The following is a 67765-nucleotide window of genomic DNA, read 5'->3' on the forward strand; positions in this document are numbered from 1 at the left end:
ACTAAACATTAGGACTGATCCGTTGACTGTTTCATGAACTGAATTTGATTGAATATGAATTTTAAGCACTTTCAGGATTAATTACTGAACCCAACCAATAATGGCGGTGAAATATTGTTCATCATCGGATTTGGTTTCGGGGAGACATTTTTAGGTGTCTACAATAGTTTTGACGATATGTGGTCTAGACCAATTAGGCCTAATTTGCCTCTTGAGTCTAGAAAATTTTTTCTTAATGCTTTTAACACCAAGTCTCCTACTTTGATGTTTCTTGTCTTGACCTTCTTGTTAAAGTGTCTAGCCATACGAATTTGGTAGCATTGAGTATGATGTAGAGCTTCTAGTCGTTTTTCATCAAGTAGAATTAGCTCCTCATATCTCGCTATAGTCCATTCAACTTTATTGAGTTTACTTTCCAACGCAATGCATAGGGAAGGTATTTATAGCTCTACAGGTTGTACGACATCCATTCCATAGACTAAGGAGAATGGTGTATTTCCTGTTGATGAGCGAATTGATGTGCGATAACCCTAAAGAGCAAAATGGAGTTTGTCAGGCCAATCCTTGTAATTTCTGTCATTTTCTCGATGATGGTCTTTAGATTCTTATTGGTTGCCTCTACTGAACCATTCTCTTGAGGCCTTTATGGGGAAGAATGGTGGTGTTGAATACCATACTTTTGTAGCAATTCTTCACATTCTGCTTGAAAGTGAGTTCCATTGTCTTTTATCATTTCATGTCGGACTTTTTACCGACATATGATGTTTCTTTCGATAAAGAGTGCTACATGTTTTGCAGTGAGTTTTGCGTATGATGGTGCTTCAACCCACTTTGTAAAATAGTCGATTGCTACTAGGATGTATTCGTGACCTCATGTCCCAAGAGGAGTGATCTTTCCAATTATATATAATCCCCATGTTGAGAATGATCATGGTGAAGTGTAGGTGTAAAGGAGTGATGGAGAAGCGTGCTGCAAGTTAGCATATATTTTGCATTTAGGACATCTTTTTACATAGTGATAACAGTCCCTACTCATGATAGTCTAATAATATCCTTCGCGCATTATCTTTTGGACTAGCATTTTGTTGTTTGCATGAGTTTCGCATACTCCTTCGTGGACTATTCTCATTGCTCTTTGGGCTTCCTTTATGCCTATGCACAAAAGAGATCGACCTTTAGGTACCCTTTTGTGTAGTTCATTGTCTATGAGTACATATTGGGAAGCCAAAAGTCTTAAGGCTCGTTTTGCTCTTTTGAGAGTGGAGTGGATATTCTCCTTTGGTAACATAGTTGAGGATGTTTGTATACCAAGGTTCTTCTTCTTCTACTTGGACTACCTCATCGTCTTCTATGGCTTGAATGTAAGCAAGTTTATGCCTCTTTTCTATCGTCAAAGACATTTGCTTAATTTTGTGGGAATTCTAACCATTGAGGCTAGTCTTGCCAAAGCATCAGCGAATTGACATTCTTCTCAGGGTAGATATGTGTATTATACCTTTTCTAACTAATTAGTGAGATTTTCTAGATATGTTTGATATGGGGACAAGCTTTTGCTCCTTACTTTCCACCTTTTGGAAATTTGGTTGATGATTAAAGAAGAATCTTCGAATATTCAAAGTTTCTTTACTCCTAATTCCAAAGCTGTTTCGAGGCTACCACTCATACTTCATATTCCGCAGCATTGTTGGTAACGTTAAAATATAACTTTATGCAGATTGGGACATGTTCCTCTTTAGGTGATACTAATAATACTCTACACCACAACCCTTTGGTTTGATGCTCCATCAAAGTATAACGTCTAAGTATCATCTTCTGTAAGCATTAAGTCTTCATGTGGAAATTATATAGGCGTCAAATCTTCTATTGGGAAATCCACTAAGAAGTCCAAGACCACTGAACCTTTGATAGCCTTTTGGGGCATAAACCTTACATCAAATTGGGCTAAGTTGACTATCCATCATGATATTCGCCCATTAAGTGTATATTTCTCGAAGAGATACTTTAGTGGATCCATCCGATATACCGCATAGACTGTATGAACGAGCATGTAGTGTCTTAACTTGGTTGTGGCCCACACTAATGCGAGGCACAATTTCTCAAGTGGTGTGTAGCATACTTCATACTCGAGCATCTTTTTGCTTAAGTAATAGATGGCGTTTTCTTTTCCTTCTACTTCTGTGCGACTGTGCGAGCATAGCCCCCCTTGTCTATTTGATGACTGTTAAATACAACCTAAGAGGGATTTCCAGGAGCCCAGGTTCTAGTACGGGAGGATTAGCGAGATAGGCTTTGATTTTCTTAAAGGCTTTTTTACACTCATCGTCTCATAATACTGGCACGTTCTTCTTTAGTTTCTTGAATATTGGTTCACAAATCGTGGTTAATTTGGATATGAACCTACTTATGTATTGCAACCGGCCAATGAATCCTCGAATCTGTTTCTCAATCTTGGGCGGCGGCATTGACATGATTTCCTTAATCTTGGTTGGGTCTATCTCTATTCCTCTAGAGATAGTGATATATCCCAAGAGTTTTCCTGAGGTGACTCCAAAGACACACTTAGATGGGTTTAACCTCATGCTGTATTTCCTCAGCCTTTCGAAGAATTTTCTTAAGGCTACTAGATATCCTGGATGTTCTTTTGATTTTACAATCATATCATCCACGTAGACCTCAACTTTTTTGTGCATCATGTCATGTAGTAAAGCAGTCGCTGCTCTTTGGTAAGTGGCACCCGCGTTTTTCAATCTAAATGGCATTGTCGTGTAACAGTAAGTGCCATATGGCGTTATGAATGTAGTCTTTTCCATATCTTCCTCGGCCATGAGAATCTGGTTGTACCCCGCGTATTCATCCATAAATGAGAGAAGCGCATGATTTGTTGTGTTATCTACCAAAATATCGATGTGTGGTAAATGGAAGTCTTCCTTTAGACTTGCCTTATTTAGATCTCTATAGTCAACACACATTCTTACCCTTCCATCTTTATTTGGAATTGGCACCACATTTTCAATCCATTCTAGGTATTTAGATACCCTAATAAATCTGTAGTACGTAATTTGTTTTTGAACTTCTTCTTTAATTTTAAGAGCTACGTCGGGTTTCATTCGACGTAACTTATGTTTTACAGGTTTCATTCCTGGAATTAGTGGTATTGTGTGTTGAGATTTTCCTCTATTTATTCCTGGCATATCTTCATATGACCAAGCAAATACATCGATAAATTCTTTTAGTAGATTAATTAAACCGGTTCTTTCTTCTTTAGTAAGAGTTAGTGTGATTTTAACCTCTCTTTTAACATTTGGATCTTTTGAGATATCCACTGTTTCAGTGTCTTCTATTACTGGTGTTTTATTCTCAAGTGTTTCCATTGATTTAATTATTTCTATGTCACTTCCATTTTTAGTTAAGCAATGCTCGTCATCTTAGGTTAAGGAATGACACGAGGAGTAAGCAAAAGAAGACTTATTATTGAATTCGGAAACCATTACATTAAATAAAGAAATGTTCGTTGGTACTTGACTACTAACTATCCTAGGAGTAGGTGCTAAAGTAGAGGAACTAGGGAGAGGTACTATAGTTAGAGATTTTGAAGACCCTATAGGGGAAGACTCAAATTCAGAATCTGACTTAGATGACTCTTCGAACATAGGTCCTTGTCCTGCTGTTATGGAGATTTTTCGTCCGCTTGTTGTAGTCACTTTCATAGTCTTTCACCATCCCTAGGCTAATCCCTCTCCTGGAGTGATAATCTTTGAGGGGTCAAAGCTCTCACTTTGTAGTGTTGTCTGAATGAGCGTGGAGTTGTCTTTAACATATTTTGACTCATTCTTCTCGTGCCCAAAAAGAAGTCCCATGACATTAAATTCGAAGCACGGAGGTGCTTTCGCCTTATAGATAGGAGTTGAGATGTCATATAAGAAGTGGAAATACAGGAAGATTTCGAACCCAGGTTGTCTTATTCCATCTTTGACAAAGGGCTCGGGAAATTCATAGCATGGATAATCTTCACCCTCTCTTATAAATTGTCCATTTAGAGTGAGGGGGTATTGATCCATTGGGATTGCTTTCTTTTGGGTAGGAGCATTTCTCCGCGCATTAGCCTTTTCCTGGGCTTGCTTATAGTCTTTCGGAGACGATTCAAAACCAAGTCCAAAAGTATCTAATTTAGGAAGGCCATGCGATTTCGTTTGCATTATATTGCTACTCCTTTCTTCTTTCCTAGAGTCATTCCAAGAAAGTGTCTCTGTTTTTGGAGTATACCATTAACTATCATATTTGAATGGAGGTCGTAGCAGAGAGAGGTCCTTTCATCTTCCTTGATTAAGGAGACCTCTTCTGCTTTAAAGCCCTATAGGTCTTCATCATTGTCATCGTGCTCCACATTTATGAGAGGATTATCAATTGCCTTGATTCTTAGTTGGGAGGCATCGATTGTAACAGGAATTCCTCCAACTATAGTCTTCACTTGTTGATAAAGCGATGAAGGGACAACCTTAAGGTCATGAAGCCAAGGGCGTCCGGACAATAGGTTGAAAGAAGCTTTATATCTACCACTTGAAAAGTAGTAGCATGTTCTATAACTCATGCGTAAATTTTGAATAAGTAACCCCATACCGACTAGGTAACCCCTAATAAGTAACTCCGGCAAAAATGCATTAACCGATCGAGTAACCCCAAAATAAGTAAATCTTGATCGACTGAGTAACCACTAAGGGTATGCTATGTTCACCTCATTTTCAGGTTTGACAAGTTTAGATAAGTTTAATTAGGAAAAATAAGTTCATATATCATTTCAGGGGAAATAAGTTCTCATAAGGATTGTTCAAGTTCAAATTACAACTAAAGTAAGTGATGAATAAAAAGTTATACTGCAAGTGCACGGTGTCTGTTGTTAGCATAGACTTAGCAAATACGGGTCGAATCCCACAGGGAGATAGGTTCTATTAGTTTTTGCCCAATTATTATAAACTATTTCGATAAACGAAGAGTGATTTGATGATTAATTAACTAAAGAATGACAATAATGAAAATAAGGTTGTTCATAGATAAATTAAAGTCTAGGGCATACGTTCGGTCCACCATGCTTATACCAAACCAAGAAATGCAAACAATCCATTAATAAACAAACTAGATCGAATAATTAAAGCACTTGTTAATCCTACGGTCAAGAATTAACACTTACGAATTAACATATGTAGTTCGGTCGCTAACATAATCAAATTCGCCAATTGTAATTAAGCCTCTAAAAATATGATCTTTCAATTCTAATTTTTATTAACTAAATAATTAACTCATGATATTGGCCAATTACATGAATCAAAAAATAAAGTACAAATCAATTGGAATCATTCAAACGCTAATTCATAAATTTATAAATAATTAAGCACAAATAATCATGGTATAAACATGGCTTCCATCACTTAACCCTAGAAAACGATTACTCACTCATAATTGAAATGAACAAAACAAAAGAGATAAATAAACTTGAATTCATAATTAATAAAATAAATAAAGAACGAAAGATTGAATGAAAATACCTCAATGATTGAATTAATGGAGAATGAAAAGCTAGGGTTCAACAATGGAGAGAAAGAAAACTAAGAAGCGTTTAATCTAGAAAAATAAAACATAAAGAGAAGAAAATAAAATCCTCTCAAGTATTTATATTTATATTAAAGCCTAATCCTAAGTAAAAATAAAATAGATAAAATAAAATAAGGAAATAAAAAAAACAAAGGTCATCTTGTGGATGCTATTTTCAATTCCCATGCATATAATCCTTAGAGACAACATCCACGAGCATAAATCCCTCGGTCAATGAACTCGGTCCATCTATTTCCATTCAAATATCATTCGAATTATCTCCAAACACTTCGAAAGCGCCCAAATGACTACGAAATCACCTAAAACATTAAGAAATACACAAACAGAGCGTGATAGAACGATATATGATGACTTATGAAAATATGACCCTAAAATCGACCAAAAAGACTAAGAAAAAGGTATAAAAACTAACATAAACATGTTTAAGAACCCTATATAAATGTGATTCATCAAATTCCCCCAAGCAAATCATTGCTTGTCCCTAAGAAACACTTTACTCAAGACTGAGAAACAAGACAAATAAGACTTACAGGGAACCAGAATAAGACCGACTTGACTCTCGAGCAAACTATCAAACCAAAGTTAGCGAAACTGAAATCTGGCTCGGATACATATAGAACCACGTAGCACTCATAGTCCTGCAATTAACTCACCAATCTAGAGGCCACAAACAGTCTCTTTCCAAGCTAGTCTCCGCCGATTTCCTGTAGATATGCTGAAGTCGAGCACGAGAGGTGCCCTAATAGCTTAGGGTTATAATAGACACTCAACCTATACCATGTCGACTCGGAATGCAACCATTACTCTTTAACTTTGACTCAAAACTCAGTTCACTTAATCATAACTTATGCACGAAGATCAAAAGGTCTTTATGAGGGTTGTAATGGGGCTAGGGTGAGAGGTAGGATTAACATTTTGGGAGATGTGAGAGTTGAACTAGCCGGGAGAGTGGTAATAGTAGTTTATAATAACAACACAACCAAATGCATGTCGAAGATAACCTCGTTTAGCATCTAGCCTCTCCATACACCATAAAGACCAAGACAAAAATCACTATACACCAAAGTAATTTGATTTTCTCTTCTTCCCTTTCTTCTTCAACCCTTATTTATTTATTTAATATTTTTTTATAAGCATTTTTTTTCTTTTTCACCCCTTCATTTTCTCTTTTTTTTTTTCTTTTTTTTTTTAAAAAACCTTGAGCTTCCATTCAAAATCTCCTTTATTTCACCACAAAGCAAATATTTAGCCAAATAAAAATCACAAATCACAAGATAGACCACTCCCCCAAGCTAGGCTTGGGAATAGTAACCAATTCAATGAAGGGTAAAGCTCAACATGGGTAACAATTAAGGAGCAAATGTACAAAAATAGCTTCTGGAGGCTTGGAGAAAAAGAAAGACCTTTATCATTTCAATCATGCACTCATCACAACTAAATTACTACGAGTCTCAAGGCAAAATCAAGATCAGAGTTGCACCAGGAACTATCACACATACAAAAATATAGACTGTTATAAACGTGACAGTCAATCAATCAGGTTTCAAAAACTCACATGGCTTCGGGTCTACAAAATCTCAACTAACTAGACTCAAAAAGAGCAAAACATCTTGCCACAAACCCATTAATCGCAAGCTACATTGCTACGCAGTTATCAACGTATAAAGCACACCGACCGAATTTCAAAATCATAACCATAATGAGATGAAGCTCAAGAGAGTCTAATCTAATCCGCACACGGTTCAAAGTCAAGAATGTATTATTCAAAAACACAACTAAACTAAGAAAGCAATACTTTTTTTTCGTTACATGTAAACTCCCATCCCTAATAGACGGTAAAAACCATGCAACACCTACGGAAAGCAATAAAACTACACTATGAAAGCATTAAAAGATAGATATCCCTCCCCCAAGCTAGAATGAAACACAATGTCCTCATTGTGGAAAAATAAAAGACAAGAGAGAGAAAGATAAGAAAGACAAGCTAACTCAGCAGGAACCTCATCGACAGAAGAGGTGTCGACTGTAGTGTCATTAGATGTAGCGGTGGTGCCATAAGCTACTATCTGCTGACGTAGAGAAACAACTCTGAATTCAAGGCCTGAAACCGTTGTTCCAAATTGGCGAAATGATCAATAACCTCCTGAGCAAACATACCAATGTTAGCCATGAACTGCTTGAACAACTCTATAGTGACTGGATCGCTGCTAGACCCCTCGAAATTGGCACTATCACGAAAAGGGTGGGATGGAATAGTCCCATGAGAAGGAGTATGAGAGATCTTTGAATTGTCATCAACCAGAGGCAGAGGGGCCAAAGAAGAACCTTGCTTTGTAGAATGCACGCCTGTTTGGATGATTATTTTGATGTCGGGGGTAGGCGGAAACAAAAGGGTATCGGGAGTTCCCATTCGAGTCGCAAGAGTGGGCAAAACAGCATAAGGAGTCGGGTGTGAGTCCTTCTCCTCTCCCTTAACCTTCCATACAAACAAACAAATCTTTGGTAACAACAACCATCCATATCGTTCCATGCTCACATTATCAAGGAGTGCATATGTGTTCAACTTCTTAAAGTAAGACAAATCGATCCCCAGATGCGTAGCAAGGACGGTTACAAAGCTTCCCATAGTGATAGGCCATTTCGGCTTGTTTCTCTCCATAAGAAATGCAGCAATGAGGAATTTTCTGAAATCCAATTGACCCATCCTATCTTGATCACCATGTAAGAACCACTAAAGCATCTTGAAATCACTTGTAGCAATTTATCCCATCTCTATCTTTGGAAAGAACACTTGTAGAAGAAAGCGATGTAGAATAAGAGGCACAGGGTTCACAATTGAAAAAGACTTAGTAAGACCAATTTTCTAATCATCTCGACCTATGAGTTCTCTCCAAAACATTTTTTTAGTGAAAGTGTAATCCATTCTTGTCACCCCAAAACGAACGAAACTTTGATGGGCCAATAGTTCCATCACAAGGCCACTCGAAAATTTCATTAACCTCCTTTGGTGCCATTGAATGTGCCACTCCATCAAGAGAAAAAGATATGTCACCATTATCAGACATTACTAAAGAAGTAAGAAACTCAATAACCAAATCCGGATAAACATATTCCTTCAAATTAAGAACTTTTGACCAACCACACCTTCGACCTATTTCTTGCAAACAATCGTCAACCCCAAGCTTCCTACCATCGTCTTGTGAATAACGAAGTGTTGGTTTGATTTTTCGGTCTTGAAGTGAAAAACCAAGGCCTTCTTTACTCAAACATGAGGAGGGTGAGAGGTGGAAAGTGGGTTCGTAAGAGAAGTGTTTGGAGGGGATTTATGTGATATTTTGGTAGATTTTTGTGGAGGTTTGGGATGCTTCTTTGAAGGTGAGGCTCTTGCTTTTCGAGGTGGGTTTCTCTTTGTGGGGGTGGATCGTAGTGGTGCAAGTGGAGAAGGGGTGGACTTTGGGTGAGAACTAGTTGTTTTTGTGGTTCTCATGATGTAATGTCACAATCAAAAAGCAATAAGCACAAAATACCCCAACCAACACTAGTAATCACAATTCCAAAACCTAAAGTAGAATCAATTCCAATCAACCACCAACCAAATATCAATGTTCAATCATAATTAATCACCACAAACTCAACAATAATCCAATAATATAAGACAAAGGCAAATTTCCAACTTTTATATGAATGTGAACAATTGAAAAAGAAAAATTTGTATTGAAAATAATACCTTTTTGTGCAATTAAGACTATATTGTTGTTGATTATCTCAAATAAGCATTGATTAAATTGCAAATCCAAATAATTCTCCCAATTGAAAAAGAAAATTAAAAAAAAAGCTCTAACCTTGAAAGAATTAGGGGTTTCTTTTTTTGTTGTTGTTTAATTCGTGGAGGGGGGATGTCTGGGTCGCCGGAGGTACGCTGGTGGGTCGTCGGAGGGTGCAGCGGCAGTGCGCCGGAGGGTGGGCGCTGGTGCGCGGTTATGGGGTGGAGGAGAGAGAAGGGCGCCCTTGGGATGTGTGCAAGACTGTAGCAGTAACGCAGTTTCTGCGTTTTTCTATTTTTTTTGTTTATTGGGATGCGTGTAGGTTGCCTAGGCGCCAGAACCAGCGGGCGCTGGAATTCCAGCAGCCTTGGTAGTATGGTGGGCTGCTTATGGTTGCTCGGCCCAGCGGTTGCTGGCCTGCCACTGGCTGTGCGGGCTGGTGCCTGCTGCTGGCTGCCCCTGCTTTCCCGTTTTTTTAGAATGAAAATACAATAAAAATTATACCTTCACTAAATTTTTTTAAAAAAAACAAATAACGTTAATAGAGTTAGTGAAGTAAAACAAAAAAAGAAACGAAACTAACACTAAAAAAAAAAAGATTAAAACTAGAAGAATAGCATACATAAAACAATAAATAAATAGAAAATAAAAAATAAAAATAAAAGAAGGAAAGTAAAAAAAATTAAAAACAAAAAGGAAGAGAAACTAAAAAGAAAAGGAAAAACAAAACTAAAAAGAACTAAAATAAAAGAAGAATTAGGAAATCGGGTTGTCTCCCGATAAGCGCTCATTTAGAGTCGTGATCTCGACTTCTTACCTAGTATCAAGCATCAATTGGTGTATCGGAGAGATCAATCGTCTCCAATTTGCTGATGAAAGCACCCTTGATATATAGCTTTAAACGTTGTCCATTTACCTTGAATTTCGTGTCGTTTTCGCTAGCAACCTCTATGGCTCCCTATGCTTTGACATCGGTGACTGTGAAAGGCCCGGACCATCTAGACTTAAGCTTTCCAAGAAAGAGTCAAAGTCTTGTGTTATAAAGCAACACCTTGTCACCATTATTGAACTCTTTTTGGATAATCTTATCGTGAAACTTCTTCGTTTGCTCCTTGTAGAGCCTATGATTCTGGTAAGCATCGAGCCGAATCTCATCTAGCTCGTTCAATTGAAGAAGTCTCGCTTCACTGGCCTTCTCTAGATCTAAATTAATCTCCTTGACGGCCCATTGTGAAAGGTATTCCATTTCGACTGGTAAAAATGACAAGCTTTGCCATACACCAACTGATACGGAGTTGTCCCTAACGGAGTCTTGTAAGCCGTTCGCAATGCCCACAGTGTATCATCCAACTTCAATGACCAATCTTTGCGGGATTTGTTGACTACCTTTCAAGGATTCTCTTGATTTGTCGATTAGATACCTCAACTTGGCCGCTCATTTGAGAATTATAGGCCAAGCAAACCTTGTGAGTAACTCCATGTTTCTTAAGAAGAGACTTGAAAGTTCGTTGATGGAAATGAGAACCACCGTCACTAATAACAACTCTTGGGACTCCGAAGCGCAGAAAGATGATATTTTTTAATAGCTTCATAATGACCTTCGAATCATTAGTAGGCAACGCAATAGCATCGACCCACTTGGTGACATAGTCAATGGCAACCAAAATGTACCGATTCCCACAAGAAGAGGGAAACAGTCCCATAAAATCAATGCCCTAGACATCAAAAGGCTCGACCTCAAGAATCCCATTTTGTGGCATCTTTTACCTCATCGATATATTTCCTGTTCTTTGACACTCATCACATGCATTGCAAAAGGCACGAGCATCCTTGAATAATGAGGGCCAATAGAAACCACATTGAAGCATTTGGCAGGCAGTTACAGTAGAACCAAGATGTCCACTAGAAGGTAGGTTATGGAAATGATGAAGGATACCATTAGTATCCCAATCTGCTACACATCTCCGAAACATTCCATCAGCACACTTACGATACAAATGAGGGTCATCCCAAAAGTACCGTTTGGCATCATGGTAGAACTTCTTGCGTTGTTGGTAAGTCAAATCCGGAGGATGTGAACCACCTACACAAAAATTAGCATAGTCAGCATACCATGGAGATACAGAAGAAACAGAGAATAAATGATCATCGGGGAAAGAGTCATTTATAGGGCTATCTGAATTAGACTGAAATCTCAATCGAGAGAGGTGATCTGCAACAACGTTCTCGGCACCCTTTTTATCTCGAATTTCTAAATCGAACTCTTGAAGGAGAAAAATCCATTGAATGAGCCTCGGTTTAGCCTCTTTCTTTGCTAGGAGATACTTCAGAGCCGCATGGTCAGTGTGGATAATTACTTTTGAACCAATGAGGTAAGTTCGAAACTTGTCAAGAGCATACACAATAGCTAGGATCTCTTTCTCAGTGGTGGCATAATTCATATGAGCCTCATCCAAGGTTTTACAAGCATAGTAAATGGCATGCAAAACCTTGTTCTTTCGTTGTCCAAGCACGGCTCCCACGGCATAGTCACTCGCATCACACATGATCTCGAACGACAAATCCCAATCCGAAGGTTATATGATTGGAGCAAATTAATGCCTCCTTAATTAATCTTGTTAAAAGACTCCATACAAGCATCAGTAAACTCAAATATGGCATCCTTAAGCAATAATTGAGTGAGGGGTTTCGCTATTTTCGAAAAATCTTTTATAAATCGGCGATAAAAAACTGCATGACCAAGAAAACTTCTCACTCCTTTGACATTCATGGGAGGGGGAAGTTTCTCAATCACCTCAATTTTTGCTTTGTCAACTTGGATTCCACGATCAGAAATAAGATGACCAAGTACCACTCCTTCATTAACCATGAAGTGGCACTTTTCCCAATTTAAGACCAAATTAACGTCAGTACAATGTTTAAGCACCTTAGAAAGATTATGCAAGAACATATCAAAGTCAGAACCATAAACACTGAAATCATCCATAAATACCTCCATGATGTTCTCAATGAAATCAGAGAAAATGGCCATCATACACCTTTGAAATGTCGCAAGGGCATTACACAACCCAAATGGCATTCTGCGATAAGCAAATGTACCATAGGGGCATGTGAACGTTGTCTTCTCTTGATCTTCCGGATGAATGGGAATCTGAAAGAAACCTAAATATCCATCCACATAACAGAAAAAACTATGTTTTGCTAATCTTTCAAGCATTTAATCTATAAAAGGTAAGGGGAAGTGATCTTTTAAGGTGGTCATATTCAACCTGCGATAATTGATACACATACGCCAACATGTGACAACACGAGTAGGAATTAGTTCATTCTTATAATTTTTAACAACAATTGTCCCCCCTTTCTTAGGAACGACTTGTACCGGGATCACCCACTTAGAATCTGACATGGGGTAGATGATGCCCGCGTCAAGAAGTTTCATTACCTCTTTCTTCACCACCTCTTGCATATTAGGATTCAATCGGTGTTGTGGTTGGATGCAAGAGCGATGATTCTCTTCCAAATTGATTATATGCATAAAAAAATTAGGACTTATCCCTATAAGATCGTCAATGCTATACCCGATTGCCTTTTTATGCAAACGAAGCACAGTCAAAAGCTTAAAAACTTAGTTATCATCGAGTTTAGCACTAACAATTACAGGGCATTCCTCATTATCATCAAGAAATGTATATTTAAGATGAGAAGGTAAAGGTTTTAATTTTACCTTTTTTACTTGTGACTCAAAAGTATAATAAATAGTTTCCATTACCTCAAACCCTTCAGTGTTAGGGGCATCCAAGTCACGAATCAAGGAGTCAATCTCTGCATCTCCTTCTCCTTCAGAGACCTCCAGGGTGAAAACATCTTCTAATGGATCATTAGCTAACTCACGAGGCGTATCATCTCTCACAATCTCATCAAGCACATCAATCCTGCAAAAAGTATTCTCAAGCATAGGCGACTTCATCGCATTGGTTAGATTAAAACTCACTGTATCATCACCAACAGACAAAGTAAGGGACCCAGATTTGACATCAACAACAGCACCTGCATTACACAAGAAAGGTCTACTTAAAATGATCGGGATATTACTATCCTCCTCCATATCCAAAACTACAAAGTCAACAGGAATTAAAAATTTCCCAACCCAAACGGGGACATCCTCCAAAACACCTAAAGGGTATTTTATAGAACGATCCGCCATTTGCAAACTGATCTGTGTGCATTTTAAAGCTCCCATATTCAACCTGTTACAAACAGAAAGAGGCATAACAAACACACTAGTAGCTAAGTCACATAAAGCTTTATCAATGAATAATGCACCTACATGACATGGGATGGAAAAACTACCAAGGTCCTTAAGCTTAGGTGGGGATTTATTTTGCAATATTGCACTACACTCTGCAGTTAGAGCGACTGTTTCTACACCACCAAAGTATTTATTCTTAGTAATCATTTCCTTTAAAAACTTTCTAAGGTGGGCCGCCTTTTCTCTCCATCTACCATAGAAAGCAAGGAAACCTTCATTGTCGCCTTACTTAAGCATCTCGAGTTCACGTAAAGTTGACTTGAACCCTACGTTACTGTCGTATTGGGTGATGAAAGCCGAAACTACATCTTCCCATGTTGCTTTGAATTTTGGATCTAGCCCATAATACCACTCTCTCGCGGTTGGGTCTAGTGATAGAGGGAAAGTCAAAGCATAAAGCTTAGGATCAACTCCCTTTAGTGCCATAGTGCCAGTAAAACACATTAAATGATTTTGTGGATTATTGGTCACCTTAAATATTGGCAAGTTCGTAGCTACGAACTTTTCTGGTAAAGCAAGTCCTGGGGGAGGAGCAAACTTTTCTGCGTCAAAGTACTTGTTCCCCATTGTAGAACGAAGAACTAGCTAATCTAACGACTTTTCTTTGATGGATAATTGCTCAATCTTTTCTTGTAAGGCTAATGCTTCAACTTTTTTCTTTTCAGCATTTTCCATCTTCTTAATTCTCCTCTCCTCGGCCTATTGAGCCTTTTCCTCTCTCGTACAAAGAATCTCTTGTTGAAGTTCTTCGACAGTTGTCATTGTTGTTGGACTAGGATTAGTTGTCGAATGAAAGTGGTTTGAAAGAGGTTGATCTTTGGGTGGTAAACGTAGAATGCGAGTGCCCGGGGGTCCTCTTTCCCAAGCTTGAAAACCGGCCCTAAAGGAGTACGAAATGATAAGTAAATCGATACGCTTGCTTTTGAAGAAGGAAAAAAAAGACGCAAAATATACACAAACGGATAACATCGCCCTTAACAATTCTTCAATGAAGATATTATTCGGACGAGTCAATTTGTTTTTTTATTTGAGAAATCAAAACTAACTCGTCTAGTGGGCGCGCGCAAGTTATTAAGTTGCGCGCGACTGTCGCGCGCAACAAAATAACTTGTGCTGGGAGGGGTCGCGCAACTTTTTGAGTTGCGCTCGCCACCTGCTCGTAGTATTTTTTTTTTTAAATTCGAGCGTTTTTTTTTAATCGATTTTTTTTTTATTTGACCCTTTTTTTTCTTTTTTTTTTTAATGTTATCCTTTGAATATGAAGCTAAATCACGAAGAGACAACTTCGTAATTGGGAACCTAGACCAAACTAAAAAAAAAAAAAAAAAAGAAGAAGACTATCCTAACATGTTGCGCATAGTCACATAAGCATGTTATAAGTCAATATTCACGCAATGCTATTCTAAGGTCAAAAAAAGGCTTGGGTGTCCAAAGGTACCATACCTTAAGAAACGATGCATAAATCAATCGCCCTCCCAACATTTTGTTGGTGATATAGGTGGGATGATTGTTATTGATTTTGGGATAGACACCTAGTGTTGGCGACCCCTAGTCAATGAACCAATCCCCAATGGTTTAAGTGTGCTATGCTTATGCATGATGCAATGTTGCTTGTTTGGGTTTTACTTTTGTGAAAAAGGAAGATATTATGCGTTTAAGTCTCGCTCTCTAACTAGAGATTATCATCCAAGTTAATTCTCGTTACAACCCATAGGCAACCTAGTGTTGGATACCTTGGACCATAACTACAAATTAATCATGTAACCTCTAAGTCCCCAGTGGAGTCGCCACTGTAAGGAAGGTGATCCCATCGTAAGGGGTACTCTCCTTAAATTCCCTTGTCCACTTAAAAGCCTAGGACTTTACACTTGTTAAGGTGTAGTAGGATTTGAATTCCTGACTGTTTGGGGGACCTTGAATTAGAATTGATTCCATCATCACGCTTTTTTATAAGAAACAAGTAGGAGTCGCCAATGAGTTTTAGGAAAAACTCATAAACCTCGTTCATGCCTTTCTTCCATGTGGAGTTCATGGAATAATTAGCACAAATCATAAGTTTACCCATGCCCAAATTGGTCTATAAATCAGAAATGAGTTCGGGAGCGAGGGTACTAAGATAACGTTCCTTTTAGAGGGGAATCGTCATCCTAGCCCTAGTACGGCCTCCACTAGCTCTTCCTTTTTCACAATCTCATCACCAAACAATATATGCAACGCGAAACCTAAAACTATGTTAGTTGATTTTATTTACAAGCATTAATTCACGTAGGAATTACATTGCAAAAGTCGTTATTCTTATTTAATAATATTCGTGAAAGAACAATAAACAAGATTCGCCTTGGCTTAAGTGATCAACAAACAATTATTTAATTCAATTCTAGTCTTTATTTAACGGAAGATACTATGTGGAATTGATTAATTAATTATTTTAAAAGTGATCAAACAACACTAATTAATTAATTAAATTCCTTTTAAACAAGAAAAATAAAGGTGATTTAACTAAGTGCTCGGGATTTTACTACTTGTCTTTGCTAGATCTCCGTTTATAACACTTATGGACACCTTCTTGTTGGGGAACCTCCACCGTAGTAACAAAGTATCGAAAGGGTGAGTGTTTAGGACAAGAGGGCTAGGTTGCACAAGTTCACAAGTTATTTCGCCAAAGTTTTAGGTTAATTTCTTTCTGTTGAAGCCTCGGTTTAAGCTCGTATTTAAAGAGAAGGATTAAGTTTAGGGTTTCGAGCTTTTTTCCGCAGCAGGTGTCGCGCGCAACAGATGAAGTTGCGCGTGGCATCCCAGCGCAAGTTATATAGTTGCGCTGCTATGTGCAGCGCGACTTTTTGTCTTGCGCGCGGCTTTATGGTAAGATTCGATTTTATATTTTTCGTATAATTTCTGAATAATTACAAATCTTCCACAGCGCAACTCTGAAAGTTGCGCTAGGTGTCGCGCGCAACTGAATTAGTTGCGCGCGGCAGCCTAGCGCGGCTTTGTGAGATGCGCACGGCTTTTTCTGCGGCAGCACTATGTTTTAACCTAGGAGCTCCTAAATCCATCATTGTTAGGGTTTTAAGAATAGGCTTAAGCCTAATTATGATCGGGTTTAGTTAATTGGACCTTTGTTTTGGCTTTTCTTTAATTTGGGCTAGTCTTTTGTGTTTTGTGGCTTAACCAGTTATCCATAAGTATTCTTCACTTTGATCCAACACGAAGATGGCTTTATTTATCGTCATTGCACTTCCTGTCAGGAAAGGAGGCCAAAAGTAGATGTCTACAGTTATCCCCCACTTTGATCGAGTCTAGAATAGACGATGATCAAAGTAGTCAAGGAAATAAATCCGAGACTCATTCTGCGAAGTTCTGTAAGGATAGAGAATCTTTTAGTAATGTTTAAGGATGTCGAAACAATCCTTGATTCGCTAAGTGTTTAAAACAAGTAGCTATTAAGGCTAGAAAAAGTCATTCCTAGTCTTAACACGCTAAAGAATCTAGATTGATCCTTTGCAATTGTAGAACGCTCTTACAAGTAAAAGTATTCTGGGTGATGTCAGGTCATGAGAAGAGATCAGTTTTAAAAGAATAAAAGGGGAGGATTTCCTCTCAATCATGTCATCGTTGGTCTAAAGTCCCTTGATATGTCATTGAAACTTTAGCCTGTTTTTAACAACGTAAAAGATAAAAAAGGGGTTTTCGGTATTCGAGCCGAACTGGTCCAGTATTCGAGTCGGGTCCAGTATTCGAGCCGGACGTCCACAAGACAGAAATACATGTCTCAGGACTGGAGGCATATAATCCATATTCAGTGAGAGGGAAGAAAGTCAGCAACTCTCTCATCAGTTTTGTCCATAAGACGAGTACACGTGTCTTAGGATTGGGGGCACGTGAATACATAGGCGCGACATCGTCTTGTCGCTTCTTTATACAGGGGGTGGATTCGACACCCTAACTGTCTGGTAAGTTAGTAAGCGCACTAACTACCGTATTTGTTCCTATTCAAGAAGTGCCTGTTCCTGAAGGTAACGCCTACAGTAATTCTCTACCTATTAGTTTCGAGAGGTAGATATCGCAAAGCTTGAGCTGAGTGAAATTTTACGCAACACCTACGCCGTACAATTTTGCGCCATACGATACGCCATTTGCATTTTTACGCTGCATGAAAACGCCTTCCTTTTTGCTTCGGACGTTAAAAAAGAAGATAACCCAGACATTTGTAACGTTAGTACAGTAAAATGACAAACCTGTCTATGGGTGCTCTTACGTAAAGCACCACTTTGGAACGTCTTAAGGCACTCTTACGAAAAACGTTCAAAACGTATGCTTGGGGAAGGCACAAAGCACGGTGTGCATGCGATATGATGCAAAAAAACTAACAAAAAAGAAAATAAACTACAATATGCAAAGCAATTAAAAAGACTTTGATAATTTGCGCGCCATTACGTCTAATAACGAGCAAAAACCGTTCAAAAAAATGATCAAAAGGATTAAAATCGAAATCGCGGTCTTTTGGTGACCAGTATCCGCGCGCAACTCAGATGGTCAAGCTGGCCAGGCGCGCGCATCTTTCTGAGTTGCGTTGGTATGTCACACGCAACATCTAAAGTTGCGCGCGACATTTATGTCAGTAAAATGAAAATCGCAGACACAATTTTTCATTTCACCATTTTTCTCCTTCTTCAGCCATTTTCGACTCTCTCTCTCTCTAAAAAGCTCGGTTTTTTGCAATTTTTGAAGCTAAAGGAAGCTAATCTCATTCTAAATTCATATTTTCCGTAATCCATTGTAAGTTTTTTTGCTAAAATTTGCTCTTTTTTGGCTGAATTCGAACGATTTTTGAATCGTTAAACCCCAAATTTCGAATTTGGGGGTTTTCGACTCGGCTTATCTTTCTTGAAATTGTTTTCTCTATGTTTTTATGCTATGCTTAAGGAGTGTTTTGCAACAAATTTCATGAAAAATGGTTAAGCATTGAACCTTGTATGAGCATTTCTTGTTTCAAGTTTGTTCTTGCTTCTTTTTTCGAATTTTTGCTTGATTTTTTGTTATTTTGTTTGCCCATTTTGGTTATACTTGTTAATTATGCAACAATTGTAGTATTGGAACTAGTTTTGCTTCCATAATTAACATTTAGAAAATTTTAAATCTGAAAAAATGGCGCGAAGTGTATACTTAGCCTATTTTCACCATATTCGAACTTCAAAATTGTTTGGTAGACAATAATCATGTTTATATTACTGTTATTCGTCTAGAACTAGTTGATTCTTTGAGATTTTAGAATATAATCCCTTGAATGCTTAGTTGAAACTGGTATAGGATGGCTTTAATGGGTGTTAAAAGCCCCCATTTACTGAGTTTAATTGCAGGTATCGTAGCCCCCAAGTATGGGTGGCATTCGATTTTCGTGTTTTGCCCTATCGGTAGCCGTTATGCTGCCGAAATGGGTCTAGAATATGTATATTAGTTTAGTTTAGGAAATAAAATAAACTAAGTAAAGAAATTTTATCCGTATAGCATGGACTCGCCTCCATTTGTCGTTGCCGAGGAGGTTCTTGTTGGTCCGGACGAGGCGGTTTGCCCTCAGAAGATGGTAACCCGTCCTCGAGAGGAGGTTCGAGAGCGACGCGTCGCAGCCGATCGACGTCCCTAGGAGGAGGTGGTTTGGGAGGCTCCTCTCAACTGGGACCCTAGGGTCCTTAAGTGGGACCCAGACCACCACGTTTCGATCCGAGGGTGGCGCGGCATCGTGAGTTTTCCGTGCCTTCGTCTCTTTTCTTTTCCTTTGTTTCTTCTCCTTTTTAAACCATAATCATTTTATTTTTAGAGTGAGCCTGGCATGCGTTTGTACGGCTCTGGTGACCTGCGAACCTATTTTAAGCGTTTGCCCGAGGTAGCAAAGGAGATTGTTCACTTTCTGGGATTGACTCCCAGCTGGCAGCTCTTCGAGATTTATCGAGCCAGTTTGCATCGTCAGCTTTCCTCCGTGGATTGTTGGAGTTTTGGTGGGATTCCACCAACACTTTCCACTTTCCATGGGGAGAGATGATGGTTACCCCATTCGATTTCTTTATGATTACGGGTTTTCCTTTCGGAGGCGAGCCTGTAGTTATAGATCTCGTTAAGGGGTCAAACGAGAGATTGCGCGACCTTGTGGGGGACCGTCTTGCGTCGGCCCTTCACGTGTACGTGCAATCTTGTTCGTAATCGGTTCTTGCTGGCGAGTTGTCGGCTGATGAGTTTGACTGGCAGTGTACACCTAAGCAGCTGGCTCGGATATACATTGCCCACGTTCTTTCCGTCACCATCTTGAGTGATCGAGGAGAGCGTTTCGCCATTGGGTTACTTATTTGCCTCAGCGATTTGGGGCAAGTAGGTGACCCGAGTTTGGCGGAGGTGTCGTATGCCCGTATGCTTACGGCTATGGGCAAGGCGACCCGGGTCATGGATTCCGCGGCAGCTACTGAGGTGCTTCGGATCTCACTTACATGGCATGGTCGTATCCTTGAGGTTCGTGTTTTAAGCTTTTTTCGGTTTATTACTTTCGGATTTTCCTTTAGGCTTATCTTTTCTCGATTTCAGGCTTGGAAATACTCGTACCTACCTTTCTTAGCCCCCACGGTGCTTGGGGCTACTTGTTTTCCTATCGGCCATCGATTGGTCGAGATTAAGAGAAGACGAGCTATTTTTGCCGATGACTTTCGCCAGAGGATCTTTCGGCGACTCGTGCGTCAGTGAATATTCCAACTACATGTTTTCTTTTTCGTTTTTTTTATTATTTTATTCATTTTCTGACGATTTTTCATGTGATTGTGTTTTATAAATCGATCTTCGTCCTTGGAGTTTGATCGTTGGAGTCCCTGAGGCTATCCGGTCTGGCATGGTTCGTTGCCGTTTTTGAGCCCTCTATACAGGACTTTCGGTGTTCCAGAGGACCGACGCTTGATTTTTAGGCGAGCGTGTTCTCTGGCAGCTTTCGACCGAGGAGCCTTTTGTTCCTGCGGATCTCCCGATCCGGATGCTGCGTCCGGACCTGCTGCCTACCGAGGACCGAGCACTGGCGATCCTTGGTTATCCAGCGGAGCAGCTTGTAACACCCCCAAATTACTCTCTAATAATCCAACTTTAGGGAGTAACATGGGAGTATTACCGCCACGTGATTACGTAAGGCTTAACAGAGTTTTGCAGCTGAAAATAGTACTTAACTTTCGTTAATGATAATAATAGTAGTAATAATAGTTTGATACATTTTCAAAGTAACTACACCACTAATACTATGTCTACTAGATTAAACTAGGTGATCACCGCCCATCATTCCCAATGCAGCATATAGTTCACGTTGTCCGATCGCCATCACCTATCTACTTATCAAAATGATAAGTAGGGCCAAGCCAAAACAAAACAAATACGTATTAGCCAAAATGCTAAGTACATACAAATGCTAGACATGTAAAATCAATTTAATTAATTAAACATGCTTTCGAAAGGATTTAACTTTAATAAATCATAATTTATCCAAACCATTCCTGAATATAAATTCACGTATAAAACTTGTCAAAAGAACCAATTTCCGAAATAACCAACTTTCCAAAGATAATTCCGAATAGGACGGATCAGTCCATATTTTCATAAATCATTTTCCCATCTAAGTGTGCACACCCCCCAAGCTAGTAACTCCTTTACATAGTGTTATCAAGGGGAAAGACTAGGTCATACAAAGTCCATAGTCTTCAACTTACTCCGCATAGTGGGAGTTAAAACTCCAAAGATCCAAAGAATAAATCCTATTAAATAAACCTTCCAATATTCCATACTCGGGATAATTTAAACAATAAAACTTCCTTTTTAAAACATCTTGAATATCAGTACAAGTTTATAATCAACCGTATGAAATATTTAAACAATTGAGATCAAACACTTAAAACATGTTTCACCGAAATATATTTCACAAACATTTAAACATGGTTCGAAATCAATTAACATGTAAATCACATTAAATATAAAAGCCACTTTTTAAAAGATCTAGCCACGTGTACGTACCTCGATCTTTGCACACAAGTACGGAACTCCTAATTTCGAACCCGAAATTCCTCCTATAACAATCAATAGTTCTAATCAAATATTTTTCAACCATAGACACGAGGACTAAAATACCGACTTTACTAGTTGTGCATGAACAATTGATTAATTTAATCCGTTTATAATTTAAAAGTTACTTTATAAATCAATCTTTAATAATCTATCAAGGTAATAATGATAATGATTGTAGTGGGTTGGAGTATACAATATGAGTAGTACATAGTGGTAGTAGTGATATTATACGTAGGTAGTAGTAGTCATAACAACAACAACAACAACAACAGTAGTAGTAGTAGTAGTAGAAAAAGTAGTATACGTATAGTAAGTAGTAGTAGTAGATAACTAGATATCACAAGTAGTAGTAACCAATTGTAATACTAATAGTTCAAAAAATGAAAGTCTTACTCTTTGTTAATTTATCGAGGAACAAGCAAGGACCAACTTGGTTTCTTGGTTGATGTAGGAGTACGGAAGGAATAGCAAGGGAGGAAGGAGGAGGTGGTGCGTGCAGCAGCCCGCAAGGCGGATTGGGGGTGGTGGTGCGGCACGACTCGGGTGGATGAATAGGTGGGGAAAGAATTTGGAGTTTCTTTACTGATTTTGGGATGAAATTAAGCATAAAACTTCAACTATTTAAAGGCAATTTGGATTGGAAATTCTGGTTGAAATTCATTTTTGGTGAATGATTATCATGAGGCCACATATGATCGGAGGAGGATTAAGGTAATTGTAATGGTGTTTCACCTTATTTTTGACACTTGGAGGAAGGGAGGTGGTAAAAGGTGAAGTTGTGGAGGAGGAGCTTCCATGGAGGTGTTATGGTGAATGGAAGGAATGATACTTACGTATCATGAGGAGAAAGATGAGAAGGCAGCATTGAAGAAGGATGCAAGCTAAGGTTGACATATGCTTTTGTGTAGTACTTTTGTGTAGTACTAGTATACTAAAAATATGAATTAGACTTGAGTATATATATATAAAAAAAAAAATTAATTTGATACTTTGTCGTTTGAATAGGGTGCAAGGTATAAGTGGTTGAAAATTTGATTTGGATACGGCAAATTTTAACTTGACTCGTATAATTAAAATCATTATAAAATGTAGGTATAAAATTATCATATAAATATTTTGTAAAATAAAATATATCGGAAAATCCATATTTAATAATTATTAAACGACTTAAAAATACGGGATATTACACAGCTGGTGCTGTCGGATGCTTCTTATCCGGCTTTTGTAGCATCCAGGCTGACTCCTTTTCCGGCCTTTGTTCCGGTTAGTTTTCTAACTCTCTTTTTTCGTGTTTCTATTTATTTTTCGAAATTTTGACCTTTTTATCGTTTTTGTCACATGTATTTTTAGCGGGTCAAGCTAGGTGGTTAGGTGCCTCCTACAGCGGAGATCACGTATACCGATGCTGTCGGATCGGTAATTCGTGAGACCCTTCCTGCGGCCGAGGATGATGAGGGGATATCGTTCGTACCTGAGACGGTTGAGTCGGTATGCCTTTTGAAACCCGGAGGAGCATGATAAGAGGCTCCTTGTTGGTTGAGTGGAGGCCTTGCAGCATACTGAGGGTTCTGAGGCTGTGACCACTATTGCTGAGATTGAGGATTTTGAACATTGTTGCTTTTATATGAGAATTAAGGATGATTCCTCCAACCTGGATTGAATGTGTTAGAATATGGGTCATTTGGTTGCCTTTGTTGAAAGGCATTCACCTGCTCCATCTAATTGGTATCTTGAGAACTCTGAGCACATTGATATCCAAAGTGACCCTGTATACCACACAATTCACAAAAAAAAGTTAGTTTGCAGAGGTTGAGAAGACATAGCATTAACAGATACAAGAGAGGAGTCTTAAGTAGCCTGTAATGCATCAATCTTTGCAGTTAATTGAGCCATCTGAGAGGTCAAGATTGAATAGGCTTCAACTTCCATCTTCCCTTTCTTTGCTCGCGTTCTTGGAGAAGAGAAATGATTGGCTGCAAGATTTGCAAGAAAATCATACCCTTCCTCGATTGTCTTGTCAAGGAAAACACCACCTGCGGCAGAATCAACAATACATTTAGTCTTGGGTTCTAGTCCGTTATAGAAAATACGGACAAGATTTCACTCCTCAAAATTGTGATGCGGGCATGATCGTTGAAGATCTAAGAATCTATCCCATTCTTCCCTAAGAGATTCCCCCTACTCTTAAGAAAATGTTGATATTTGATGTTGAATCTTTTCAGTTTTTTCAAGAGGGAAATACTCTTTGAGGAATGCTTGAGAAATTTTGCTCCACTCCATCTCCTTAACGGTATTCAACCATTTTTGAGCTCTATCGCAAAGGGAAAATACGAACAACATCACTCTCAATTGATCTTGAGTGACTCCTTTGTGATGAACAGTGGAGCACAATTGTTGAAATCGCTGCAAGTGATTAATTGGCTCGTCAGTAGGATGGCCGCTAAACTGATTTTTTTTGTACCATACTGAGCAATGCGGGTTTAATTTCAAAGTTCTCTGTAGTGATTGTTGGATTTTAAGACCTGTTGGAATGCCATCTTGGGATGGTACCCCGTAAGAATTAAGAGACCTATTATCAGTCATCTCTTTGCGTGTATCAGACTGTGTTGTAGAGCTCTTCTGTGAGTGGGTATTTTTCTGCTTTCCTTTCCCTTGTTTTTTGAGTTGCCTAAGGGTCTTGTCCAAGTCTGGATCCGTAGGGATCAAATCAATTGTTCGTTTTGACCTGGGCATAAACAAAAAGAAAAGAAAGCAATGAGAATGTCCCAATTGAAACTTGAAGTTCCAATGGGACAATGGAAACAGTTCAAACAATCAAACTAAAACTAATAGAATCTAGCCGTCTCCCCGGCAACAGCGCCCAAAACTTGATGAATAAAAAGTTATACCGCAAGTGCATGGTGTCTGTTGTTAGCAGAGACTTAGCAAATACAGGTCGAATCCCACAGGGAGATAGGTTCTATTAGTTTTTGCCCAATTATTATAAACGATTTCGATAAACGAAGAGTGATTTGATGATTAATTAACTAAAGAATGACAATAATGAAAATAAGGTTGTTCACAGATAAATTATAGTCTAGGGCATACGTTCGGTCCACTATGCTTATACCAAACCAAGAAATGCAAACAATCCATTAATAAACAAACTAGGTCAAATAATTAAAGCACTTGTTAATCCTACGGTCAGGAATTAACACTTACGAATTAACATATGTAGTTCGGTCGCTAACATAATCAAATTCGTCAATTGTAATTAAGCCTCTAAAAATATGATCTTTCAATTCTAATTTTTATTAGCTAAATAATTAACTCATGATATTGGCCAATTACATGAATCAAACAATAAAGCACAAATCAATTGGAATTATTCAAACCCTAATTCATAAATTTAAAAATAATTAAGCACAAATAATCATGGTATAAACATGGCTTCCCTCACTTAACCCTAATTGAAATAAACAAAACAAAAGAGATAAATAAACTTGAATTCATAATTAATAAAATAAATAAAGAACGAAAGATTGAATGAAAATACCTCAATGATTGAATTAATGGAGGAATGAAAAGCTAGGGTTCAACGATGGAGAGAAAGAAAACTAAGAAGCGTTTAATCTAGAAAAATAAAGCATAAAGAGAAGAAAATAAAATCCTCTCAAGTATTTATATTTATATTAAAGCCTAATCCTAAGTAAAAATAAAATAGATAAAATAAAATAAGGAAATAAAAAAAAAACAAAGGTCGTCTTTTAATTGGTCGCGAGAATTATGATCGACGGAAAACAAGATTCCTGCACGCCAGACCTATCGCCCGATGGGTGGTCGATGGTCGAGTGGCTGTAGGCTGTGGCGAAGTTGACGCTCGACCATCGCCCGATGGTTTTCCATTAGGCTAGGCAGATTCGAAGGGTCGTTTGTGCGGCTAAACCATCACCCGATGGCTGGGCGCTTGCTGGCAGATTTGCAGGACCAATTTCGGAAGGCTGTAACTCACAATCTAGGAATTGTATGAAGGCGTGCAACCTATCATTGGAAAGACGTTCAAGTCTAGTTTCCAACCCAACTTGAATCACCTCAATCTGATCTGTAGAACTCGAGATATGGCTGAAACAATGCACAAAGTTCCTTTTTGATACTTTGCAAGCCTTCGATTTCCTTTGTTCCTAACTCAAATTCAATTCCGAAAAGTGCACATCGATCCTTGTGGATGCTATTTTCAATTCCCATGCATATAATCCTTAGAGACAACATCCACGAGCATAAATCCCTCGGTCAATGAACTCGATCCATCTATTTCCATTCAAATATCATTCGAATCATCTCCAAACACTTCGAAAGCGTCCAAATGACTACGAAATCACTTGAAACGTTAAGAAATACACAAACGGAGCGTAATAGAGCTATATATGATGACTTATGCAAATATGACCCTAAATTCGACCAAAAAGACTAAGAAAAAGGTATAAAAACTAACATAAACATGCTTAAGAATCCTATATAAATATGATTCATCAGTAAGTTTAATAAGTTATGATAAGTTCAGTTAAGTTTAGATAAGTTCAGATAAGTTCAAATAAGTTAAGTTAAGATAAGTTAAGATAAATTCAAATAACAAGTTAAGTTAAGTTCAGATAAGCAAAAATCAGGTGAATAAAATGCACCCTAAATAAGTAACATCTATAAGTAACCCATGAATAAGTAACTCCTATAAGTAACCCCGACCATATGGTGTGGTCAGCTACATAGAAAAAACACTGATTTAAAAACAAAATATAATTCAAGGTAATATTTGGCGAGAAAATCAAAGTAAGATACTTCATTCGTTTATTTTTAGTAGACACGTTTCTTTAGTCACATTTGTTAATATATGTACAAATTCAACCATTAATATATTTAATTACCGACAAGCAAAAGTAAACAAAGTTGATATTTTAAAAAAAATTTATCATGATGAATCCATCAAGATTTCACATGACTATATTATGCATTGCATATAATTCCCAAACACCGTCAAAGAAAAATTATGTGAATACTGAATAAGGAAAATTTGCAAATTGCAGCAATTTAAAGTTAGTATTTTACAAATTACAACAATTTAAAAAAATTTTGCAAATTGTAGTTCGTATAAATTGTAAATTGCAGCATGATTCAACTTTTTCATCGGTTTATATGTAGAAAAATCTTTGATTAAGGTTTCATGGGCCATTTTTGTTTTTCAGCGTCAAAATTGAGCTCAAAATTGACAAAAAAATAACGTAAGTGCCTCGTTTTGCATAACAAAAATGTATCGGTTTGTGGGCAACTATTTTTTGCTGTAAAAAGGAAACATTTGCGTTATTTTTTTGCTAATTTCGAGCTCAATCGAGACTCTAACGACCTTAAATGGTCCCTAAAACTAGGGATATCAATGGGGCGGGTCGGGGCGGATGTTGGCCTTCCCATCCCCATCCCCACCTAAAATTTTCATCCCCATCCCCGTCCCCATCCCCACAGTGGGTCCAAAATTCATCCTCATCCCCGCCCCTGCGGGTACAATTCCAAAACCATCCCCGCCCCACCCCCTACTTGAATATCCATCCCCACTTAATCCCCACCTAAGACCCTCCTAATCCCCACCTAAGACCCACCTCCCAATACACAATCCAACATATTTAATACTACGTATAAATTACAACAAATAAAATTAGTGTATTACAAATTATTATATGTACTATATTATTTTACATATTTTTTTAATATATAAAATAGTATAAAGTATATAACTTTGTTTTATAAAATATATAGATGTGGGTGTGAGGTGGGGATAAGACGGGTACAAAGTGGGGCGGGGACGAGGCGGGTACAATGTAAAATCCACCCCCGTCCATCACCCATGGCAGGTATGATTTTTATCTCCATCCCTGCCCCACCACCCACCAAACCAAGACCCATCGGGGATGGGGCGGGTCTCCTACTTGACCCGCCCCACTGACATCCCTTCCTAAAACCTTAACCGAAGATTTTTTAACATGTAAAACCGATGAAAAAGTTGAATCAGACTGCAATTTACAATTTACACAAACTTGTGGGGTGCTTTTAAATGGCTGCAATTTGCAAAATACTAACTTAATATAACTGTAATTTACAAATTTTCCACTGAAAAATAATAAAGTCAAAACGTGTTTATTAAAAAAAAAAAAAAATAGAGCTCGTAAGATACAAATCTATATCTAGCTATACTTCTATATCTATATCTATATCTATATCTATACTCTATACTTTATTAGTATTTAAAAATACAAACCACAACTTTTTCAAATGACATGTGGCATCATAAGTCACTCATGATTTTTTTTTTATTTTTTTTTTTATCAAAGTCACTCATGAATTATAATAAAATTGTCTTTTAATTTAAATATAATCTTAATTAATATGTCATTTCATATCCCACAATCTTTATGTATATACATCTAACTAAATTCCTTTATCTTCTTTCACAGTTCTATCCTCAATCTTTTTTTGTTTTTCTTTTAAGTTATAGAAATAAAGCATGCCTATATATATGAAAATAATTAACCCAAGTAAAACATGTGCAAAACTAGTTGATTTTAAAATAATACTTGGTAATTGGTATTACCTAATACTCCGTAATAAAAGGATAAATGACGCAAAAAATTGGCATCCATGGTTAGCGAGTCTCTTACAGTATCAGCCCAGCCCAGCTAGCCAAATGGCCACGCGTCACCTGAACTCTCTTTCCCCATTTACAACTCTCTCGAAACAACCCCTTTTTCCATTTCCAACTTCTCTCAATTTATTCTCCAGATTTCCTCTTTCTTCTCCTTAATTTTCCACTTTCTCTGCTTCTGTTTCAGCTTCATCCATGGCTTCCGATGCTAAAAAGGTACAATTTCTTATCTATTTTTCTTGTACTATTCATGGGTTCGTTTCATTTTTTCGAATGATGAAAATCTCTTTAATAGATGTAATATTCTTCAATTCATGATTTTGCTTATTTTGTGTTTTTGGGTTTTGGGTTTTAATCTAAGCTTAATCTATTTTTTACTTGCCTCAACTTTGTTGTTTGTTAATGGAGTTTTGTGGGTTTTAATTGTTTGTTTTTCTTAGCAATATAATCTCTTTAAATTATGTGATCATGTGTAATTTTTGTTGGGGTTATTATACTCTTTAATTGTTTGTTTGTTTTTTTTTTTTTTTTTTTTTTTTTTTTTTTTGTACAACTGTACCTTATTATATAATAGGCCATATTTGTATTTGGAGTGTTGGAACTGATATTCGACTGTTAAAATTAAGTTTGTAAACTTAGACTAAATGTTGCCCGAATTGATAAATTGAAGAAAGGACTAAATAGTGGCATGGTAAAGATGAAATAGAAATCATGTACTGTATATCAATGCATTTCTTCAAGATTGACCTTCAATATAATGTGGCATTAGCATATTTCCTCCGTTTTTTAAAATTTGCAATAATTTGACGTTTGCCCTATTCATATATAAATGTTATTATTTGAGGTAAATATACATTATGAGTAACTTTTTATAATTTTTAATTGCTAAAGATATTAATGGTCAAAAGTGGTCCAATTGTGCATGCTTTAAAGAACAAAGGAAGTCTTATTTTGGTACAGAGGCTGTAGCAATGTTGAAACTTCTTAAACTCATGCCGTTTTATGCTATTTGTTTACTGTGGGTTTGTGGGTTTTAGGTCTTAGTTCCAATAGCAAATGGAACAGAGCCTATGGAGGCAGTGATTACCATTGATGTCTTAAGGAGAGCTGGTGCTGAAGTGACTGTTGCTTCCGTTGAAAAGGGGCTCCAGGTTGATGCTTGTCACAGTGTGAAGATTGTCGCTGATGCGTTGATAAATGACTGTAGTCAGACGGTTTTTGATCTCATTTCTCTTCCTGTAAGTGCTATTTTTTCCCCCACTCTATTTATTTACGGTTGCATATGTAGTGAGTTTACTATCACCTAGTCACCTACCAAACCAGTTATTATAGCTATACGTTTATCTGTTAATACCATGGTATTGAAGTTTCAAATCCAGTTGGTTTGGTACAAAGTCATTAATGTAGCTTAGTTGTTAATTGCAAACCTTTAATTTAGCATAGTGAGATTTGGAGAAGAGAGAGGGATGACCTCAATCTTGGTTTATAACATATCACAAATGCTTTTTAACATAATAGAATTAATGATTTAGTTTTCCTTTATCTGGAAAGCTTTTGTCTTTTCTGGTATAAGCTTTTTAAAGTCTTGCTTATGCGATGTAAATCTTGTAATACTTATGTAAGGAACATCTAACATCACTGACATATATGCTTATGATTCCATTTGTGATCTTGGAAATTGTTGTTCTTTATTAATCAATGAAGTTGCACCATTATGAACTAATGATAATGCTGTCACAGTGGCTTGATACTGCAATGTGATGTTGAGGTTCCTTATAGTTGGGGGGGGGGGGGGGTTAATTTATAGGAAGTGTAAAAGATGAATAATGAAAGCTTGCTTCAATTTATATAGTACATCTTCTGTTGTTTTTTTACTTGCACTATTTGGTGACTAGTGATGTACTTTGTACAAGTTCACTATTTTTTTTTTGGAAACCCTCTTTATATCCATGATCTTGTGTTTCTTGAAATGGTCACCCTCCAGCGCCCCAATTATCATTTTTCTTTCATAGATTCTGTAGATAATTTTGGGATCATTATGTGGTAACAAAGTAAAATACTTGTATGTAATTAGTTCTGAATATAGTTTCTTCATAATCTTCCATCTAAGACCATGTTCACTTCACCTTATTTTTGTTGAACTGAAATTATTTTTATTGAATTGAAATTATTTTTTGCTGAAGTGAAAGGAATTTACAAAATAAAACTTATATTTATTGATTCTCAATTATAGTTTTTCTTTAAAGTTATTGATTTCTACTGATTGAAAATTATTAAATATTTTTACTGAATTGACCTTATTTGTACTGAATTGAAATCATTTTTACTGAATACAATATTATTTTTCTTAAGGTGAAGAGAATAGGGCCTTAAGGCGGCCTTCCTCTAAGTTCTAACATAAGTTACACAACAAATTTTCTAAGATTCTTCTTCATCAACTTGAACAATTGGCGGTGAAGAATCTATGGCTTTTTGAGTTGTATGACTTGTATTGAGTGTATTATGAGTAATTCTCAGTATCAAGTGCTGAAACTTGCTGTTGATCAACTATATCATCACAGAGTGCTAGTTTTGGTTGATGCGTATTTCAAACTTCATATGCTTTCATACTAAATTCTCTACTTGGTAATACTACGACGACGACAACAACAACAACAACAACAACAACAACAACAACAACAACAAAGTCTTAGTCCCAAAATAATTTGGGGTGGCTATTGGCTAACATAAATTGTCATAAGAAACCATACAATATAAAGAAAGGGATATAACAAGATAATCATTTGAAAGAGTGAAAAAAGGTGAGCAGAGTGAGCAAACGAAAGGGCACCCAAGAAAAATCAAGGAGTCTTAAAAGAGAGCCAAAAAAAAAAAAAATTCAAGAAAGTGTTAAAGGAGTGGTTAAAATGTTGGAGTAAAAATCAAAGGTTTGAGAAAAATTCTCTACTTGTAATAATTTCTGAATTTGAATTTTAGTTTTGGAAGCAAATTTTTTTTTATTGGGGGTTTAAGTTATTTGTATACTTTGGATAACCATCCCAAACTAACAAGGCCGCATTTTCAGCTCTTTAATCAACTTACTTTCTTATTTTATTCCGAACACCTGCAAAAACAACGCATAATTACCTTCCTGATGTCCTGTCCAATTCTCCTTTGGTACCTTATTGTGAACACCAAGTTAAACTTCTGATACTCCAGCTTACTACCTATGTCTTCAGTTTTTATTTTTTATTTGCCAGCAAATATCTCACTATATTGAGAATGGTTCAATTTTTTCGTCTCTGGCACATTATTTTGTTGTGGTGCATTATAAATTGTGTGCTTTCTTTGTATGGTACGTTGGTAGTTAACATGAAAGACGCAAGCACATTGATGCAAAATTTATCAATTGATAGGACTGTGCATCAATGAAATAATTACTCTAATGCATTAAAAAATTGAAGTTTAACTTGCTGATGTATTGATCAAGGCACTCAAAAACGGGTTTTTTTTTGTGTACTTGAGAAATTTACGTGGTGTCTTAATGGAATTTTGTTGAAGCCTAAACTGCTGCTAATAAGCATCAGTTCTAGGAAAAGGGTTAGCAGAATTATGTATCTAATAGTCATTTGTTTCCTTTTTTTTATTTTAGGAAAAAAAATAAATGCTAAACCGTTATTGGCAATATACGTCTTAGAATAAGGTTTACTTTATATAATTTCTACTTCGATGATGTATTTTGCCTTAGTGTTACAATGTATTAAATAGATTGAAGCAAGTTTTTGTCTTACATCCTAGTTACAAAATTATTGAGATTTTAGTGTAAACTGTTAATATTCATTTTCTACCTCTGTTGTAGGAACCAGAAAATATGCATCGTATGGAGAGTCCTATCTCTTAAGCAAAAACTTTTAGGTATTAAATTTAAATACATTTGTTGGATCTCATCGTTATTTCAAATCCTTTGCATCTTGTGCTAACTGGGAAAGAAGAGGGAAAAAGTTATAGTGAGGCTTTCTCTGTGCACTAATAACATAAGAAATTTTGATAATTTGCAAGGAAAGGAAAATTTTATGTTTCATGCTAAAAAGAATTGTGGTACAATAATAATATTGGGCCTGCTGTTGTACACCATGAACTGATTAGTCAAGTTGTACTTCAGATCTCTGGCTTTGTGAACCTTAAGTTATTAGAAAGGACTGACCGTTAGATTCCGTTTTGAAATAGTACCATATACATTCTGGAACAAAAAGAAGTAGTTTAATTCTGCTGTGGTCTACTAGTAAGGTGTTTGCACCATTACTTAACACGACAGGTACTCCAAAAATTTTCAGATATCCCCCCTTGGTAGTTGGTACTTCTTTACAAGAATCCCTAGCACTGTTGGATTTTTAATGAATATCTTCTCTTTCATTTCTTCCTTGTAGTATATCCTGTTTGGAGATTTTCACTAATGTCAAATTTTTTAACATGTGTATTTTAATATTGGCAGGGGGGAATGCCAGGTGCTTCTACTTTAAAAGACTCTGCAACCTTAAAGAGCATGGTGGAGAAACAAGCTGCTGATGGCCGCCTTCATGCTGCAATCTGTGCAGCGCCAGCGGTTGCCTTGGGTTCATGGGGCTTGCTCAAAGGCTTAAAGGTAAGTTCTGATGTTATCATTATATGCGGTCATCTAGTTCTGCTGCTTAGCCAAGTTATTACCTATTGGGTTCATGAAAATTTGACAATTGTGCTTCTTATATAGTTACTATTATTGCTGTGGTATTAAATATGTGGAAAACCGGAAATAACATTGCATTTGTGGTCTATTAGGCAACTTGTTACCCTTCCTTTATGGAACAATTGTCATCTTCGGCAACTGCAGTTGAATCAAGGGTTCAGCAGGATGGTACAGTTGTGACAAGTCGAGGACCAGGTACTGCCATGGAATACTCTGTGACACTAGTTGAACAATTATATGGGAAGGAGAAGGCTGATGGAGTTGCTGGGCCACTGGTATGCTTTCTCATGTACACTATTCTTCAAATCACATGTATTTAAATATTTGATAAGGAATAATTTAGCTAAATTTTTGGGTTGGTTAGACATAGATACATGGACACATCTGTGCGTTCTTGAAAACAGACTTTTAGATTGTGATTTCTGCTTATAGACTAATGCTGAAGTATTTGATGTCATATACTACTAATGTTGAAGATACTTGAAAGTAATTTTATCAATTGATGGAAGTAGCTCTCAACCATTTGTATGCTCATCTAAATGTATTGATTCATGAATAACCTTATATGAGACTTGAATTACTGCAATTAGCTCTTTTGGCGGTTATAATCCTGCAAAAATATGACCTTTGTATGAGACTTGTAATTCTATCATTCATCTCTTCTGGCTGTTATAGTCCTACGAGAGTATTACCTTGTATGAGACTTGAATTACTATCAATTAGCTCTTTTGGCTATTATAACTCTACGATATTAGTTTTGAGATTACTCCTTTTCTATGATTCTCATTGCCTGCAGCTCCCATTTTTGGGATGTTTGGATCTCTTATAGCTCCTTGTATGTAATACTATGTATGTCGATAAGAACGGGCCTAGGGCACTTGTATAGCATGGAAGAAGGAACTTGGTGTCATATCCCGATGCAACTAGCACTCTTAAGTTGTAATTGGTACATTGACCTAAGGGAAGGGACTCTTACATGTTGAGGTCTTTTGTTCCTTGTTTCTTTTAGGTTAAAGACTTCATCTACAGATCAAGCACTTGTGTCCATGTGGAAACATAGGTATCTTGAGTTATAATTTTTGAACAGGTTTTACTCCTGGACTGAAAGCATTGCATTATTGAGCACAGCAGCGGAGCTAATTCTCCCCTCAAAGTTCCTTAATTGTTTAATCAAATTGAATCCTAAGGACTCTTTCGATTTTGAGAATTATGTCTCAGAATGTTGGAATTTTCCTTGAGTTAATAATATTTATAGTAGAACAGTTTCTTCTGTGGGCAATGCCTGCACTCTTTATTTTGCATTATTGTCTTTATTAGATCACAATAAGTGGAACATGGTATCATTTAGATGCAATTATTTTGTGCTGTTTATAATGGCGCCTTTTTTCTTCCTTGTTTGCCCCCATATATATATATATATATATATATATATATATATATATATATATATATATATATATATATATATATATATATATATATATATATATATTATTATTATTATTATTATTATTTTAATTTTTTTTTCTTTTGTGGGGGTTTTTTGAAGATATTTAAGAAATACTTTGCAGTCACTTCTGTTCATATTTTTGTTTTGAATGTTAGTGTTTCCTCTTTTCAACTAGCTTAGAAATTGTATTGCTATAAATGATTACAGTTTCATTATTAATACTCTTCTTATGAGTATTGTCTCTCACATTTTCAAACAAGAGTGGAAATATATACTTGTTAAAGAATGTGATGAAATCTGGATGGCCTTACATACATAGATAAACTGATAAACTGTTTTAACTGTGATAAATCGTAAGTCATGAACAGTGTGGTAATAAGGGTTTTTATTATTTCTGTTGAGTTGAACAAAATGAATAATTAGATCTGGAATATCATCTTCTACCAACTGTAAGGGTCACTTGAGTAGTTGACCTAGCAGTGATACCCTTGGGTCATAACCATGACATTTTAGTTCTACGAAAATGTGCCTACAAGAAAAGTGTTACGTACTATTTTCCTGATTGTCTGTCACGCCTAAGTGTGGTGTAAACTCATTATCTTCCTTTTTCTTTTTTGGCAATACCAAAATAACAAAGCAACTTTTGCTTGATTGTCTTGTTATATTCTTGATTCTGATTCCCCTAACCTGTTCAGATCATGCGTTCCAATCACGAGGACGAATATTTAATCCGGGAGCTAAATTCAATGCAGTGGACATTTAATGATTGTCCACAGGTGAGATTTGTCATCCTTATGTTTCAACTGTTTGGCTTTCTGGACAATCATATCACATTATCATCCACACTCCTGTCATTTTCTTCTAGCTAGTCAAGTAATTAATTTAGGTCCATTTCACTAAAGTTTTAGATTTAATAGGCTGGCTGCCCCTGGGGCCCTAGAACGATTTTGTATGCCACATTAAAGCCTATATTAGCTGCTGCAACTACTTTTTCACACACACGCACACGGCCTACATGCACACAGCCTACATGCACACACATACATGAACACGCACGCGCGCTCACATACACACGCATGTACATGCGTACACGTGTGTACACACTCATATAATTTGATTCAGATTAACTTATTACTCTGTAAATTTAAATTAGTTAATACTGACATGGGAAAGAATGCTCTTGATCATGGCCAGAATTCAGGACTCGGGATATATGACATTTGTGAGATGCTTAATTCATTTTAATTGGATAAGAAGAAAGTAAGACTGCTAGTCTGCTAGCTATGAAATAGACAAGTCTGGCTTAGATTATTCTGTAACAAAACTGCTGGAATCGAGATTTCTTTTTATTCTTCTTCTTACCTATTTTCTCTTTCTGCAAATGATCGTGGATTTTCTGCCCTTAGATACTTGTTCCAATAGCTGATGGTTCTGAGGAAATGGAGGCTGTCATAATAATTGATGTCTTGCGACGAGCTAAAGCAAAAGTTGTGGTGGCTTCTGTTGGAGAAAAGCTGGAGATATTGGCTTCTCGGAATGTGAAACTAGTGGCAGATATGCATCTTGATGAGGCTGCACAGTCCTCTTATGATCTTATTGTCTTGCCGGTAAGTAGTGCACAATTGAACTTTTTTCTCCTCTCCCTCTCCCCCTTCCCCCTCCCCCTCCCGGACCCGGAGAAAAAAAGATAGAGAGAATTCCAGATTAGCCCGTAATAAAAAGGCTTAAACATTAGATGCCCTACTTGTTGGCAGGGTGGACTTGGAGGCGCCCAGGCATTTGCAGCGTCAGAGAAGTTAGTTGAGATGCTGAAGAAACAAAGGGAATCAAACAAACCCTATGGAGCAATATGTGCATCTCCAGCTCTAGTCTTCGAACCTCATGGCTTGCTTAAGGTAATTCATGCAGATTGCTTTCCAGTACCCAAAAAAGCTATGCTATACTACATGTTGACAAGTTGGACTTGGTGCCGTTCAGGCATTTGATTGATCTAATAATATTAGTGTTTTGGAATTAATACTTAAAAAGATCAAAAAAATAATAATGTGTAGTTATTTGCTTTACTTCTGTTTATGTAAGGATATTTATGTAATTGTTGTTTGGTATATAGGGCAAGAAGGCAACAGCTTTCCCTGCCATGTGCAATAAGCTGTCAGATCCAAGTGAAATTGAGAACAGGGTTGTGGTCGATGGCAACCTTATTACCAGTAGAGGGCCGGGCACCAGCATTGAGTTTGCACTTGCCATAGTGGAGAAATTTTTCGGTCGCCAGAAAGCAATCGAACTTGCAAAGGTGATGCTGTTTGTGAATCCATAAGTGCCTTGTGTGTGTGTATTGTAGTAGTCTGACTTCTCGAGAGCTGTAAATTCTGAGAGATGAGCTTTGCTGTATAATAAGCAATGACCTTGTAACGTTGTTGCGTTGATAAATAAAGCTAGTCAGAATCTTGAGTTTATGGTTTCTGACTAAGTTACTAAGCAAATTTTTATCAGTTCTATATCAGTTCATACATGTCAGATGAGTTTATGGATCTGACTTCTATATATATACAAGCAGCTTTTTTATTTTTCCTAAATCCTAAAAACAATTGAAAATTATTGGTTTTTTTTTTTTTTTTTTTTTTTTTTTTTTTTTTTATCATTTCTATATATATAGTCAGATTATCATTTCTATATATATAGTCAGAATCTCTTGTTTTATTTTCATCTGACATGTATGAAAATTCAATTGTTTTTTAAATAAGTCTTGTTTTTTTGCAGAAGTGAAATTAATTTTGCTGAACTGAAATTATTTTTGCTAAACTTAGATTATTTTTACTGAAATGAAATTAATTTTACTGCATATAAAATGTTTGCTGAACTGAAATTATTTAACTAATTTTTAATTATATTTCTTCTTTAATTATATTGAATTTTATTGAATTGAATTTATTTTTACTGAATTGAATTTATTTTTATTGAACTAAAATTATTTCTACTTAGTATTATTTTTGTAAGGTGAAGTGAACATAGCCTTACTCTACTTATTTTTAAAACATCAATATATAAGAAAACCATAATATTGCTATATTATTACTAATAACTTAATCAAAAAAAAAAAAAAAAAAAAAAAAATAAAAAAATCAGCTGACCTAGTTCTTGGCATTTAATGTAATAAAGATCAAGCATTGGAGCTAACCACGTAACAAACATGGCTTGAACTAGAAAACATTTTGGTTTGACATTTAGGCAAAACAATTTACTCAATCAAAACTGAAGATCAACAATAGCATAAAAATATATTCCAATCCAAAAAATTGGCACCCCAAATCATATAATCAATTTAATTTGATTCGCTCTAAAATTAGACCGTGTGTTCACATTACTCATATGTCGTAATATTCGTAACTTCCAACTCTTAAGCTCCAACCAAAACGCATGTTCACGTTACTCATAAGTCATAAGACTCGTAACTAGGGGTGTCCGTTCGGTTTTCGGTTTGGATTTAGTCCAAATCTGATCCAATCCGAAATATAATTCGGTTTTCAATTTTCCAATCCGATCCGATCCGAATTTCTCTCTTGATCCAATCCGAATTAAATTCGGTTATTTGGATCCGATCCGAAAATCCGAATTATAATACATTATTTTTTAGCCCCTAATACAATTATAAACATAAAGCTTTACTATAAATAAAAATCTTCAAAATCATGATTAAAATAAATAGTTCAACGTCAAGTCATTAATTAATTAATACAAAGTCTCTCTAATTTATTTTATGTAGTAGTAAGTATTTGAGTTAAACTTCAAAATATACAGAAATCCATATTTATACAAGCTTAATTTTACAATTCGGTTTTCGGTTTGGATTGGATCCAATTAGGATCAATCTGATCCAATCCGAAAATCCGAATTTCCAAAAAATCTCAATCCGATCCGATTTAAAGTTCGGATCCGATCCGAATTGATAATTCGGTTTGGATTGGATTGGATTTCGGTTTTTATCCGAATTATGGACAACCCTACTCGTAACTTCCAACATTTAAGCTTCAAGCCTTCAACCATGCAAAATCATTTATATTCACCCGGATGCAGATAAGTACAACAAAAGGTGACATTTTTTTTTTTTTTGAGAGAAACCAAAAGGTGACTTAAAAAAAAAAAAAAAAAATTTTTTTTTTACTCATTTTAAGATTTAAAAACCAACAAAAAAAAAAAAAACTAAATGAGCAGAAAATACATTAAGATACAGCTAATCAAATTTTCCTTTTAAATAAGGTCATTTATGTATACAAAACTTTCACCCAACCTCGCCCTACCAAAGAAGTCAAAAATTCCTTTGTGAAAATATTTATGGTAGTCTATTTGAATAAAACGAATTAATTCAAGAATCAACAATTCAACACAGCAAATTGCGAAACACAGTACGACTTGCTTTTTCTACGTGTTAGAAAAGTCAATTTCGTATTCATTTATCTAAACTTCGCTGAGTTGCCGAAAGTCCAGAAATTCATACAACCACGTTTTCTCTCTCCTCTTCAACATTTTTTCTCATACACTTTTATTTATTTATTTTTATTACTTTTTTTTTTTCGAAAAGTCATACACTTTTAACTTAATTATTGAGTATTTGTTTTTTTTTTAATTATTAATTATTGATCAAATTCTGGGTTTTTCCAACCGAGAATTGCTGTACCATTTAGTACATTTTTTTTTTTTTTTTTTCAATAATCTCTCAATAATTTTCTGGTTTGTGCAAATTTTGTTTCTCTCTCCTACAAATCTAAGGTAAGATTTTTGGTTTTCTTATGCAGATTTTGTCTTTAATCATCATTTATTTTTGTGGGGTTTAATTATATTTTTCATTATTTGACTTGGGTATTAGGAGTCTTGTATAAATATTTATGCTTTAATATTTATGTGTAAATATTTTTGCTTTAAATTGCTGCTGTTAAACTGGGAAATTCTATCTACTTGAATTTTCAAACAGGCCCATTTAGTTCTTATTGAATTTAGATGAACAGAAGTGAATTATTGTCTAATTTGAGCTTTTTTGTATTTGATTTTCAGTTTTCTAGGGCTGATTTTAGTTTCTATATATTATGCAAAATTTCATTTTAAGTGAGCTGATAGTTTTCTATTGAATTATCATCTATGTCATATGCTTAATTTAGAAAATGCTGGATTGATTTTTTTATTTTCTGAAATAAAATTTGAGGAAAAACCATCCTTTTTAAAGCAATTTTTTTTATTGGTTGTCAATTTCTTATACTTGATTACTTGAACTTAATCCAAATTCTTTTATAGTACATTGGAATATGTTATCTTAATATTTGGAAATATTCTGCCGGATATTCAATTTCTATTAAGTTACTAGTTTTAGACATTATCTTCCTTTATGATTCTGTAAATCCATTTACTCTTTCGGGTTGTCGAATGTAATTTCGGGTGTTTAGCTGAAGCTGAGTGTTCGGATATTTGGTGAGCACGAGAAACATGCTAATTTTTTTGATAGTTTTTTTGAAGGTAAGGATTTGCAAGGTTGATTTGATAGGAGTTTAACATAGCAAGTCTAGTAATGACTTGCTTCCTCTTCATTTGTGGAAATGGAGCCCGGTCCGTTGATGAACCAACTGTTGACATTGTTGGAGGTAGAAGCATTTCCTTAAAAGACTAAGACAGTTATATGTTGCAATCTCATTTGTTTTTATACATGAATTGCCAACCTAGTAACCTACATTGCTTTTACTTGATTCCTTGACCAATTTGTGTTTGCATTTGTTAACGAGTGGAGTTGTACATGAAATTTTGCCCTGGTAACTTTAATGTGTTAGGGTTAGCACAATTGATGGTGAACTCTCCACATTTGGTAAAAAAAGGAGTGTGCATAGGTTGAGCCACTTTGCAATATACTTCGTACTAAATTTAGGCTTTGGGATAATCTTGTATACTAGTATTATGTATTAGCATATATCTTTAATTAAATGATCCTGAAGTTGGAAATTAGTGGAAGCCCTTGAGGGAAAAGATAAGTCATTAATACTTTCTTCATAGCTATACTTGTGAAATACATAAACATACTTGTATGTATACATGCTAGGTATGTGTAGACACATGCACACACCAATTGGCAAATAGGAGTAATCCACTTTTGTATAAACTGAAAGCACTCGATTTTGTCTTTTGATATTAAACAACATACTTATACTTTGTCTTCAACAACCGTCCCTAAAAGTTTGTGTCCATGAAGCTCTCTTTGAGCTGAAGGTCTTGAAGAAAGCACTCAGCAGTATTACTTCTAGTTAGAAGGCTAAAACTGTAAAGATCAAACAAAGGGGCCCTAGTGGCGTTAGCCTTTTTTTTTTTTTCAAATGAAGGCAAAAGCTTGTAATCTTGATGTTGTGAACTAGGTCCATGAAAATTTGGGGGGCGGGGGTTCACTCTTTTTTTTTAGTAAGGGTTTGCTAGCTATCAAACGTTACTATTATGAGATATCTTATTTATTTATTTATTTATTATTATTATTATTATTATTATTATTATTATTATTATTATTATTATTATTATTATTATTATTTATTTTTAATTTATCTGTCTTCTAGTTGCTACTACAACCTTTTCTTCAAGTTCAATACATTTTACCTATTCGGTTACTCATACTTGCCAATATAAAACTTTGACTAAAATGTCTCTAGTCATGTATCATTAAAAATTATAAAAATTTTATCACAATAGTACATATTGAGATCAATCTAATTATCTTACAAGATCCCACACGAATATTTTTTTTCCTTAGTATAAATTACAAACAATGGTAAAAGTGAAATATGTGAATAATGCAAAAGTCGAAGTGTGAAAAACTTAAAGAAACAAAGGTAGTATATAACTTGAAAAAATTATTTTTGGTTTAAGCTTATGTTGTATGAGCCTACAAATGTCGTATTGATTTGATAGATTTGGTGGTTTATACTTAATAACCTATTATTTTGGGTTTGGTTCATTGTAAATGATCTTCAACTTCATGGTGAAATTGCACTTTTGTATCTTGACGTTGCCATTCTGTAATATTTTGTTTGTAGGATTAAGGATTTACATTAACAGATGCACATAATTAATACTGCGTTTGTCCAACTTTAATCTTTGAAGGAAGGTTTGTAATACGTGTCTAGGTGATAAGTTGTTGGCTTATTTTTATATTTTTAATTTAATAGAAAAGTAGATGTGATGAGAGATAGCGGAGGAATTTTCTAATTGAGTGAGAGAGAGTGTGAGCCTTAACTTTTGGTAGTGGGAAGGGAATAATATGCACCCATTCCATAGAAGGAAGTGTGACAATTAGAGTAGGTTCAGCATAATGAAAAATGTGATGATTTAAAAGTGACAAAAGGAGTAAATGGTTATAGCTTCAAGCCTTGATCATTCTGCTATGGATTCTATAAATACGAACGTTATTTGAAATTAATTGATCTGATGCCTGCATATGTGAGACTGTTCATGAATTAAGTTTTGTGTATGTAATTCTTCTCCCGTGCTTCCTGTAGTTTCAGGTGTAGAATATATAAAGTTCTATACTTACAAGGAATTACAACATGCAACGGGAAACTTCAGCCAAGTAAATAAGATTGGGGAGGGTGGTTTTGGGCTTGTCTACAAGGTAATTCCTGGGGATGCACAAGTTCTTGGCATCCAATCTCTCCTTTAATAACAAATTGCAGTTGTGGTGGTCATTAGGATAATGAACCTGGATTTGCAACAGTAGCTGTTATCATCATGATTAGAATTGGACAAATATGAAAAAATAAATTTCAATGTTGCATTTCAGCTGGTACTTATTTTACTTGTAACTTAATTATTTGTTTAATAAAGAAATTCTTATGTCATAAAACTTATCTTGACTGATTGTAACAATGTAATTTGAAGAAGCATGCGTGATGGTCTTTTATGTTGAGACAGTTGTAAAATCTTAACATTGCAGCCATTTCATTATGCCTTTTTATACTAACAGTCCTTGCAAATTTGATTGTGAGCAGGGAAGGCTCAAAGATGGAACTTTGATTGCTGTTAAGGTGCTTTCGCCAGAATCAAGACAAGGCTTGCGTGAATTCGTGACAGAATTGACTGTCCTTGCAACTATTGAGCATGAAAATTTGGTTGGGATTCTAGGTTGTTGTACAGAAGGAAATAATAGAATTTTGGTCTCGAGATATCTTGAGAATAACAGCCTTTCCCAGAGTTTACTTGGTAATTTTCTGTTCAATGATTGGTCTAATGGCTAGATTAATTCCTGCTTTGCTTCTTTTTCTTTCCTTTTTTTAATTTGAACAAATATATATAATGAAAGTTTGTTTACTTTTAGGTCAGAACCCTGGCGGCATTGATTTCAATTGGAGAATAAGGAGAAATATATGTATTGGTGTTGCAAGGGGGCTTGCATTTCTTCATGAAGAAGCCCATCCTCGTATCGTGCATAGAGATATCAAAGCGAGCAATATTCTCCTTGACAAAGATTTCTCAGCCAAAATTACAGATTTTGGTTTGGCAAAACTTATACCAGCAAACATGACGCATGTTAGCACAAGGGTTGCAGGGACACTGTGAGTTGCAGAGTAATTGATTTCTCTTTTTTGGTTTGTCCAATTGCTTATACTGTAAACTGTTTGATTGCACTGAACTTGAGAAATGTGGAATTCAAATTACAATTTTAATACTAGGCTTGATAAAATATTGGGAAGCTGTTCATATGTGGAGGGCCATATATGTTGCAGTGTTTCTTGAATTGTGTGCCTTTTTTGTCATAGTATTTTTTTCTGAAATCACCTCCTCTAAGACGTAGACTCTCCACCCGATACAAATTCTTTTAGTTTGTCATGTTATCTGTTGCTTATATTAATGAAAGGTGCTTCTTAGAGAACCTATGTACATTTCATCAAGCCTATCTCAGCAAAGCCTTTAGTCTTCTAAAGTATCTAACTACTCCCACCGTTTTCTTTTGATATACTCATCTGCTGTAGACCTGGTTTCTAGGTGAGTTGAGTGGGAGTAAGAATAAGGTGGATAAATTAGGAGTCAAAGGGTAAGGTGGGTGGGTGCAAGAAAATAGAGAATAAAATAAGAGTGAGAAGGTACAAAAATTGTTGAATAAGGAGGTAAGATGATAACATATGCTTACCGAAAATAGAAAAGTAGAAATGAGCACATCAAATAAAAACACCTCAAAACAGAATATGGATACATCTTTCGGAAAAGAGGGGAGTATTGAAATTAATATGTCCATTTATTAATTGATAATGAGATATCTTTGTGGTTTTGTTTTCAAATTTATAATATTATTATATAGTTCTCTGTATTATGCATGCTAATATGAATTTTATGATATTTTCTGGCTGCACTAAGATGCTATATAGCTGGATTAACCATAATGTAGATGATATTTATGTCTCTTAACATATATTTATTATTTAATATAATCAATTTGCAGTTCTTCATTGTGTGACCTGGATCACCTGACATTGTGACTGTTTTATGCAGAGGCTATTTGGCGCCTGAATATGCTCTTAGAGGCCAGTTGACAAGAAAAGCTGACATTTACAGTTTTGGCGTTCTCCTTTTGGAAATTGTCTGTGGTAGATGCAATAGAAATAGACGGCTTCCTGCTGGAGACCAGCATCTCCTTCAAAGGGTAATACATATTGGCACTTGAAATTTGTTGTTTGTGCATGCATATCTGTCTAGATTTTATCTTCTTCAAAGGGTAATACATGTTTTTTGGACTATTGGAATCCATGTTTGATCAATTACTGCAGTGTTGCCTTCCATCAGCTGTGTAATTGCTCTTTTATAGTGAGTTTGATTGGTAATTATGGAGATGAAGGGAGAAGAAGGCTTGCATTTTTCTCCCACATCTTTCCAACATTGAAATTATATTTCTTTTAAGAAAGGGAAAGACAATTTATCTCTCCAACTTCCTTTCCTTCCCTCTGCCTTTACAACGTTGAATAGTAACAAATGGATTGTCTTCTCTTCCCATCTCATGACCTCAATCTAAACAAACTAATCCTTTCGTCCCGGATTAGTTGCACGAGTTTGACCGACGCAGGTTTTTATTCAAAACAATTGACTTTCTTATTTTATTGTGTGTTAATTGGTAGCGGGGTAGTTTTATTAGAGTTAGTGAGAGGTGGATCATTGCATTTTGAGGGGTGTGCATTTGATTTTTATTTTTTTTTAATGGTTTTTTAGAATGTAGTTGATAAAGTGGCCCCAAGTGTGAGTATAATATTTCTATAATTCATAACTACATCAAAATGAATCCGTCAAGGTTCCTTGTAATCACACATCCACCATTGGTGAATTTACATTGCTCACACACACACACTCCTCTTTTGTATATTATACATTAGGAAAATCATAATTATGTGAGGTCTTGGTAGACTCGTCTAGTCGTCTCGATGTGTACTTTCAAATGATTAACATTTGATTTTGCTAAAATATAATTAAAGATTTTAATGATACAATATGTGCATTGGCAAGCGTGAAACTCAGGCGTTGCTATTATTAAAAATCGGAGGAGGTAGATTTTATAGAATTTGACCTTGAAAAAAGAAGTGGAACAACCAAAAAACTCAGGGAGTAATTCATGCTGTGAAAGGACCTACAAAGGCTACATTGCTACTCGATATTTGTATATAAGTGACATTTGGTATTACGTTGACATTGTAGACTGACTTATATTATAAATTAAAAGAAATAGGTTAGAACAGACTTTGTTTTGGAACGGAGGACTGAGAGAGTATACGATCTTATTTTAACTGTCTACACCTTTAGTATCTATAGTTAAGTTTTAATGATTATGCTCTACATATGAAGTATCTCATCGGATTAAACCTGATGCAGGCGTGGAGAATGTTTGAAAAAGAGACACTTGTGGAGTTGATAGACGAAGCATTTAGGGGAGATCTTGATATTGAAGAGGCCAATAGATTCTTGAAGATTGCTCTACTCTGCACCCAGGGAATACCAAAACTACGACCTATGATGTCTACTGTGGTTAGGATGCTCCAGGGAGAAGTAGAAATTGATGAAATGAGCATAACAAAACCAGGGCTACTTTCAGAATTTGATTTAAAAGCAAAAGAAAGCGCAGCAGAGCCTTCTTCATTGTTCTCCCCGAGCTCAGGTTCCTCAACCTTACCGTCAGAGCAGACAAATCCCACTTGTGCTACTATAACATTCACATCAATAAGTACCCGGAGCAATTGATAAATCAATAACAGGTAGATTTTGTTGTTCTCTATCTGTCCCCCACTCCCCCTTCCCAATAATCTTTTTTTCTTTCTTTTTGTAGATTTAGCATATATGCAGTAAAAACTCTTTTAGAGAGCCTGAATGTAAAAAGTAATACGGGATGAAAACATACCCTCTTCTTACTTATTAATTGAATATATATAATAATTTTGAGGATTTATTTTATTGTATATCTCATTATATTTATTATTATTTTTCCCCCCTTATTGTTTCTATAGACCTTATGTAAAGGCCAAATTCATAGCAGTTGCTTTAGTTCAGCAGCGTAATTCTTGTTTAAGACTTACCTGTTCCTTTTTTTCTATACCCTCTATATATTCCTACTTGCTGCTCTTTTTGTTTTAGATCCTCGCTCTTGTGCTCCCCCAAACTGATGTAATGTCATGAAACTTGGTAGAAAAAGAAATGATTTGTTTCTTAGCACATTCATTATTCTGTGTATAGTTTCTGATCAGTTGGAGGTCCTGTTTTTATCTGAGAGAACGAACATAGTTCACCGGTCACTGAATTAGTGTTGTGTTATTTCTCAAATTCTTATTGAGAAAAGTGATGCAACCAGTTTGGAAGGCAAAATACGATGTCTGACCATGTAGAATTAACTAGCCAATTGTGTAAGGAGCTAGGTCATCAAGATAAGGTTAAGAGACTTGAGACAATGGGACTTTACATATGTAATGAGCAGTGTTACTAATCCGCGGACCACAATTCACTACCTAATAAATTAATCCAAAGTCCGCTGTATCAATAGGCCTGTAATTCGAGGAGGAGAGGGGGGGGGGGGGGGGGGACAAATATTTTGGCAATAGTGTAGTGTGTACGGAGTAACCCAACTTAAAATGTTCGTTTTCTTATAATCACAGTACTTATTAATCCTGTAAAGTTAGTTAGAAGGTTTGCTTCTTTTTTAAGATTAATTTTTCTCAGAAGTGTAGACATGGCATATCTTGAATAAAATGACTGGAAAATGCTAAGCAGGTAAAGTTGGTTATTTGGATATGGAGTGACACTAGGTGGTGTTTTATGATGTCTAAATAATTATGAGATGTTACTCCGTATCTTTTTGTTAATATTGATGTTATTAGAAGAGATAATAGTCTAAAAGAAAGGGACAAGATGATGACTTCAGTTTTGGCAGATTAAGTTATTCTTACGTTTCCATTTTGAGTTGAAGGCAGTTTTAAGTAATGTTTTTGCCTCTTGTCGCCGTGACATCAATCTTTTTTCTTCTCCCTCCATTGCAACACTTTATCTTTCTCTTATATCTCATTCCATATAACTTGCGAATTACTTTTTATATTTCATATTATTATTACTGTTAATCTGTGTGCTAACTTGCAAGTGAAGAAAATTGATGAACCTGAGGAGAAAGATCTGTTTTGGAATTGTAACTCCGTCTAACTGTATAAAGACGGTTTTTCTGATTAGTTTTGGATTTCAAGTACTTAATGGTTAACTTGGCAGTTTGTATATCCAAAGCGATCTTTCTTCCTCTAGAATTTGTATGATAATCTATGTTACTATCTCTGTTTTTCTGGAATCATTCATGTTTCTATTTTGGTATGTTTCGAACTGATTGTCCCAGCTATCAAAGTTTTCGTATGTGTTTGATAAATTAGTCCACTAAAAGCTTTGTGCTTCTTAGCCCCAGTTTTAATCATCATTCTGCTTCTGAATCTGTAGTCTATACTGTGTAGATCTGAAGGAAGCCGCATGTTACTTGTTACACGCATCCTCTTCCTATTTCCGTGATGTTGTGGTAGGGTGTTTGGAGGATGTATTTCCAAATGTATGATTTAAGGATCTTAGAAACCTTCAGAAAGTAATCAGACTTAAGATGTATAGAACACGGACTATTTCTTGTTAATTGAAGCTACAAATGGAATTGATTGTTAGGTAATTTTATTGCTCATCCTTTGAAAAAGAACATGATTTTTAAGGAATGTGAGAAAGATTGAGAAAAACAATAATAAGAAATAACAGCAGTTAATCTATGAAAAATAAACTTTTTCTTACTTTTCTATTCATGTACTAGTTTCTAATCTCTACCCCTGTGGCATCTGTACCATAGAATCAGAAAAGATAGTATTCTGTAGCCAAATATGAAACCCAACATTACAGCCAGATAAGTCCACCTCTGTGATTCTTGCAGACCTTGCTGTCTTAAGAACCCGTCTCCATACAAGCTACATCCGGTTAAATCTTTCTGTAGGCATCTTGTCTTCCCTCGCTCACCTCCATATTCGTTGATCAGGAAACACTCAAATGGATACTTGAACAGGCTCAGATAATGCATGAATGTCCAATACTTGGGTATCCTATCTTTGTCGATAAAGTATCCTGAGAAGAGAAAAAATGACCCCATCAGTCCTGCTATAACTGATGTTCCCATGATGAAGTTTGGGACCAGCGCACTGAAACAAGCAACGAATGAGTTTGACATCAGCACCACCATCCACACCACAAGAGAGAAGTACAAAAAAGCTCCCAAATCTCTTCGTAGACCAGCAAGCCAATACACCGGTGTAGCGTAGAGTAGACTAACTGTGAGCAGAAAAGGAAGAAAAACAAGGGTGTTTGCTAAAACATAGGAACAAACTCTGTAGGCCCCTCTGGATGTTTCTCTCATTAGAATTCTCCTCTCTTGCAAGAATATTGGCAAGCCTTCGGTTGTAGAAGAAAGCAAGAAAGTAAGGGTAAATGCGAAGAGCCCTAGTCGGGTTTGTAACTCTAGGTCCCCTTCACTATCTTCCTTCTTCAAGTAAAGTGTTCCAAGTACAATACTAGCTGCAACTGCTTGTATAATTCTTCCTGCAAAAAGTTGCTTTGTTCTGAATATGTTCTTGCAAAATCTTTCCCCAAGGATTTGAACTTCTCGATACCGAGAATTTGGGTAAGATGAACTCTTCCCTGTGCAGGATATAGGAGTCAGACTTCTTGCCTTTGGCCTCTCATCAGCTTCTCTAGCTCTTCTCATTTCAGTTGACGACTGTATCCCCACAGCCAAGGTGCTCAAAACATCAATAGAAAACTCAAGTGCATTGACATGTGGAGGGATGTGATGGCCCACTGCTCGAAGCTTCCTGTCAAGAAGGCTTAGTGGACCATTGTGGACAAGGATGCCATCTGACAGCAGAACAACTCGATCAAGCAACTCTAGGATTCGAGAACCAGGCTGGTGAATGGTTATTACTATTGTCTTGCCTTGTCTGATTGCCAAAGTTTTAAGCATTGACATGATATTTAGGGCTGAAACTGAATCCAAACCTGAAGTTGGCTCATCTATAAGCAAAACAGAAGGGTCATGAACTAGCTCAACTCCTATAGATACCCTGCGTTTCTCCCCTCCAGAAATCCCATGATCTGGACCGCCACAAATCCTTGATTGCGCTACTTGATCCAGCCCCAGCTCATTCATCAACTTTCTTACCCTCTGAGCAGCTCCTTTTCTTTCTCCTGGTAACCTTAGAAGGGCACTATAGATGAGTGTTTCCTCAACAGTAAGAAGCGGAAATAATGCATCTTCTTGTGTAACATGCCCTGATAACCTCCGAAAGGATTTAGGCTCTAAAGGGCAGCTGTTGATAAGTACTTTTCCTGCATGTATCTTGCTTGGTGGGATTTTTGCTGCAAGGATTTCTAGCAGTGTAGTTTTCCCTGCACCACTTGGCCCCGCTATTGCTGTGACCTCGCCTGGATTCGCTTCAAAATTTACATCCTGCAAAATTAGCCTCGACGATGTTTCCTTATCCTTCTTATTAGAAAACCAGCCAAAGTTATAATTTGAGGAGTTGTGGAGTTTGTATGAAAGGCTTTCAGTCTCAATTCTGTACGATGTTGTCCTCTGGCCTCCTGAATCTGGTGCCTTAACTGGGAGCTCCATAGATAGGAGAAGAAAGAGAGAAAATTATTTGAAGGAAGAAGGTAGTAGAGTAATCAAGCAGAAGAATGCAGTCTAAGAGAGTTGAATAGATAGAATAATAAAAAGAAGATGAGCAAACTCACCAACTTTGGCTGTTTGTCTACTTTTTCTAGGTTTCTGAAGTTAGTAAGCCAGTTTTACTTGTTTAAACATCGATTTTTCGACGCAAGTTTTCTTGTGAAACTCATGAAGTTTTTTTTCAGGTGAGCTATATTTTGACTATGCAGGGTTAAAGTTTGTTGTAGCTTACAAATCTAATTTCTTCAAGTCTTCTGAAAATGTTAAATTCAAGTTTTTAATGCAGTTGTATCTTACTTCATACAGTTTTATGGGATAGTTGTGGAATTTTATTAATGAAAATCCTGACTTTGGTAAATGTAAACACATTTTTTTCTAACCAAACTGTTGCATAATACCAAGTCAATATCGTATCCATCTACAATAGAGTGAGAGCTTTTATATCAAACAATAAGTCAATAATGTAGAGTTTGGTTTCAGGGAATGAAATTTCTTATCAAATTCAAAGATATTTTGGTGTGTCATATACAATTCAATCATAGTATAATTGGAGTATATTAGTGTTAGTTGGTTAGAGCTCAAGTGGTTAGAGCTTCCCTCCCAATTTCAGGATATCCTGGGATTAATTCTCACCCCCGCCCTTGTGGCTCCTAAACACCAAAAAAAAAAAAAAAAAAGGAGTATATTAGTGTTAGTTGGTCCAAATGTTTGTTACGTATCTTCCTCAAAAGGGGAAAATATTGTATCCATTCTGATGTGTATTCAAAAATAAAAGGATTAATACGTATAACATGGTTCGATGTAAATGAATCTGTATTGTTTGTGAATCAATAAGAAAATTTTGGGTTGTGATTTTGTGAATCACATGAACGCTCTTGCAATGAAACAAGCAAGCACAAAGATTAAAGGGATTATTGATCACTTTTAGTTTCAAGCAAGCTTGAACATTTGCACTGCACGCAAGACATGCATATTGTATTGAACTATATGTCTGTACATAAAATTAAGACACTCGATTTAATTTACATACATCAGGTGTGGTTCATCAACAATAAAAGCATCTTATTTGTCTATAGTATTCTACTCCCTTCATCCCCAAAACTTTGACCTTTTTAGGTTGATTTTGCGGTTATTAAGAAATTTAAATAAAAATAAATAAAAACATATAGAAAAGATAAAATTACACAGGGTTTGTAAAAAAGTAGAGAGATAAAGTATTAAAAATATTACATGAAAAACAAAATTTTATATAGGGAAGCTAAGGCCCTATTTGATTCACCTTAATTTTGCTGAAATGAAATTATTTTTACTGAACTGAACTTATTTTTACTGAACTGAACTTAATTTTACTGAACTGAAATTATTTTTACTGAACTTAAATTATTTTTACTGAACTGAAATTATTTTTACTGATTTTCTATTATAATTCTTCTTTAAGAAAACTGAATTTTACTGAACTGAACTTATTTTTACTGAACTGAAATTATTTTTACTGAACTAAAATTAATTTTACTGAATCGAATTTATTTTTACTGAACTGAAATTATTTTTACTTAATATTTTTTTTTAAGGTGAATCAAACAAGGCCTAATTTTGCACAAATATTGTTGTAAATTGGTAGATTTTTTAATGCAAATAAGTCGATCATTTTGGGACTAGAATTAGGATAAAAGGGTTGAAGTTTTGGGAACGGAGGGAGTATGTCTTATGACACTTTCTCATTATTTAACACTTATTGGTTGGCACATTTACTAAGAACTTTAAATGAGCATAAGAAAATTCCTGTAAATAGTAAGGAGTCATCCCTTGAAATTTGAAATTTTGTTGAATCACAAAATAAAGATTGATTATTATTTTATATTGCTTCATACAAGATTTTACCTCACATATATATAGTATTGTTCTAATAAATATAAATGTAATTGATCTTCACAATTCTATCCTTTTTAAGCAATCCATGGGGCTCTAGGATCATTTCATCAAATGGAAGCTACTTACAGAAGTTGTGTATTGCCTTAGTTCATACATTAACTTAATGGGCTTCTATTAAAGGCAAATTTCGTAACATGAGATAAATTAGGTAAACCAAATATCGTTTTGATACATAAATACCAACATTATTACATTATAATTTCTTCTCCCATTTTAACGGAAATTAGTTACCTATTACACGCAATAATTCCATACATACAAAATTATAAAAGCTAAAGCTAACCAATAGTCACAATTGCATTAAGTAAATGACCAACTTGTCTTTGAGCGTGTTCGGCAGTTGCTTTTAGTGGTTATTTAATAAAAACTAGCCTTTTGACCCGTTCGATGCACGGGTTGTTACTTGGATAAATTATTTTCAAATAAAGGTATACTTTTCATAAGTTGAAACTTAATTTTGATATAGTATACGAAATAATTGTTTTATTGCTAAAACTTAAAAAAAAATGTTTAGAGTAGAACTTTGAAAGAAGATGATGGATTAGGTACATATACATGAAGATTGTGGAATATGAAATGACATATTGGTTTAAGTTATATTTTAAGTGTAGGAGATGAAAAGACAATTTTGATTATAATAATTCATATATTTATGTAATATGTACAAATTATGGTGGAAATGAAACACTTTATTTTCTTTCTTGAATTTCCAAGTTATAGAATGCATAAAGACTTGAACAAAAAAAATTAAGGGAGGCAACATGTGGCATATGGGATAATGAGTGACTTGTGATGACACGTGTCATGTGAAAAATATGTGGTTTGTGTTTTTAAGTATAGAAGTATAGATAATTTGAAAATTTGTCAATATAATGGTTGAAGTAATGTTGAGTTGTAGAGGTAACTTTTAAAAAATTAAAAAAATAAAATAAAAATAAAAAATAATTAGCTTTTGAAGATCAGAGGTAGATTTTAAATATTAGCTTTTGAAAATTTAATCTACAGCTTTAAGAAAAAATATTTATTAATCTATGTTATACCTAATCAACCGTTACTTTTTTTTTTAATTTTTTTTTTAAGGGGAATCAGCCGTTACTTTATCGAACACTCATACCTTAATTACCTACCTTCATAGCTATATTTGCCAAACGCGCCCTATTTTTATATAAACTATTTTTGTGCCCGTGCGATGCCCGGGTTGTTTATTGAATTTTAAAATAAATTTTTGTTCTATATGTCAAATTTTAAAATACAAAATAAGTTAAGAATTATTATGTTTTTGTGACGATTTGCTATCTGATAGACATGTAATGACTAATAATAATGTCAGTGGAAATGTTCGATTGAATTTAATACATTAAAAAAATAAAAAAAAATTAGCAAAAAATAAATTAATTGAAATAAATGTTCAAAACCCGTTGGGTTGACCCGAGCCTAAAACTTTGGGCAAGGGTTGAACATTTTTTGACTCGTAACCTAAAGTGACCCAATCCCAGATAATTCATGACGCGATCCTAATGACAGATCTACATAGTAGTATTAAAATTCTATTGAATTGTGAAGTATGTTATTTTAACCGATTTGTATATATTATAAATGAATATTTTACGCTTTAACATTTTAAGTTATAACATGCTAAAATTACGATATAAAAAATAAATTTTTATGATAAATTTTTTAGGATTATAACCTAATTTTTTTTTAATAAAATTATAATTCAATTTGTACCTATGAAATATTGGTATTTTATCGAAAATAAAACTTTTAAACTAACAATTTTATCCTAAAATTCTATCCAAATAAAATTTTAAACTTTTTTTTTTATCTTATGAAGTCTATTTAAATTTATCCAACGTGGCGAGACACTTGGCGAAAAGTTGGAACGCCAAGTATCGCTGCCTCGTGACCTGACTAAAAGTTTAGCTTTAGATATTAGTTATATGATAAGATCAAATCCTATTTTTATCATTGGTCTTACCAAAAAAAAAAAAAAAACGTAGAAAGCAATTACATTGGGAAAAAAGAACCGACCCCTTACCCTCTGCTACACAAAGTAGAGCTGGCAATCCTGACTCGACCTGTGACCTGAAAACGTAAACCCGAAATTGACCCGAACACAAAGCTGATTGGACCAAACCCTGACCCGAAGTGGAGTTGACCCGATACCCGGATTGACCCGATACCCAAATTGACCCGATACCCAAATTGACCCGATACTCGAATTGACCCGACCCGAATTAACCCGACCCGAAATTGACCCGATACTCGAAGTGTCCCCGACCCGAAGTGACTCGAACCGATTTTAACCCGAATTGATTGACCCGAACAGACCCAAAACCCGAAGTGACCCAAACTATATCCGAAATTACCTGACCCAAAATTAACAAATACTCAAAATGATCTATCTGCTTCAAGGCTTAATTACTTTACCCGAATAAACACTTATCGAAAATAGTTTAAATTAAACAGTATAATATTGTGTGTATAATATTGTTAAATGTGCTTGTAATTTATTACTCATAATTCATAAAGAATTCTATTTGACTAGCAACATTAGTTTTTGTTATTGTTATTGTTATTATTACTATTACTCTTAGCTTTTTATTTTAAGTGTTATATTGAATTTTTTTCCACTATTCACTTTATCTAATTTGATTTTTTAACCAATTAATCAAAGATAGTGATCATACATATGAAACAATACAGTCTTTTATATATAGTGTTGTTGGAATTGTCTAATGAATAAATTAGTACTGTTAATATTCAGTTGTTATACTTTATACTTATTGGTAATTATAATATATTATTGGTCAAATTTCTACATTGACATAGACGAAAATTAACCTAACCCGAATAGACCCGACACGATTTCAACCTGACACGAATTTCACCCGACCCGAACTTGACTCGATAGTTGGACCCGAAAACTGACCTGACCCAAACTCGACCCGAAGGGTTGACCCGATACCCAACCTGATCCGAATTACCATTGACCCGAAACCCAAATTGACCCGATCCGAACTGACCCGACCCGAATGACCATTTGCCATGTCTACATCAAAGGTTAGGTTTTTTTTATTATTTATTTATTTTCTTTTCCTCATTTAAAGGTTCATTTGTTAATTGAGGGCTTTGTAGGGAATATTTCAAGCGTTAATCCCCTAGCTTGAACCCCACTGTGATCATACACTAAAGTACGGTGGCGTCCAAAGGTAAAGAAGATAGAGCAAAAGAGTCGCCAACAAGATTTTTTTAGGAACTTGTAAATCGTTCACGAGGTGAAGGTTACACCCCTTAACGATCCAAGAGATCGTCAACTCCATAAGGTCTTGAACCAAATAGGGTTCGGGGATGAAGGTACAAATCCAACCTAAAAGAGATTGAACCTGCCTTAATAATAGGCATCTACTTTATTTTGATCGTATTCACGTGCGCTATCTAATTAACATGCAATCAATAGGTTTAACCCTAAACCTGTTTAATATATGTTGGTTGAATATAAATGCACAAAAAAAACTATTATTGGCGATCACTTAAATTATAATCAAATTAACCCTAAACAAGATTATTAAATATCTTATTAAGCGTGATTACAAGTACAAACTCTCTTTAAACATGCATAAAAGGTGTGATCAAGCAATAACAATAAATATATCAAGCAACATAATAATAATCAAAATAAAAATAATAATAATCATATAATAATCAAAAGCATAATCATCATAATAATAATTATAATGATCATATTCATGTCAATATTAAAAAATAGCAAGATCCTAGGCATGATACTAATAAGATTAATAACAAACCATAGCATGTCACTAAACAATAAAGATCAAATATTTAGCCCTAACATGATACTAACAACCATATTAGGAAAGAAAATAGGAAGCATCGCAGGAATCATAATAAGCATACTTGATATTATAACTTTTTCCCTAAACATAATACTAAGAATCATTGTTGTCATTCAAAATATCAAGCATCCTAACATGATACTAGGAATCATAATAACAACCTAAACATGAACTCTATGTCATATGTCATAACATCAATAAAAACAATTAAAAGACTTACTTTGATGTCTCGTACCTCTTTCTAACAACAAAATACACACGTTAGTAACTTCAAGGAAAATAATAAGCAAAACAATTAAATTAAATAATTATTGAAATAGAGATTTGGGGCCAAACCCTCAGAAATAAAACCTTTCACGTCTAGGGCGAAGACAACTTCGAATATGGCTAGGTGTATCTAGATCTAATGAGTGTGGAATTTTGTATTTGAGAAAAGGCTAGTTTAGAAAAAAGAGAGAGAGAGTAATCAAGAAAATCTTGATGAGAGTTGGTAGATTGTAGATGAATGAAAATTGGTTCATGGAAATTGATGATCCAAAACGGAGTTTTTAGCACGTTTTTATAAAGAAAATCAGACAAAAAGATAAAATATCAAAATAGAGTTCTGACGCAAATAAAAATTAATTAGCGCCAATGCTGGCTATTGGCGCCAGACGCCAACATTAGCGCCAGGCGCTACAGCTGGCGTTTGACGCTGATTTAGAAATTCACGCATTTTCTTAAAGTCAGATAGAAATTGCCGTTTAGGAGGATAAAATTGTATCTTCCTCAAAAAAACGTTCTTTGATTTAAATTAAAACTCTGAAAAGTCAACAAAAGTCAATTTATCAATGCTAATTGAATTAGGAATGAAAAGAACCTTCTAGAAGAATCTAGAAGACTAAAACCATTCCTAATTGCATTACGAATGATAAATCTATATTAGGCCCTCCTCTAGATCATTGGGCCGCATATAAGGCTCAAACCGGGCCTAGTTTAGTAATCTGGCCATAACTTCCTCAATATTCATCGGAATTGGGCTTATAATATATTGTTGGAAAGCTCTTGTCAAGCCCCATCCAACTACACTACTATTGGACCCATATCATGGACCAATCAAACTGGATTGACTGTTTTCTTAAAATAAAATTTCAAAAACAAAGAGAAGAGAAAAGAAAGTAAAACTATCCGCAACACTAAACTTTCCACACTTTCACTTCATTCGATTATGATTCGAAGTGAGAGGTACTCATCACTGGGTTTGGTTTTTGGGAGACACAAATGGGTGTTTACAGAAGCCCCCACTTTGACTGAGTTTGGAGAAACGTAAGTTTTGAAAACAAAAGTCAATGTATCGATAGGGACGGAGAGTGATTCAAAACGTTCTGCGATCCTAAATCAATCTTGTAACGCCGATACCTGCAAACTAGCGTTAGTTAAACATATAAAAGAGTTAAAAAACGCATATCTTGCACCGTCGAGCACACGTCTCTGAAGGTAACCGATTCATTGCCGCATTGTTGTTGTTTTGATGACCTCCTGCCAAAAGAATGTCATCCCGCTTGAAAACCGCTACGCTTGTAACTGCCTCCAATATAGAATATTTCTTAGCTTGAAACTTTCCTCTTCCGCTTTGATAACATTCCACGTCTAAGGGAATACTATCGAAGATAGCTTCGCTTGAAACAATCCTCTTCCGCTTTATGACCATCCTCCACGTCTAAGGGAACATAATCGAAGACAACTTCGCTTGAAATTACCTTCAGTTGTTTATGACAACTCTCCACAATCTAGGGAATGCCATCTTGCTGTTTCGATGTCCACTCGTCTCTGAACAAAGAGCTTCTTTTTTTGGATATGTTCACACGCCTTTGAACAAAGAGCTTCTTTTTTTTTTATATATGTCCACGCGTCTCTGAACAAAAGAGCTTTGAATGATATGTCCACGCGTCTCTGAACAATAGAGCCTTGAAAGGATTGTCCACGCGTCTCTGAACAAAAGAGCTTGATGATATGCCCACGCGTCTCTAGAGCAAAAGAGCTTGATGGAAATGTTCACGCGTCTCTGAACAATAGAGCTTTTGAATGATATCTCCACGCGTCTCTGAACAATAGAGCTTCTTTATTTTTTTTAATATGAACTTCTGAATGATGTGTCCACGCGTCTCTGAACAAAGAGCTTGATAATAGGATGCCCAAGCATCTCTGAGCAAAAGAGCTTTGATGATATGTCCACGCGTCTCTGAACAAAAGAGCTTGAAAGAAATGTCCATGCGTCTCTGAACAAAAGAGCTTCGATGATAATATTCCGAAAAAAAATTTCCGAAGACCAACGCTTGTCGATCTCTAAAGCTCGCTTGAACTTTGCTTCCGCTAAAACCAGTATGTCGGTGTCTCCGTGATGAGCCAATTCTTAGGCGCTTTAAGCTAAGTGAGACGATCTTTCATCAGGTCGATCACTTATTGTGATTGTAATCAAACTGACTACTTAATCATGTCAAATTGCTTATAGGGGCTAACTGGTGTACCAAGGAACCCGAAATTGCTGTATGAGGTTGAAATCACCTTTCTAAGAGGCTTCGAGCTCTGTAGCTGCTGAAATATCTCTGGCGCCAAAAATTGATTCTGTCGTCAGACGCTATGATCTAGTGCCAGGCGCTAAAAACTATTGCCAGACGCTAGATGTTTTCGCCTGGCGCTGTAGTAGGGTCTTCCCTATTCTGCTGCACATGTATTTATTTTCGACTATAGATTTTTGCTAATCTCTTTAATTATCTTAGGGTTGACCTAAGGTTTAACGTTGCTTGACTCATCGACTTGACACGACTCAAGGTATAAACTTGACTCGAGGTTGACTCGACTCGAAGTGTTTGACACATGTGACTCATGACCCGTGTGTGCATAGTGTTGATTGTGCAACTCGAAAATGCAAAAAGGCAAAAATTTTCCGTCATTTTTGTGGAGGGTACCGACTTTCTCCCGAAAAAGAAAGACGCGAAAAAAGAATCGAAGGTTTTGAATGCATGTTAAATGAGCTTGGTCAAATGTTGTTTCTCACAGTACAATGATTGTAACATCTTAGACTATCCTAGTTGACTCGATAATGAAAGTATTTAGGTATCTTAAGCACAGAGGCTAAGCACTTCATACTTTGTGATGCAATGATGATTATGATTGATGAGTGATGTTGATATGACAAGGCATGCTTCAATGTTGTGTTAAGATTTCATGACAAAGGGTTCCTTAGGGAAAGACTATTTGGTCATGTATCTGTGCAGTGTGTGAAAGTGACACTAAAGTTAGGCCGCAAGAGCTAAGTGTGTGGAAAGATATTATTTTTTAAAAGAGTCAAATGGTGACTTTAGGCTAGGTAAGCTAATGATGTAGGGATCAAGCCCCCAAGTCTAACTCTAAGTAGATAGGAATGAGCATAGGGAATCCCTTGATATGATCATGGTGTGAGAATGTGAATATGAATATGAATGCATGTTTATTACGACCGCACCTCGATGTGAGGTTGCCTATGTATCCGTTAGGAATCAGGCCGAACGTAGCTCTAGCCGAACCTCGCACAAGTGTGTGTATACCTCAAAAAAGGTCTTTTTAAGGGTTGTAGCATGGTTAGGCTAAAGGTTATAGAAGAAGGGGATAAAGGCTCAAGACCCTCGATAAGCCCCCAAGGTGTGCAACCTTGCTTTTGAATATTTGTTTTTATACTTGAGTTTCTACTCTTTTTTAGCTCTTTCTTTTGCTGTAGCGTTTATTTCATTTTTATAAGTGTGGGAAATCCCGATCATGCGGTCTATCACTCACTTGGCATTCATGTTTCTCTGGCACGGTACCGAGCTCTCGACAAGAGACGCAATCTGAGACGTGTTCATATCAAAGACATTTTCATGTTAAAGACATTAGAACACTTACCCTTTTGTACACTTTTATTATTATTATTATTATTATTATTTGCTTATTTTTTTTTCGCTATTTTAATCTTTTGAAGTCACTCAAGCTTTTATGATATTGAAAACTGCATAAGTTGCACACTATCCCATCCCAAGGTTAGGTAGATGTAGATTGAAGAAAGAAAGGTCTATCGTTAGACGATAAGTGGTTTATCAAGAAAGGATTGCATATTTAAAGGGTGAAAGGTAATATGATGTGGCTACAAGAGGTGCCTTAAACCATTGGTATACCTTGTGCTTAATTCGACATGATTTTTTTTTTTAATGCAATATAATGAAATGATCATATGTAAGAAATAAATGCTCATTTTATTAAAGGAAAAGAAAGAATCTACAAAATTAATCTAAGGGAAAAGAAAAGGTGCCTATGCTAGACTTATTGGGAAAAGGGTAAATAAAGAAAAAGAAAAAAGATGTCATGAAATCTCGTCGTTGAATCTCGCCTCTTGTCTTGTGTTGTTTGCTTTATCATCACTCGCTCTTCTTGTTAACTGGAGGTATGGGAAGCTTGTTATTATCAATCAAATGTTGGATAGCCTCTTTTAGCTTCCAACAGCTCTCAGTAGCATGACCCCTACCTTGATGGTACTTGCAGCACACATTTGAATTCCAACTAGGAACTCTCTTCTCAAGCGGGGGATCTTGAAGAGGTCCAATAGGAGTAATGAGTCCCTTGGCATGGAGTCGATCGAAAGCATCATCGTAGCTAATTCCAATAGGGGTAAAATCCCTTTTTTGTTGCTTTCTAAATCCTAAGACCTCATTAAGGTCGAAAGTACCAACACCGTTGCTAGAGTAGGTGTTTTCGGAAGGAGAAGGATAGTCGTTATTCTTCCCTTTACAGCCACTGTTGTTATTGTTACTACTCTTGGCCTTCTTGTCGCGCGGAGGAACATGAAGGAGATTTGAATCAATGAAGTCTTGAACACGATCCTTAAGAGCGAGACACTTTTCAGTAGTGTTACCGCAACCTTTATGGTATCGACAATAGGAATTTGGATCCCAATTGGGAAAACGTTTTTCAGATGGAGGGTATTGACTGGGACCAATGGAGTGAATATGACCTTGATCATGAAGACAGTCAAAAGCTTCATTGTAAGTCATTCCTATTGGTGTGTATTCTTCAATGGTCCGTTTTGCCCGTGGCTTAGGAGCATTGAGTTCTTCGTTAAACCCTTGGCGAGGATTTTGTTCGATGACCATCACCTGATTTGCTAATCCTTCTACCACGTTCAAGAGCATGGCAACGACATCTTGCAATTTCCGAACGTCCTCTTTTAGACTTGACGATTCTTCCCTGGTATTATCTAAGAAAGGACTTTCATCCTCCCCAATCATGGCCACTTCATCGAGACAGGTTACATAAGCTGTCTCGATCATGGGCTCTCCTACAGGTGTGATAAGAAATGATGGATCGAAGGATGTTTGATCATCTTCGATGGCTAAAATTTCGAATGTTTCATTGTTATCGATCAGATCTTGAATAGCTACTTTGATTTCCAACACTCCTCAGTGTCGTGACCCTTTCCTTGGTGATATTTGTAGTGCTTATTGGGGTCCCACTTGGGTGGCCTGGCTTCTGGAACCGGATCTTTGATGGGCCCTATGGGCATGACTAGTCCTTTGTGGTGTAGCTTCTCGAAAGCTGTTTCATAACTCATACCAAGTGGAGTGAGCACTCTTTTTGACATTTGGATTCGCGATTTAGAGGCGTTCGTGGCATGTACCTCATTAATGGGAGAGGAAGAAGAAGGATGGTCGTTCTTCTTTCCTCTCGCACTATTATCTTTCAGAAGGTCATCTTCAATGTCAATGCCTAATATTATAGACAGCCTTGAAAGTATTCAAGTTGTGTTGGTATCTTAAGTGCTTTGAATATTTCCCTTGAAGATTCTTGATAAACATCCTCACAGATTCTTTTTCGATAGGAGCCTTGACCATATTGGCGGAAGTTTCCCTCCATTTATTGAAGAAAGAAGTGAACCCTTTGTTTTCTTTTTGTTTTAACATCTCGAGTTGTCTATGGTCTATTTCGTCTTGGATGTTGCACTTATATCCGTCTATTAAAGCGTTTGCTATGGACTCCCAGGAAGAGGTTTTTTCTTTCTCGAGAGAAAAGAACCATTGCTGGCAAACGGTCTCGAGAGATAGTGGGAATAGAGAGGGGAACACCTTCTTATCGATACCCTTAATGCTCATTATAGTTTCAAAAGCTCTTAGATGAAAGTAAGGGTTATCTGTTGCCTTAAATTTAGGGATGTCAGTGGCGTTGAACTTATGCGGAAGAAGTTCCTTGTCTAGCGAGACCCCTTGTGAACTAATGCCCTGAAATTTATAGTCACTAGATAGCTTGCTCAAGCTTTCTTGCATAAGGTTCATTTGTTGTTGTTTCACAGGGTCATCAATTTTAAGGGTTAAAGCCTTTAACACCTCAGTCACGTCATTCAATTGATTCCTAAGTTCATTGACCTCTTCTTGACTTGCCATTATCTTTTTAGCCTTCCTCTTTTGACGAATTGGTTTATCAAAAAGTGAAACTTGAATAAAGAGGTTGTCCTTGATTAATCGCCCTCCTCTCCTCGACCAAGTATTGTGGAAAAGGAATTTGGGGATATCTATTGTTAATTATTTGGCTCAAACTTTATTCAACATGCGATGGGTGGAGGAAGTGAAGAAAGATTGGAATAGAATGTGAAGAAAAATGATGTAGATGGAGGGATATGAAGAATTAGGAATAGGATGTACCCCCAATTTAAATGATGGAAAAAATCGACTCATGCATGAACCTAAGACATGGTCATGGTGACATATACTCAAAGTGTGTGCTAATTAAGACTAGTGAGTGTAGGTGATATGTTAAGACTCGTGTCATGACCATGTGGCTAGACTATGTGACTAGACTCAATTAATGACTTAACAAAGTGTTATTGACAGCGAAATTTAACCGAATTAATTAGTAAACTAGTTAATTAGACACTAGGTGATGACTCAATCAATAATCCGAACCGTCGTCAAAACGACAAGACTGGCGTCGCACTGTGTAGTGTAGCGCCAGACGACAGAGCTGTCGCCAGGCGCCACACTCCACAGAGTGGGGCTACAGTTCAGACTTCGGCGCCAATGCTGGAGCTTCAATCTGAGACTGTTTTCGGTGTTATTAATCAACAGGGGCATGCCTAAAGTCGTACTAGGTCAATTCTGATTAAAATATTAGACTTTATTTACTCAAATTAATAAATCAATTAATTAATTAGGCAAAGTTCTTTAAGTCATTAATTATTAAATCTCAACACAAGTAAAACAAACGGTTAAGAAATCATAGTATATGCACAACAAATAATGCACAATTAGTCAAGTAGGCACAATATGATGCAATGAGTTTGCAACCTAACCATGGCTCTAGTTCTCTAAAGTTCGGGATATGGTTTAGTCAATAGAGGGTCCATGGTTAATTGTCCGGATGCACCACGCGGAAGCCTAACCATGAAGGGTTGGCGCGAGTGGATGGGACACCGCGAGTTTTAGAAAAACTCGCTTCCATGGTTTGGTGAATTCAACATTCTCGGATGTACCCTTTGTTGCTCAGAGCGTTCAATCAGGTAGATGAAGCATGAATTCCCAAAGGGTTATGTCCATATGTAGAACACATATGGGTTTCAGAAAAGTGAGAAAAAACTCAGTCAGGAAGTAGGATCGAGCAAACAATGCGAAAAACTGGTCGAAATTAGAGCGCATATTTCTGGCTCGGTATTGGAAGAATTTGGGGCCAGCAAACAGAGGTTGGCGCCATGATTTAGCAGTAGCGCTTGACGACAGAGCTGTTGTCTAGCGCTACGGTTAAATGTCTGGCGCCAGCTTCTGTTCGCTGACGCTAATTCCTACATGCCTCTGCAGCTTTCTGTGCTCGATAAAATTTTCCAGTTTCGCGCAGTGTTATTTCGGTCCTAGTTGTGAAAGATATTTCTCAAATTTCCTACGTGTAAAATCCTATGTTTTTAACTCATTATGGATGGTCTTTCCAATGAGATCTTTTTTATGCATATGACAATAATGTCAATCAAAATTACGCACATGAAATACTTAGAACGTTTCGAGTCTCATCCACTCATTCTAAATCATTGCCGAAACAAATTCAGGAATTAAAATAGAAATCCTCCCCAGTGGAGTCGCCAAAAACAGTAGGGAATATTTCAAGCTTTAATCCCCTAGCTTGAACCCCACTGTGATCATACACTAAAGTACGGTGGCATCCAAAGGGAAAGAAGATAGAGCAAAAGAGTCGCCAACAAGTTTTTTAGGAACTTGTAAACCGTTCACGAGGTGAAGGTTACACCACTTAACGATCCAAGAGATCGTCAACTCCATAAGGTCTTGAACCAAATAGGGTTCGGGGATGAAGGTACAAATCCAACCTAAAAGAGATTGAACCTGCCCTAATAATAGGCCTCTACTTTATTCTGATCGTATTCACGTGCGCTTTCTGATTAACATGTAATCAATAGGTTTAACCCTAAACTTGTTTAATCTATGTTGGTTGAATATAAATGCACAAACAAAACTATTATTGGCGATCACTTGAATTATAATCAAATAAACCCTAAACAAGATTATTAAATATCTTATTAAGCATGATTACAAGTACAAATTCCCTTTAAACATGCATAAAAGGTGTGATCAAGCAATAACAATAAATATATCAAGCAACATAATAATCAAAATAAAAATAATAATAATCATAATAATAATCAAAACCATAATCATCATAATAATAATTATAATAATCATATTCATGTCAATATTAAAAAATAGCAAGATCCTAGGCATGATACTAATAAGATTAATAGCAAACCTTATAATGTCACTAAACAATAAAGATCAAATATTTAGCCCTAACATGATACTAACAAGTAACAACCATATTAGGAAAGGAAATAGGAAGCATCGCAGGAATCATAATAAGCATACTTGATATTATAACTTTTTCCCTAAACATAATACTAAGAATCATTGTTGTCATTCAAAACATCAAGTGTCCTAACATGATACTAGGAATCATAATAACAACCTAAACATGAACTCTATGTCATAACATCAATAAAAACAATTAAAGCACTTACTTTGATGCCTCGTACCTCTTTCAAACAACAAAATACACACGTTAGTAACTTCAAGGAAAATAATAAGCAAAACAATTAAATTAAATAATTATTAAAATAGAGATTTGGGGCCATACCCTCAGAAATAAAACCTTTCACGTCTAGGGCGAAGGCAACTTCGAATATGGCTAGGTGTATCTAGATGTAATGAGTGCGGAATTTTGTATTTGAGAAAAGGCTAGTTTAGAAAAAAGAGAGAGAGAGAGTAATCAAGAAAATTTTGATGAGAGTTGGTAGATTGTAGATGAATGAAAATTGGTTCATGGAAATTGATGATCCAAAACGGAGTTTTTAGCACGTTATTTATAAAGAAAATCAGCCAAAAAGATAAAATATCAAAACAGACTTCTGACGCAAATAAAAATTAATTAGCGCCAATGCTGGCTGCGCTATTGGCGCTGTAGACACCTAAAAATGTCTCCCCAAAACCAAACCCGATGATGACCAACCTTTCACCGCCATTATTGGTTGGGTTGAGTATTTAATTTTTGGAGTGCTTAAATCCATATTTCCATTTCATAAATCAACCCAATTCCTAGCCCATTTCCCCAAACCATAACTTATTTTTCACTTTTCGTGCCTTTAAACCCAAAATAATTCATTTCGTGTCCTTTAAAATCATTCATTTCGTGTCCTTTTTATAAAAACGTTTAATCCAGTTTATTTTGGTCCATAATCTGGGTCCAATGATTGAATAATTGGATGGGGATTTAAAAGAGCTTTCCAACGATATATTATAAGCCCAAATCCGAGTTATAACGAATAAGTTATGGCCAAAATATTAAACCGAGCCCAAACCGAACCTAAGCCCACCTTACCTACGACCCAATGATCATATGGAGGGTCCAAATGATTTAATCCCAATCCTAAACCAATTAGGATTAATTAGAAGCTTCTATAAGTTTCTAAAAGATCTTAATTATCCTTTTTGAAAAGATAAGATTAAATAGTTTGAAATTGAATAAAACTCCTTTTTTTGAAAATCCTATTTATATCCGAATTGAAAGACGTTCAAAGATAGACAGATATTATTTTCGTGTCTTATAGTTTTTATCCAAATTTTATATGGTTAGATAGCCCTTGAAATTATCTTTCCAATTATATATTATAATGTCAATTTCGAGCTATAACGAAAATGATATGAATTAAATAAAAAACTCTATCCAAAACTGACACCGTCTCACTATTTTGGCTATATCTTTTGTTCTACACAATATTTTAATCTGATTTTATTTGGGTTAGGAAGTAGAATTCAATATCTTTCCAACAATATCTTATTCATCTTTTTTCGATTTCTAGATCAAAATATATGATAAAAACAATAACCGCAAAAACTGCTTTCTATCGCAAGAGTTTTATCCGATTCGAAATCGATCTTTTCTTAATTCTTCGACCCTCTTTTTTTTCCTCTATAAATAGAGGTCATATCTCCCCTTTTTCAATCATCAACAAGCTTGATCATAAAATAATTCTCTTCTCCCTCTTTTGCCTAAACACTAGCCTCCCCATTCTTTCACTATTTCTTCCTTTAAGCACTCCAAGGAGTCCATACAATACCTGAAGTTCTATACTTTAACCAAGGCGTGATAAGTATAATTAACTGAGGGTTTGGACCAAATCATATCTATATTTATTTAATTTAATTTCCATTTACTTTATATTTTTATTGAAGTTACTAATAGTTTATTCATGATATAGCAATTTAAAGGAACGCGCGGAATGTGAGTAATTAATTAATTTAATTACTCTTATTTTATTTTAATATTGCTAGTATCATGATTAGGGTTATTTTATATTTAATTTGACTAACGCTATATTTTTTGAATTGCTTCCAATATTAATGTTTATTATATTATTTTTTATTGATCACCATATTGCATGTTTAAAGGGAATATGTAATTGAAAATCACGCCTAATAAGATAATTTGGACAACCGGCTTAGGTTCCTTTTTAATCTTGTTGTTAATTTAAGTGATCACAAATATTTTAGAATTATGTGTTGCATTAATATTCAACCAATTTAGCATAATAATAGTTTGGAGCAAATTGAATTTTTGTTTGTATGCCTTTGAGATCACAGGAATCATTTTTCACTATAAGAATCGAGTAGAGGCCAATACGGGCGAATGTGACTCAATGACTCACTTCGTACCATCAACCCCGATCCTCCTTTCGTGGTTCCGAACCATATGGAGTTAGTAATCTCATGGATTATGAATGGGGTGTAACCTTCATGGGTCAATCGTTGTTGCCTATCGTTGTCCCTTATTCGTGGTTGCCTTTTATGATCCGTGAACGATTTACAAGTTCCTTAAAAACTTGTTGGCGGCTCCCTACTTTCCTTGTCCCTAATCTTGTCCCTTATCGCATTATGTCAATTCCCACTTCCTATGATTGCCAAGCATATTCACACATGCTTAACGTAGGCGCACTTCAAACGACGCCTACAGGCGCCAGACTCCAACATTAGCGCCAGACGCCAATGCTAGCGTCAGGCGCTACAGCTGCCGTTTGGCGCTGATTCAGAAATTCACGCGTTTTCTTAAAATTAGATAGAAATTGCCGTTTAGGAGGATAAAATTGTATCTTCCTCAAAAAAACGTTCTTTGATTTTAATTAAAACTCTGAAAAGTCAACAAAAGTCAATTTATCAATGCTTATTGAATTAGGAATGAAAAGAACCTTCTAGAAGAATCTAGAAGACTAAAACCATTCCTAATTGCATTAGGAATGATAAATCTATATTAGGCCCTCCTCTAGATCATTGGGCCGCATATAAGGCTCAAACCGGGCCCAGTTTAGTAATCTGGTCATAACTTCCTCAATATTCATCGGAATTGGGCTTATAATATATTGTTGGAAAGCTCTTGTCAAGCCTCATCCAACTACACTACTATTGGACCCATATCATGGACCAACCAAACTGGATTGGCTGTTTTCTTAAAATAAGTTTTCAAAAACAGAGAGAAGAGAAAAGAAATTAAAACTATCCGCAACACTAAATTTTCCACACTTTCACTTCATTCGATTATGATTCGACGTGAGAGGTACTCATCACTGGGTTTGGTTTTGGGGAGACACAAA

The 67765-nt window shown here is 35.8% G+C and overlaps 4 protein-coding genes across 7 annotated transcripts; 2 read left to right on the forward strand and 2 right to left on the reverse strand.

The window, feature by feature from the left end:
* Window positions 1–12996: 12996 nt before the first annotated feature.
* On the reverse strand, window positions 12997–13827 carry LOC145575580 (uncharacterized). The gene has a single exon (XM_081633428.1). The coding sequence runs from the start codon at window positions 13825–13827 to the stop codon at window positions 12997–12999; it is 831 nt and encodes a 276-aa protein (XP_081489554.1).
* Window positions 13828–28442: 14615 nt separating this feature from the next.
* On the forward strand, window positions 28443–37076 carry LOC145574813 (protein DJ-1 homolog B-like). The gene is made up of 8 exons (XM_081632676.1): window positions 28443–28642; window positions 29464–29664; window positions 32898–33047; window positions 33221–33403; window positions 35274–35354; window positions 35985–36185; window positions 36333–36473; window positions 36689–37076. Exons 1-8 carry the CDS (start codon window positions 28622–28624, stop codon window positions 36893–36895), a joined length of 1185 nt encoding a protein of 394 aa, XP_081488802.1. The 5' UTR covers window positions 28443–28621; the 3' UTR covers window positions 36896–37076.
* Window positions 37077–39044: 1968 nt separating this feature from the next.
* Window positions 39045–46031, forward strand: LOC145576714 (cold-responsive protein kinase 1-like). Of its 4 annotated transcripts, none has more exons than XM_081634431.1 (7): window positions 39045–39345; window positions 40073–40208; window positions 42099–42211; window positions 42588–42798; window positions 42914–43151; window positions 44086–44236; window positions 45451–46031. In XM_081634431.1, the coding sequence occupies exons 2-7, from the start codon at window positions 40136–40138 to the stop codon at window positions 45814–45816; spliced, it is 1152 nt and encodes a 383-aa protein (XP_081490557.1). In that variant the 5' UTR covers window positions 39045–39345; window positions 40073–40135; the 3' UTR covers window positions 45817–46031. The 4 variants fall into 4 exon arrangements, with proteins under 4 accessions (XP_081490557.1, XP_081490558.1, XP_081490559.1 ...); XM_081634432.1 differs by having other exon boundaries at window positions 40084–40208; XM_081634433.1 differs by lacking the exon at window positions 42099–42211 and having other exon boundaries at window positions 39046–39345.
* Window positions 46032–47855: 1824 nt separating this feature from the next.
* On the reverse strand, window positions 47856–50132 carry LOC145576715 (ABC transporter G family member 10-like). The gene has a single exon (XM_081634435.1). It carries the CDS (start codon window positions 49739–49741, stop codon window positions 47897–47899), a length of 1845 nt encoding a protein of 614 aa, XP_081490561.1. The 5' UTR covers window positions 49742–50132; the 3' UTR covers window positions 47856–47896.
* Between the last annotated feature and the right edge of the window lie 17633 nt (window positions 50133–67765).

Source organism: Chenopodium album, chromosome 13 (assembly GCF_948465745.1).
Source record: "Chenopodium album chromosome 13, dcCheAlbu1.1, whole genome shotgun sequence".
NCBI classification, from domain to species: Eukaryota; Viridiplantae; Streptophyta; class Magnoliopsida; order Caryophyllales; family Amaranthaceae; genus Chenopodium; species Chenopodium album.

Excerpts from the sequence above, each read along its gene's own strand:
- LOC145574813 (XM_081632676.1), top strand. The coding sequence starts at position 28,622 with ATGGCTTCCGATGCTAAAAAG. Across the intron at positions 29,665-32,897 it reads TTGATCTCATTTCTCTTCCT|GGGGGAATGCCAGGTGCTTC; the intron begins GTAAGTGCTATT and ends TAATATTGGCAG. Across the intron at positions 35,355-35,984 it reads CATTTAATGATTGTCCACAG|ATACTTGTTCCAATAGCTGA; the intron begins GTGAGATTTGTC and ends TTCTGCCCTTAG.
- LOC145575580 (XM_081633428.1), bottom strand. The coding sequence starts at position 13,827 with ATGATTACTAAGAATAAATACTTTGGTGGTGTAGAAACAGTCGCTCTA.
- LOC145576714 (XM_081634431.1), top strand. The coding sequence starts at position 40,136 with ATGACTTGCTTCCTCTTCATTTGTGGAAATGGAGCCCGGTCCGTTGAT. Across the intron at positions 42,799-42,913 it reads CCTTTCCCAGAGTTTACTTG|GTCAGAACCCTGGCGGCATT; the intron begins GTAATTTTCTGT and ends GTTTACTTTTAG. Across the intron at positions 44,237-45,450 it reads ACCAGCATCTCCTTCAAAGG|GCGTGGAGAATGTTTGAAAA; the intron begins GTAATACATATT and ends AACCTGATGCAG.
- LOC145576715 (XM_081634435.1), bottom strand. The coding sequence starts at position 49,741 with ATGGAGCTCCCAGTTAAGGCACCAGATTCAGGAGGCCAGAGGACAACA.